We start from the raw sequence: 70,621 nt of genomic DNA on the forward strand, positions 1-70,621 counted from the left end.
ACTATCCATCTAATAATTTACTGTTCTTTCTTCACATACTGAAATATGCTGGGGCCAATAGATCAACCACTGGAATCAATGGAAAAGCTTTCGCACATGACCTAGTGGGCACTGCGTGAGATCAAACAGCACCAGAAATCAGGGCTAGGAGGAGAGGAAGCAAGGCTTCACACAAAGGAGATTTCCATGTGGAAAATGGGCCATAGAACGGGTGCTGTAATGAGTCAGGGTGTAAGTCAGCGCTCTGTGATTCTTATGAAATAATTTTGTTCATTAATCTCATTCTTTTTAACAAACACAGGCAGCAGAAATTTGAAATCCTGCCAAGTGTGACTCAAAATTAATTTGGGTTTGTGCTTATATGGGAGAGAATAGGACTTTTGTCTTTAATTACATGTAAGCTCCATAGGGTGACCCTGCATTGCACAGGATGTCACTGAACAGCCTGTAATTGATGAGGTTTCCATTACCACATAACACAGCGCGCACAGTAATGAGATCATAGAAAAACCTCCTTTAAAGTGTGAAGTACTTTCTTGTACAACAAGCTGAGTTCATATTATAAGGCAGTAAGAAACCTGATTTCCTGGAACAAGGCAATAAAAAACTTGATTTCCTGAAACGGTTCAATACGTAGGTGCGCGTGTGCCTAACACTGGGTTATACGGCCGTGATGAAATAACTGCATTTAAAACTGAAAGGTAAACTGCATCATGCAAAACTGGAGAACACTTTTGGTGTAATGTAGCGAGTGGAAAAAAATGCTATTTCAACTGAGATAGTTTTGAGATATCCAAAGTAACTATACATCATTTAAAAACTTATCCAAAGTAACTATACATCATTTAAAAACTATCAGTTTTGCAGAGAAGAAAAAGGATTTTTGAATACCAATGAAATGTAGAGATACTTGTTGGAAAAATATTTTTTGAAAACCTAAAAAAAAGCCCTGCATTCAGTAAAGGCACTAATTCTGCAAATACGTATCCTCATTCTTAGTATGTACACCTCTGCATACTGTGGTGTCTCCAGGTGTACAGTAGGTTACGTGACTACTGTGCGTAAAACTTGGGAGGACTGGAGACATGATTGCTCTGTGTTCCTCTCCCAGAAGGACCGTTTAGCGGATCCCAAGCGTGCGATGCTGCGTGGCCGAGTGAGGAGTGAGACTCAGTACGAGAGCAGGAGTGCCCCAGCGTGACTCTGTAAGTGCAGCAGAGGTGCCTTTTATTTCCTGATGCTTAGAATAGGAAGGAAACGTGGCATCACATATGTTGCAGTCTGTTAACTAGGTGGAAGGTGCGTTTGTGTAGCTGTTCCGTAAATAAACATATTTAAAGAGGCAAGAATATACCAAGGATGATATTTTGAAGAGATGGAATAGAAAATGGTATTTGTTAACAAACAATCTTAAGAAAGTTTTGCTGAGAAATGAAACTTCAGTTCCGAACCTGACTACCTTGAGGTATACGTGGGTTTTGGTACTTGATTCATTGAGTTCATCCTTTAAGGGGAGCTCTGTACGTGATTCATTCTGTGCTCACGCTGGAGAAACAACCCACTCAAAAAAAAAAAAAAAAAAAAAAAAAAAGAATGGGCAGGCTACACCTTTGTAAAAATGTTTAACATTTGTGGAAATGTTTAACATTTTGGTTTAGATCTAAGAGATAAAGGTGAAAAAAAAAGTTTTAATGCCTTCTTCATTATGAAACATACATTTTGTACTCATTTTTCATGTAGAAAATGGCCTTTACTAATCAGTTAACATTAGGTAAGCCTGAAACAGAGCAGGATGAAGCCTTATGTATTCAAAACATCCACCGTCAGAGACAACTGGTTCATAGAGCTGAGATATATGACCTTCTACAGTTTCCTCTGACATTCATGGTGTAGGAGGTTCCCTGGGGTAAACAATGCTGTATAAATTCAGTTGTTTAAATAAGTTCTTCTCTCACAAATAATCCAGGTAGTCCTCTTCCAATTATTTATGTCTGCAATGATTGCAGGTGTCTTCTCTTTGTTTAGAGTTAATCTTCTGAAAACGTTTCTTAATTATTATCTATTTCATAATTTTGCATTTCATTGTTGAGAAGTGTAAGTGCAATGAAAATCACAAACCACAGAAAAATAAGTCAAGCAGGGTTGGTCTGTGTTTTCATCTTCCATCTAACCCAAGTGTCACCTTCACATTAGTAGCAATGGAATCAGGCATTTCTAATATTCCCTGCAGGAATTTCTTAATGTCCTGCACAAAATCCAACAGCAATGTACATACAATGTGTAAATAAGACTTTTTTTCTCCAGAGTTTCAGAGGGATGCAGGACTGACTTTAGTGCTGAGCTACATACGTGCAATGACCCTTCCAGTATTTGATTTATCTTCATTAATATAAGATCCTGTTACTGGGAATGAGAAAGGATAAAGTAAGTTACAGCTGTATTTTTAGTTACATATAGTCCAAGCATGTATTACATGATTATTAAAATATAACTATAGCTTATTAGAACATGTAAAATAAGCATAAAAATAGGGGAAAAAAAGATAAATGCTTGTTGGAGCAGGAATAGTTTTGTCCATGAAGCCATATTTTAACATGTTATAGACTTTAAATTTCTAAATGTTGAAAAGCAGCAAGCACTTCAGATTAGCACAAACCTTACCATGAGGGCATTTGGTCTAAAAATTGAAATGCGAAGCAAGACATGTTCCTTTTTCCATCTGTCCCCTCCTGTATATGTATACAACTATAATCTGCCCCATATGTTTTATTAATTTAACAAAATATTTTGGAAGGAACCATTTTAAACAAAAAAATCTGGTTCATACATCTGTAATTTCTCTATATGCTTCTGCAGTGTACTCTTAAAATATAAGTCAGTAGATACAACTTTTGAGACTTTCATGACTTTGAAACGTCCTATTAACATAAAAAACACTGCTATATTATTTTTAAAAATTACATATTAGCATATTTCAATATACTTTTTCTCAAAGAGGCACAGAAGAATCAAATATTATTCCCCTGTTACTGTTATTTGAGTTTGGTCTTTGTCCATCTCCAAGTACTGGACCAGTTGGCAATGTAAAGAATTTCACATATTTCCAAAAGTTTGGTTTACATCTGTTATTAGTATTATTCTGTTAACAGATAGACTTTTTAAAAGATTTCACCATTGTATGCAACTTGAGAAGTTTATTGTATATGAACTTGAAAAGAACGTCTCTAAAAGTTAGAACAAAAAGCAAGCAGGATTTTGCCATTTCCTATTTTCAGGCACAATTCTCTATTAAAAAGACAGACCTGAACTATCGTGGAGATATTCGTATGTCCCTTCTGCTAGGTGTTGCATATTCTTGACTCCCCAACGAAATAGGTGTTTGGTAAGCATTAACCAAATGTAGTCTTACTTATTTTTGTCCTTTTTTGTTAAAAAAAAAAAACAAACCACAACTTGAATTTGCTGGATAATACAAGTAAAATTTCAAATGCCTTTTTTTTTTTTTTTTTAATTGAGAAAGAAATCATGAAAGCTGCATTCTCTTACCATTCGTCATAGTTTTGGATAAGAATATCATTATTGTTCCAAAGGAACACATATTCTTATACTTAATGAAGGGAAAGTTAAAAAAACCAGTTTATACTTACTTGACTTAGGAATTAATTACCTGAAGAAACTGAGTGCTGCGCTACCAAGAAGAGATTTAAGAAATGTTAATTCTTATAAGATAAATCTGAAAAATCTCTTGGAAGTTATCAGCCCTTGTTCATAACGTGATCTTTATGTTCTTTTTTGGGGTTGTATTGGAAGCACTAGGACTAATTTTAAAATATTTTTTGTTTTACGTGCAGTTTCAATTAGTTGAAAAGTTTAGCTGTTAAGGAGGGGAGTCTATTATTGAGTGTTTATAAACCATGTCTTGTTGGCTGTATTGGTTAATAATTTCATCAAAATCAGTGAGTTTTCTCATGTTAGTGAATAGATTTGGTGCATTATGAATACAAGCATTAGTTTGCCCGTATTGTTACCATTTAAGAAAATATAAATCTCAGTAGTACCTAGCTTGCTTTCACAAATATATACAGAGCTGGAGCAACCATTTCACATTGATTAAGATAAAGTGATGCACAAAGATGTTACTTGCTGTTTGTGCCTCCTTTGGACGTTTTAGTTGAATTTTAAAATGCAGCTACATATGCTTTAAAATAAAGAAGGTGAGGATACTGTCCACAATTGCGAGGCGATTCTGTACAAGATGGGATGAGAGCTGACTTTTCACGATTGAACCGTGACTCTTGTAGTTAGAACAACACTGGCATTGTGCAGACCTGTGGCAGACATTTGCACTTAGATTGCCTGCATTGCCACAGAACATGGAAAATGTCTGTCAGGAGCTGCGAGAAGGGCAGGGAGGAAGAGCGACAGATGAAGAAAGGGGACAAAGAAGGCAAGATCCACTGCTGTAACTATTGGCAAAACAAACCGCTTTCTTCTAATCCTCATTACTGGCTTAATCATCCCTTATTCTTTCTTGACTTCTGAGTGATGGTCCTTTCTTGTATCTTCTGATCCCTCTCGTTCCATCATTATTTCCCCATTGCTATTTTTTGATAATCTAACGGTGCTGTGGAATGACGCATTCCAGCTCATTATTTTCATGTTTAGTCATCTTGACTGGGATAATGATTTGTCAACTAAAAAGTAAAAAATTAAATTAAACCCATTGCATTATGAAAAGCCACAATTTTTTGCTATGGATAGAGATATACAAAAGATGCATAGTGGCTTGTCCTGTTTTTATATTCATCACCATGGTCAGCGTGCCATTTATTTTTGTAAATAAACACTGTTACAGTACATACTACTTTTTGAACTTTAGACTTCCAAACATTGTTATTTTACCCCATACATTCTAATACTGTGTAACTAAATCCTGCTAGACCAAATGCTCAGTTATATTAACTAGAAGTACGCTGAGTTTATTAATCATAGAATCTCAAAACCTCTAATTTTTTTTTATTATGCTTACTATCCTATTTTGGAAACAGGTCTCAGAGTTTTGCTATTACTTTCAACAGAACCTTCATTTGGCCCTAAGAAATCAAACAAATAACTTCTGCTTGGAGCTACAGGAGATGGACTTGCAATTTGAGTCATAGAATCATAGCATACCAGGTTGGAAGGGACCTCAGGATCATCTGGTCCAACCTTTCTTGGCAAAAGCATGGTCTAGACAAGACAGCTCAGCACCCTGACCAGCTGAATCTTAAGAGTGTGCAATGTTGGGTAATCCACCACTTCCCTAGGGAGATTACTCCAATGATCATGAATAGTCCATATGTCCACTTTTTTTTCTGTATATGTAGATTTTTATTCCTGAAGCTTCTTTCTGAATTTCCTAGAACCTAGGAAAAGTAAAAAGCAGCAGAATAACTTCTTTATCTAGGATTTACCTAAAAGCCTTTTTCTGGAATATAATTTTTTCATATTTCTTCAATGCCTTCAGTCTATACTTCTGGTGCTTCTGAAACCGTGGTTGCGTATTTGCTGCAAAATAATCCAAACTGGGCTAAAAGATCAGCCAGATTTTTTTCCTGATCTGGTTTATTGCACAGCCACAGAGAAAACACAATGGATAGTGAACTGGCGTGAATGTAGAAATAAGTGGCAGATCTAGGAGCTGTTTAACTTAGTAAGCTGTAAACTTAAGCAAGAAAGCATTGAGATGCAGATATTGAAAAATTGAGTATTTGTGGAAGCTACAGTTATCTGGTAACACTGTAATGCTCTGGAAAACATGTAAGTAAATGAGAGACTGGGAAAAGAAGTTAAACAATAAATTCAGGGATATGTTTTCAAATATTCTGTGCGAATAACATGCTGATACAAAATACTCCATCTAATTAGCTATGGAGGTATTCAGGAAAACATTAAATAATATTGAAAACAAATTTAAAATGGAATTGAGTATATGAGGGAATACATAAGGATGAGTTTTCTGGAATACAAAGACTTAAGATATATGAGTGTACGGAGCTACCATACTGTAATATTCTGTGTAGTATCATCTAGTCACCTTTATTGCTATTTAGTACAAACAAAACAGCTGTGAGACAAAGTAAGGGTACTGTAATGACATAAAATATGCACAAGTATCATATGTAAACATAAAAATATATGGGATTGTTTTGCAAGCATAATAGGACAATTTCTGACTGCAAAATAAAACTGGCAGTATAATTTTAATATCTTATCTGAGAAACAGGGTAAGCAGGAAAGTGGTACAATGGATTTTCTGATCTCAGTGGTTATAGAGTTAAGTTTCTAAGTCAGTGAACACTGTGGTGAATGGAAATATGTTTCTTTGTTACTCAAAGCATAACAAATTCACATTTCTTTAACACTTTGATTTACAACAATAAAGCCAGCAGATGTCGTGTAATCAGATTTGTACTGCCCTTGAGAGGGGAGTGGATCAAATTCAGCTCAGTGTTAGAACAAATGGTATCACTGAAGTTTGTACGGTTACTACAGATTTGCTCCTGCCTCGCTAAGCGGGCTGTGTTAAAATGAGAAAGGAGGCCAGTTTAGGGGCAGTGTTAAAAAGAGAAGGAGTAAATACAGGGCTAGATGCAATACAGCATAAAGCTGCTCTCCATCCCCTCTTCACATGCTATTTTTTGAGGCATATACACAGACGTTTCAGTTAAAAAGCCTGTTGTACCTTACCACATTCTGTGAACATGGTGGGAAGCCAGTAATGCTTGAGCTCCAAGTGAAGTGGGACTTGGGGACTTGGGGGACTGTTTTTGCTAAATTTTTTACTAATGTAGAAGGAGGATTGTAAATTAATTGCCACGATTGACTGAATTTGTTGAAAGAAAGAATGTGCTAATCTGTATGTTAAAATATGGATGTAACTATGGGTGAGCTATGTGGATTACTAGAGTGTGCAAGGTAGCTAGCATCTCTGGAATCACATATGCCTAGCATCTAGCATCTAAATCTTGATAGTAAGAGATATCAAAACACAAGTCATTATAGCTCCAGAAAAAATATCCTACAGTAATGAAGATGAGTTAAAGTCGTATTGTGGCAACCTTATTCACATTTAATACTATTGTATTGTCTATTGTGTGAATAGCCCCAGTGACTTCAGTGGAACTCTTAATGGCAGGTGGGCTCGTGTCAGCTGGGATGGTGCAGTACAACCATCTGTGTCCTCATGAGAGTTAAAATGCCCAATCGTCTGGGAACTGTGGGGCAAATTACCAGTTCTGAGCTGCACTGCTGTATATGATTTACCTTAAGAGTACACAGACAAGTGCCTAGTAATTTTCTGCAATAGGTAAAAGAAAAAAATGTAGAACTCTTTTTCCCACTCCAAATAAAAAGGCTCAACTTTACCTTTTGGTATAGAAATGAACACAATGAATTTGTAGAATAGAAATAAAAGTAAAAATAGGAATAGACTAGACTAGACTAGAATATTTCAGCTGAAAGAGATGTACAACTATCACCTAGTTTGACCACCTGACCACTTCAGGGCTGACCAAAAGTTAAAATATGTTGTCAAGGGCATTTTCCAAATGCCTCCTTAACGCTGCCAGGCTTGGGGCATCGACACCTCTCTAGGAAGCCTGTTCTATTGTTTGACCACCCCCTCAGTAAAGAGATGCTTCCTCATGTCCAACCAAATGAGTTTATTCCATGTAGGGGAATTAGAAATAATTTTGTAATTTTTTAAACATGCCAAAGTAGAATGAAATACGATGCTATGCAAAAGCAAAACAAATCAAATAATCCCTTTCAATATTCCTTTTGATAATCACTTCCAGGTCAGTAAGGAGGCCATGATCAGTCGGTCCGGAGGCAGCCGCTCTCCTGCTGTGGGCAACACACAGCTTCAAAGCGTCATGTCCATTACAAAGAACTTGTACAATACTGGATCAAATGGCAATGAAATTTGATCTAGATGAAGAGTGAAATTGCAGCACATGCCTGTCAGATGATCCAGAGCATATGGTGGTATGTTTAAGAAGGCTCTACTTTGGCCGTACGTTGGCTTACTAAGGACAAGCAGTACTGGCCTAGTGAAAACGCCAGCGTCAGTGGTCAAACCCAAACCTTCAGATTGGATTATGGTACCGTGTACGTGCATGTGGAGCTCTTGACTCCAGACCAGCAGAATTTGGCCTGATACTTAACAGAAAAAAAAATGGCCACAGACTGCATAAGCTCAGGGAGCCAAAACCACAGCAATACCCAGAGAAGACGAACAGCAAGGAGCGTTCTGCAAAAATACAGACTTTTTGTTTTGAGACAGTGTATGTACACAGCACAACGTCTTTCATAGCTACTACTGTTTGTAAAGATTAGCTCGACTTAGCAACCAGTTCTAAAAACGGAGCGCAGGCTCACACAAACTTCACCATATCACATCCGGGAGGAAGTGATTTTGTTACTGTGCAGGGACTTCTGCTGTATTCATTACAGCCAACAATATCAAAGCAGCATGCGGTAGTATGAGAGAGATAGCATTTCTTTTTCCATAACATTTCCATGGATAGGACAGTATAACTAGTAATGTATTCCTAAGGAGATAAAAAAAATCACTTCTTGGTGGTGTAAGTTCTTAACTTTTAGTATCTCAATCATTTTTCTAGGATGTTCTATCACTGAGAAATGTGAGTAGCTGGAAGGTTTGTTTCTTTCTGCTTTAGTCTGCACCGCTCAAATTTCCTTCTCTTCACACGTCTTCCTCAGTTTTAAGCCTGACCTGCATAATGTCGTTGACATGTATATCATATATATTGCAGGGGAAAAAAAAAAACAACAAACCAACCAAAAACAGTAGCAGCTTGCATCACAAAAGTGTGATGGTATCTGGCACTGAGATACCAGCAGAGGACCACCGTGCTCCATATGACGGAGCTGGATGTGACTTCAGCTCTTGTCCACATCTTTGGGTCTGACAATTACAGGAAAAATTTCAGGAGAGCAAACTTTAGCATTAGTTACAACTGCTGAGATAATTCGTAATGTTTCTTGATTCTTTTGTTGAGCTCCCTTGTGTGAGATGCCCGGAGCTGAAGTTTATTGCGCAGCGTTTGAATCCCGACTGCGGGCCTGCCTTCCAACCTTCCATCCTGCCGCAGGTGAGCAGCTGTCGGAACGGAAGCCAGCGCGCAACACGAACGGCGCCCGTTCAAGGACAGACAATTAAATACGCGAGGGCGCAAGGCAGGGAGCGGGAAAGAGGGGGAAAAAAATCAGATGAAAAATGCTTTGAAGATTTTGCGAAACTCCCTTAAAGCGGCGCGTTTTACGCGATCGGAACGATGTCTGCAAACCGGGGCCGCTCCGTGTTGACCCCGGCGCGCTCGCCCCTCCGCCGCCGCTGCCTCTCGCCCGCCGCGGGGCGATCCCGCCGCTCCCGCCGGCCTCCGGTTCCGGCGCGTCACGCGGCCGCCGCAGCCGCCCCGTTGGAAGAGGGGCCGGAAGTGACGCAGCGGCGGGAGCGCGGCGGAGCGGAGCGGGGCGGCGGGCGCGGGCCGCGCGGCGATGAACAGCCGCCTGCAGGAGATCCGGGAGCGGCAGAAGCTGCGGCGGCAGCTCCTGGCTCAGCAGGTAGCGGGCGGGGGCGGCGGGACCGTCCCCCGCCGGGCCGGGCCGGGCCGGGCCCCCCGTGCGCCCCGCCCGCTCCCCGCGGGGAGGGCGCGCCGGTTCCGCGCCGGGCTCGGGGGGCTTTGCGGTCGCCGTTCGCCGGCGAGGGCGAGAGGGCGGCTCTGCCGCTGGTCCCGGGCGCTCGGCGGGTGGGCGGCGGGAGAAGCGGTCGGTGCCGGGGGCGGCCGGGCCGGGCTGGCGGGGGGTGCCGTCGGCGGTGACTTCGGGTGCCGTTTGTGTCGCCCGTTGTTCAGCTGGGAGCCGAGAGCGCGGACAGTATCGGCGCCGTGCTGAACAGCAAGGATGAGCAGCGGGAGATCGCGGAAACGAGAGAAACGTGCCGGTCAGTGTCAGCGTGCGCTTCCCGTCGGAAAACCGGGGGGGAGGGGGAGGGAATAGTAACACAAGCCTCTGAAGTAGGATGAGCTTGCGCTCCAAAAACAGAAATAAAATCTTCCCATTTATTTAAAAACGTATAGTTCAGTGGCAGAAAATGCTTTGATTACTCCAATCTGAACTTTGGGTGAGGTGAGTGGGGCTTAGTCACTCACTTCTAATAGCGGTTTGGAAATCAAGGCTAACTTCCACTTCCTATGTTAAAAAGTGCCTGTGGAGCACAGCTGAGGTGTGGATTTAGAGTATGTCATCTGCTTTTATGCTTCTGCTAAGAGCAGTTACAGGGCAGTTCAGTTCGAAAGTTCTTACAGAACAATAGACATGTCTGGGACAGAGTAGCAGCTAGGGGTTGTTGATTCTCACGTGTCACAGTGATTTGCTTGTGTGAGCAGGCTTGACTTCGTAGCTGCACTGCTTTGATTCAAATAAGCTGTAAGTTTCAGAATAGAAAGATGAGGAAGCGAGCCATCTGTTGTCAGGAGTCCTGTCCTTAAGGAGTTGTGCTGATCTCAAATATACTGAGAGGGGAACAACTTCTTGCATACAAAAGTTTCAAAATAATTTCAAACTTGTGAAAGAAACACGTAGATTGTCAGAGATTTCCAAAATTTTCTTTCTGGAGAGAGAAACTGTTTTATATGAGGATTTTTTTTCTGCGTCTTTGTAGGGCTGCTTATGATACTTCTGCACCAAATGCAAAACGCAAATACCCAGATGAGGGAGAAGCCGATGAGGAAGAGATTGAAGAATATAAGGTAATAAAAAAGGAAAAAGTTACTTTTTTTCTGGTCCTCATGTGTCTCTGATGGATTTATAAACTATGTGTGCGTGCATATAAATAAAAATAAATGCGGTATGTATAGATACTTTAAAACATATGTCCCTTGGTGGCATCTCCCTTGATGTCTTGCACTACAGAGATCTAAGAGAGGGGGCATAGACACTTGGTGGTTCTCTTCAGGCATGGCTTTGGTGCAATGAGCTGTGTTTGGAGCCTTAGTTTAGTGCTGCTCCTAGGAGGTGGTAGCTTAGGTGATAGTGCCCACAGGGAATGGCAGTGTGCCATGGCTGGCTGTCCTCTGTGGAAAGAAACTATAAGATGTGTGCACGCTTGAGTACAAAAAAAAAAAAATTGACCAGAATTCCTTTGTGTCAGAAGAAAAGGCTGCATTTAGCAAGAAGCGCAGGCCATTGGATGAGATACTGGGAGGCCAAGAGTGTCTTCCAGCCTGCCTGTTAAATGCAAAGGAATGTAGTTATGGATGAATGGAAGAAATAAGGGATTCTAAAGAAATGGAAGTAAGAGGCTTGGTTTGGCATATGCTTTAAGTATCCAAAATATCCATGGAAGGTTCAGTTTAAAAAAGCAAAACAAAACATCTCGGTGGTCACTGAGGAATGAGTGGTTCTCAAACTCTCATGCCCTTTTTCAAATGCTCATCCAAGAACGTTGTCCAAGATGAGTAGTGGAGAAAGGAGGTTAAACAAAGGCACAGTTTATTGTGCAGCTGTCCTTCTGATTTGCTTTGTGATCTTGTTGCAGCATATATCCTCCCTCTCTCTTTTTCCTTTGTCCTAATACCCTTGCTTCTGTGGTTAAGTAAAATCAAGGTCAGTGCATTTATGAAATAATGCAGTGCAAGCTGTTCTCTTGGATGCCTAAAAATAGGAATTTTTGAAATATGAGGCCTTGGTAGTATTAGGTTTGTGTACAGGTTTATAAATCTTTCAGTAATAATGTCTATTTTCCTTCTGTCTTACTAAAACAAGAAGTTAATGTGGGGTAGGACATTTTTTGATGACTAATTTTTAAAGTCTGTCTGTAAGTGGACAGACATTCTTTTTAACATGCTCGGTGTTAGTCTGTTCATTGAACCAGTTAAGTCACCATCTCCAAGAAGGGATTTACAGAGTGCGTGCACTGTGTGAAGTGGGGTTTTTATGTTCACGTTAGTGATCAACTCCTATCAATTTATTTTGCACCTTCACCGTGTATGTGGTTAAACAACAATTTTTTTTTTCCGTGAAATGTGTGTGGATAAGTCATTTCAGTTGGCAAAACATACAAATCTTATCATTAACGTTTTCTTCATTAGCCTGGAGAAGCCTTACCCTGAGGTGGGCTGTAACCACTTGCAAGAGGCCAGACTCTTGCTATGTTGTTGAAATTGAAGAATATTTTAATAATACTAGCTCTGGCCAACTTCAGCCGAGCAAATTAATAAATTTTAAGAAACTCAAAACCCCCAAGTAGAACATCTCTAGTGGAGTCATCAGCTGTTTTCTGCATACATTGCTAATTCCCTGTTGGCAAGAAGATATGAACTTAGTAAAATCCCATCTGTATTTATGTAACTTTTTCGTTAGTACTTTGAGCCTGTTTAAATTGAGTCTTGTAACCTGAACTGATACATAAGATTTAGATCCTTATGGTATCAAGCCCTGTTGGATTGTGTTTAATACTCCATAGACAAAAGTAATAATAGACTTAACTATTAGTGTTACAGACAAATATTGCAAGTTTGTCATTTTTGGGGGAAAATTAGAGGTAAGTATTTCCAATGTAAAGTGATTGCTCTGTCTCTAAAACCGTGACTTGCAGTGTTGGGTTCTACGTGATGGTATCGGTTAATCCTTCAGAAGCAGATTAAAATTTTTGTGCCCTGGCTTCAAACCTGGTGGAAATCAATGTGTCCTCCACTGCTCTAGCTGTGTAATTGCTGGTGAAGGCGGGTTACTGTGAAGATACGACATCGTTGTTGTTGTGATGCAGTGTGATGGTGCAAGGCCTGCAGGGGTACAGCGTGTGGGTGTGGGCATGAAACCTTTTAACAAATCTAGTTGCATGCTTTAGAGGATTCCTGTCAGTTTCTGTGTTCCAAATGAAAAATGAGCGAGCTGATGACACCTAAGTGCCTTACGCTGATGTTTTGAGAGAAGGCTGAACAGAGACACTGACTTTTTCATTATATGAGGGAAGTGTGAGAGTAGTTTTTGAGATGAAAGATGAAGTGCGTTAATCTTCTCAGCCATTAAGGAACATCTGACGCGAAAACAGGCGATGTTGTGGGTTTTTTTGAATTTTGGAGCTTTGTGGAGGTTTTTTTTTTATGTCGGAGGTGTTTTTTAAGAAGTGTAAATTTATAATGATGGTTCTTAATATGCATCAGGGTGATATGAAAAGAAAGGGCAGCAAGGCTGCTTGTTAAGCTTCCCACTGGCAGCTTGACTTCTGTCTTGCAGCCTGACTGTATTGCAAACCATAAGGGATGGAGATACGGGAAGAGATGCATTATCGGCAAAAATGAATAACGGATATTTTTAAGTCAGAATGTTGAATTGTGGCTCTAAAGAACTTATATAATATTCTTGGTTTTGTGGAACTGTAACAGTTGTGCTAGGGTTAGTCAAGCTCTGTGGTCTGCCTTTGGAAGTGACAAATAATGGGACTAGACTGCCTGCTGCCACTCCAGGCTTTTCATCGCCTTCCGGGAGCTGTGATTGTTGCTCCACCTCTCCCCTTCCCCGGATGAATTTACTCAGTTGTTTGAACCTGTATAAATGTCTGGTATCAACAGTGTTTTGTGGCAAAGAATTCTGGAGTTTTAACTTTGTATGAAGTATAAAAATACCTGTGGTTCAAATTTGCTGTCTGCCAGCCTAATTTGAAACAGCCCCGTTTTACTTTGTTTCTGCAAGCAGTGGCCTGTGAGCTTGAAATGGTTCCATGCCAGTGTTCCAGAGGCTGAAAAAATCTTGCTTGGTTGAATCATGATAGTTGCTCAATGTGTCTGTAGTCATTTGAAAAAACTACGTGCTTGAATATTGTGAGTAGTTTTTGTTTCCCTAACTCAACAACAGTATACCAGATTTGGAAAACAAGGATGATCAATGTACAAGAACCAGCATCCTGTATTATTGTTAATTTCATTCATTCTGTCTCTGCTTTGACTGTGTCCTTTTCCCTTGGAAAGTTGTTGGTGTGGGCTTTTTGTTTGTGGCCACAGGAGTCTTTTTTTTTTTTTTTTAAATAAATTACTTATGAAGGCATAAAGAGAACTGGGATGACTCAGAAGTAGGTATCTAACAAGTGCTTATCACCAGAAGGCTAAGATTTAGAGGAAGAGGGAAGAGGGAAAACAGGTGTAAGCTTATGATGGCATAAGCAGTTTTTTGTAAAACTCAAGCTTTCAGCTTTTTTGTGCCTGAATAACTCTTGCTGCTGCTTGTCTGCAGTTCTTTCCTTTTCCTTGTAAACACTGTTCTTCTTTCCAATAGTAATCTTTCTCTCTTTGGTCTGGTTAAACAAACAGAAAAAGACTGTATTTCTGGAAGTTCTTCACCTGAATAATGAAGAGGGAGAATCTGTGACCTGTTATCACAGCAGACGTTTCAGAAGTTGGTTCAAAACTCCCATTTGGAAAGAACACAAATCAAAATAGGGAGAACACTTAATTTTTTTGTTCTGCATTCAGGCAGCTTATGTAGCACAGGATAAATGCAGCAGTAGTAATAGCCTCTTCTCTGCATCGTTTGACTTAAGATCTGTGTTTGGAGAGAGAAGTTGAGTTCTTTTCTCAGAAGTCTGATTCTCCATCTTTCCTTTTATTTCAGTATGTTAAAATGTCTTTTTTTTTAATATTTCAGCCTTGAGACTACTTTTCTCCTCACATGAAGCACTATATAAGTGATTAAGATTTCTGTTGTAATCAGTAACGTATGAAAGAGCATATGCATCCTAGTAAAATATGGTAGATGGTATTATTTAGTGGTTCTTTGGTTTGATTTATATATTATATATACTGGGTTGTCTCAGGATCAATGGGAAAACACAAAGTGACGTGAAGAAGGGAGTCTCTTTTTTGTTTCTATTCTCTCTTAGTTCTATATTGGATGTTCAGAGTATGTCAGTGGGACAGATCTTTGAATTCCAGAAACCTGAGAATGAACAGTTGGTGACAAACTAACGGAGGGAAAAAAAATGTAATACAATCGTGTTTTCTGTAAATTTTGAGACAGGAAAATGGGAATTCTAAACTTATGTTTAAGGACGGTCCAAATGAAATACTGGCTTTGTACCATGTGCTTTTTCTACTAAGTGTGGACTTCAAAAGATTTACGTAGAGGAGATGGTTTCAGCTGCTCAGGTTGGGACATAACAGATGGTTGAGTGGATACAAATGTTTAAAGGTTCTACTACAGAAGAACTTCCAACAAAGTATATCACTTGCTTTAGTCAAAAAAATGAGATTTTTTTTGAACAAAAATTATAAGTTCTGCACCTTGTAAAGCACTGCCTACACTGTCAGGGTCTAGAAATGAAGGGTTTCTTATTTTATTATTTCAGAGGCCTTTCCTGGTAACACTCTCCTCATTAATGAGAGAGAGGCAGACCTTTTTCAGAATAGGTAATTTAATTTTTTCCCCCTCCAAAACTGGAGTTGGAACTGTTCATGATCTGCTGGTTTAGGAGCCTTCAGTTTGTAGACAGACCAATTCTTTCCTGAAGAAGTAGAATCATAGTGAGGAGAGAAACAGCATGATCTTGCGTGCTTGTAATATCTGCTTTATTTCCAAGGATGAAGTAGAGCTGCAGCAAGATGAAGAGAACCTGCCCTATGAAGAAGAGATTTACAAAGATTCCAGTACCTTTCTAAAGGTGAGCTGCTTTTGCAATTAGAGGTCTAGTCAAAGCTGGTGTAGTTGCGTTAAAACTATTTCTGCAATTGATGGTATTTGAAATACAGCTTTAAAAGATGAAATAATTGACTGGAATTCACAAGTAAAGAAGTTTCCTGTGAAAGATATGACTGTAAATAGTGTTTACCTTGATCTGACTAAAGATCTGGGTGAACTTAAAATGAGCGTTAGGAATGGTGGGCCTGATTTGGAACTAAAAATAAAAACACTGTGATGGTCTTGACTGGTGTAGCTTATAAAGGCATGTTGAAAAGAAAAAAAAAAGTGTTACTTTATCATTTATCAGACTGAATACATATAGTGTGTGTATGTCCAGTTATCTCCCTATTGCTGTCACTGAATTCCCTTTTGTTCTCCAGGGTACTCAGAGCTTAAATCCACACAACGATTACTGCCAACACTTTGTGGATACAGGGCACAGACCCCAGAACTTCATCAGAGATGTTGGTATGTCACAGTCAGTAACTGAAGATAACTCATTTTATTCCATAGCACTTTTTTCTTCCTCTTTTTAATTCCTTACAGTTACTGGGAAATGTAGATACACATATATCTTCATAGTTTTATCTCTCTGTATGCATAGACATCAATACATAAATTTATATGAACTATTTTATTTTTAAGCAGTTAGGAGGTGATTATTACCAAGGCTCTTCTTACACTTGGTTTGTTTGAAAGTATTTAACCAGGAAGATTTTTTTCAAAACTAAGCTCTTTTGGTTCCAGAAAGTTGATGAGTCTAGTGAGCAGATCTTGAAATGTTTGGAAGTCTGAATAACTGACTTACAGTTCAACTGTTTCCTGGACTGTATAGCCTGGAGGAATGCATGTAGCGTGTAAAGTATGGAAAATACTTAAATTGAAGTCGGTAAGCAGTATGGATAATATTTACCAGATGAATTATGTAACTGCTGACAGCTCATTAGAAGGCCCAACATATTACTGGGTTTAGAGGAGGCTATTTTTTAAGTTTACGTTCGTTCAGCCATCTACACTTGTTCTTGAAATCTTACGTTCTTAGGCCTGAATTCAAGCTTTCTAAAACTAAGGTATTGTTTGGTCCTGTTTCCCAGAGTGGGTGCCTGGTAGTTATTTGGGTTTTTTTAAAAAGCAGGGCACCTCCCTCTGCAGTTTTCTGCAACAATTCACTGTATTTTACCAAGTTTAAGATTGTCAAGGCAAGTGTGTTGTGTTTCTAGATGCCAGCCCAAAGAGGTTTTGTTTGCCTGTTGAGGCAGTTAGTTTGTTTCTTCTGTGTTTTGTAAATGCTTCTGTGAAACACATCTGGATGTTTAGTACGAAAAACAGGCTGGTTTGACTCAGTTACATCTTTATCCAAGAAGCATCTGGGCTTCACACTTAGGTACTTAAAAACACTGCTCTTTGAGTGCGAAGAAATAGTAGTCCATGTTATCAGCTCTGCCTGCTGCATAAACAATTGGGAAGGGACAGGAAATATTGTTAAATTTGAGTTAATATGGCAATGAAGATGTCACTAGCATTTAGTCTAGACCCTTTATTAGAGATGAGATATGTCAAGTTGCATATTCGTTAGCACGCGTTTTCGACACAGTGATCAAAACTCTGCTTAGGTGCTTCTTTGTAATTGGGCATGACTACACAAAGCTGTAGGGCAGTAGTGGTTCCAGAACAACCAGTTGTATCTTTTTGATGTTGCTGTTGGAAGAGAGGGAGAGACCTGTGGAGTTTTATTTGTTTGTTGGTTGGTTTGTTTATTTTAAAAACAACTGAAGTCATCTGGATTGAAAATTCTTTTACATCTCTTGCTTAGCTGCTGATAACTGGCTTCCGTTTCTGCTAGTCAGGACTGATTGACTTGCACTGGCTGGAAGCAAACAGTGTCAAAATCAGAGCACAGTGATGTTTATAAGATGTTAGGTATTTAAGGAAAAGAATGAAAATAACTTTTGGATATTTTATGCACATGTAATAAGGGATAATAAGGTTAGATGCTAAGAACTTTGCTTTTCCCAGTGCAACGCTAGGGTTGGGAGTTCAGAAGTTTGAATTAAAATAAGGAGAGAGATGGGGATTGTGGTTTTTTTTCTCCCCATGGATTAGGGCCATTTAAAGTTGTAAACTTAAATGAATGTGGAGCTTTGTAAATAGCTCCTACTAAAGTTACTGATACTGCTTGGGAGACGGGAACAGTACCTTTTTGTTTTGTGCTGAGCCTACTGCTAGCAATAACAAAAACATACTGTCTCTACTTACTTTTTTGAAGGGGGAATATAACATACTAGAAAAGTTTGCTTGCTTTCTTTTTTTCTTTTTTTAAAATGTTTTCAGCAGAAAACCTAATTAGAGTTCTCCCTCTTGCATTCTGTGCACATGAAAGCTTTTAAAATTAACATCATAAAGCTTAGTCCAGGAACCCAATAAATAAATACAGATGTATTCAAATCTTCGGGACTGACACCGGAGCACCAAATCTCAATGTAAGGGTTGCCCAAGGGAACTAGCCACAGCCCAGTTGCCGCCTTAGAAGCAGTCTTCAATGGTTAAATAAGACTATTCGGTAAATGAATGTTAATTAGATCTTAATATAAACTTATGGATAGGAGGAACAACAAATTTCTCTCATCATTCTGACACTTTTCATTTAAATGAAAGATTCCTTCTGATAAAAGGAGTCGTGAACTCCTGATCACTATATTGCTCTAGGGTACATTAGAAGCACAGACACTACGTTCAGTAACAGATGTAATTAACTGGGTGCAGGCAGGAGGCTTTTGTGAAGTACTGAACTAAAAAACGGCTTTGAAAGGTTGGTTTTGTTCTAACAAAAATTAAAATGAGGCAAGTATTAACATTTGGACCTATTCAGAATACTGGATAATGCTTAACTGATATAGATTTACTCTCTAAGTAGTTGTTAACTTCATGTTTTCTTCTTCTTAGGCTTAGCAGATAGGTTTGAAGAATATCCCAAACTTAGAGAGCTCATCAGATTGAAGGATGAGCTGATATCTAAATCTAACACTCCTCCCATGTAAGTGTTCTTGTGGAAAATGCCTTTCTTCTCCAGACCTGTTTGAAGTTAGCTGTCTGCTTTGCAAATCTCTATCTTTAGCACCTGCTCAGAATTTACATTTTCTATTTCTGTTCGTATATACAAATTAATCAATTGAAACTTCAGAAGAATAAAATCAATTTGGTTTTGTTAGCTTAATCTATATGTTTAATATAGTGTATAAACTAGATTTTCTTTCCAGTGTGTGTTTATTTATAGTATCTAAAGCTTTGGTTTTTAAGACAGACCTGTCAACTGATTGGGCTGCAGGCTTTAATTTGGGAACTAAAAGAACTTCATATGGTCGCGAATCTCATGGCATTGTGCAGTTTACAATAGCAAGAAAGGCTTTAAAAACTTGGCCTCTTAGTATAACCTTAGTTGTTCTTGTAACAGCTGTTTTTGTATAACCTTCAGCTGTTATCTTACTATCCATTAATCAGATATTACTTTGTAGTTTGAGACCAAAAAAGTTTAGGCTGGCTCCAAGTGATTTGTCCTATTAAGTGGGAACTACCTCTGAGGTTTTGCTGAATGTTGGACGCAGTGTAAGTGTGCAGCATGTAACTCCCAGGAATTTGAACCTGTCTGAGTGTGAACCTCATGCTTTTAATATACTGTAGTCCTAATCTGTACCAAGTAAAATAGCGTTATTTTGTGGTAATCACATGAAAAACTCTGAAGTAGTTGCCTGAACAACTGAGATACAAACTGCAAAACTAAACTTGCTATTTTTAAGTTAGACGTGTTTTGGAATTCTTAGTCTTAAAGCACGAAAGGGGAAAACGTGGTAATCAAATGCTGCCTTCTGGTAACACCAAATACACTTTTGGTGGTGCTATTATTCCACTTACAGAATAATAATATCCTCCAGACACTTTCTTAGGAAGGGGGAGGTGGTAGTCTGCTAATCAGCTTTTTCAGGTTAGAGGTGTTGAGGGGAGGGCAGTGTAATTTTTTTGATAGTGAAACAGCAGGGACTGGTGAGCTGGTGTGAAGGGCAGTTGTAAGAGTGCATTTTAGTGTGTATTTAATAAAAATCAATGTGTGAGGGAATTATGCTTTTGTTATAGAGAACAAGAAATACATTTCTACTATACGAAAGGTAACTGTGTTGCCAGTATTCAAAATCTTTTGAACATAACATGTAATAAGTGGCAATTCTAAAAATATGCCACTTTGCTGAAGAGAAGCCAGACAGAAGTCTGTTAGCCAGGCAGTGAGTGTTTGCTTCTTAAATGTTGATGTTTCTCCTATATAGTCCGTGGATGTACAGAAAGTTCAGTGATTCTGTGCCAGATAGTGCTGTACAGTCCGTGTGGGCATCTCTTTCCTTTTTGCTACATTAGAATCCTAAAAACTGTTTATTGAGGGAAAGACTACTTATAAAAAATCTAATGCAACAGCATCCCGACTAGGTTAAGTAAGGATGCATTATTCATCTCCTCTGGATTTAGTGCATTTGAGCTACATGAACTACACAGGGGACCCTGCTCTGAGCTGGCTACACAGAAGTGCTGTGTGGAGTACAGTTTGCAAACCACCGTTACGTCTTGTCCGAGCAATCTGTCATCTTCCGTCTAAACAGGTACTTACAAGCAGACTTGGAAGCTTTTGATATTAGGGAACTGAAGTCCAAGTTTGATGTGATTCTTCTGGAACCACCACTGGAAGAATACTACCGAGAGACTGGCATTACTGCCAATGAAAAATGCTGGACCTGGGATGATGTAAGTATTTTTCTTGCTCTGAAGAGGATTTTGTACATGTATTTAAGCAAATAGTTTGAGGATTTAGTTTGGTATCAAAATGTTTGAGAGATGTGTTTTAAGGAAAAATAGGGCATGTTTTTTTGGTGTGTTTTTTGAATAGAAGTTTAGAGTCTTATAAAAGCTGGGTTTTATATTATATACGTGCCTACACTATTTGTGGTAAAAGACTTGTTGGTGGGTTTTTTTTAGGAGTTTAATGAATTAAATACACCTTTTTGTTCTCCCTGAGCCTGGTTGAAAACTTAATTTTAATGATAGTGAGTTTCTCCCTAAATTCCATGACTCTCTGTTGTGGTTTTTTTTTGCTGTTGAAATTCAGAATATCCGCTGTAAATATTTCCTTGTTTATTGAAATTCTCAAAGAGGTTTTTAAGGTATGCTTTTTAATACGCTTAGTATTAGATCTTCTAGTCAAGAGAGTAGATGAGTATGCTTCACTGACATACCTCCTTTCTCCAAAGTATTGATTGGACAGGAAATTTTAACAGTCAAACCAATTGTAATCCCCAGAAGCCTAACAAAACAGATAAGCCTTACTGGTGGAATTTTTTTTCTTGAATTTTTCTATTCCCTTACTGTTTACTCATGTCAAAGGCTTTTTTTGAAGCCATGTTGATTGCTGACCCCTTTTTGGGAACAAGGAGAAATCTTAACGTGCAAGATGTGAACTTTTTCGAGATCACTCAGTGCTCTTGTTTAATTGTGCTCTAGTAAACATTTAGGGAATTGAGTTAGAAAGGACTTGAAAATCTTTTCTCTATAGTAATGCATGTAGATGCCTGTAAAGAAGGAAACACTCAAGGTGTAATAATAAGTAGTAACTCCATTCTGTATCTTTGCCTTTTCAATAAAGTCAGCTCTGGAAAAGGAAAGTGAGGGCTGTAGGCTATGAAGTGGTGGATGTTATCAAGCATAACAATTTGATGACACAAAGCCTACTGAGAAGTTGCCCTGTCCTTCAAGATTGAACTGGAGAATTCCTGAATTTGGCCATTGAATAAAAAACTCGTAATACTAATGTCAATTAGCGATAAATTGGCTATACTCTTATGTATCTACGCTTCACTAATTTAAACAAAATAACAAACCCACAAAAAAAACAACAAACAATCCCACTCTCACAACAAAACAAACAATCTGTAGTAGAGGGAATAGCTGATTGAAAATATGTTTGCATAACCGTGTCAGAAATTCTTAGGTTCAGGCATATGGATGGGAATATCCAACCAATAAATACTTATTATTTAGAGACCCTATTTGAAAGGTATGCAGGACTGTGTCTGCATTAGCAGCAAATTTGGCATAATATGAGTGAATCAGTAGATTGAAGCAGTCGTGGCTGAGATTTCCGTATCTGTGTTCTGTGTGGTTTTGAGGAGGGGGGATGGTGGTGTCACTTTAAACTGGACTTAGTTTGTCCTTAGGCTGAAAACTGCACAGGAGTAACTTCAGAAGTGAATCAGTCCGACTAAAAGATCATGAGAACAAAATAAAATTCAATCCAACTTTGAGGAATGAATTAGAAAACAAAGGCATTCATGCCTGTGTTGAAACTAGGTAACTACGTGTTAAGGAATAGGTGGCTTCTGTGTTAGCCAGTCTGTTGCATCAGGCAAAAATGGTGCCTGGCAGCATTCCTCAGGGAAAAAAAACTGTTGGAGGCAGGAGTCATCCTCTTAATTGGGAGTTACAGCCTCTTAGAATGGCTTGTACTGCGTTATTTTGCTCCACAATGGCACTGAATGAAGCTTGATTTGATGTGTGAGCAAGTTACAGATGAATCTCTTCAACTTGTGATGAGTAACAGATGCTTGGCATCGGAAGTTTTTTCATCCTGAATGTTACTCATTTGTCATTGTCAAACCACTGTCTTGATAAATTCTTGCTTCTTTTCCTGAAAGTGAAAATGGAGGAAATGTCTTTCCTATGTAGTAATAGGAATTAAGCTGTTTTTTTTTTTTTACAATGTGTCTTCACAAGCTACACATAAGTAACTCCAGGGCTGAAGAGAAACAGAGCACTATTGCTCTTCTTGCTACCAGTGGAATGATAAAATGAAGCAGAAGTTTAGGGGGGAAAAATCATGTGGGTTGCGTTACTCTCTTAAGTCTAGAGTTTTCTATACAGCTAGAATTTCTGACAAAAAGAATAATTAAGTTGCTCAACAGCTGTGTTGAAAATATGCACTTGGGTACTGATAAGGGAACTTTTACAACACACTTTGTGGAAAACAATTTTAAGAGAATGGCCATGCATGGTATACAGACGCGTTTAGTATGCTTCCTGAGATTTTTGTGATAATACTGCGACACAAAACGTTCTTCCTGTTGTAACTGGTGATTTATATTTACTTCATAAACATTTTAATTACTATTATTAGATCATGAAATTGGAAATTGAAGAAATTGCAGCCCCAAGGTCATTTGTGTTTCTGTGGTGCGGTTCAGGCGAGGGTCTGGATCTTGGCCGAGTGGTAAGATGATGTTTTAATTCAATTTATCAGGGGCAGGCTTAAGAGTTTATTTTTATTGTTGGCTTTTTCTCTATAGAATTCTTAACTGTAACTGCTGAGAGATGTTTTGTTACTGTGGTAGAGGATATATAACTTTAAGTGGATTAAATAAACTTAAGTGTATCTGGCATTAACTGTTTAGATACTGTTATTTTCCAGATGAGTTGTTGTGACTGTGGGGAAGCATAATTCTATAGGGTCTAGAAAGCTGTACTGCTGTCTTGTTTTTGATGTATACATGTTGCCATAGGAGTACGTTACCATGTTGAGTGCATTCACATATTTTTCAGTTTTAACAGAAATCTTAGTAAGTTTTCTGCCAGAAATATTCATGCTAGTAGAAAGATGCTTCTGTTTCATAAAGTGAGATAAAATGGTGTGTATAGCACTGCTTGTTCAGAAAACACCTAGTTTAAGTAGGTTTACTCTTAGTGAGCTCTATGAAGTTTTACTTCTCTGTAAGATCTTGGAGTTTGAGTAGTGTTTCTGTACGCAGGGGTAGCACTGCTTGTGTTGAGGATGGTGATGTAAGAATTTGCAGTTGACTCTTGCTGTGGTGAAACATTCTTTGCTTAGTTTGAGCAGTGGTTTTTAATAAAACAATGTGGCATTTGTTAAAGGACAATACGTGGTTACTAATCTGTTTATCTGCTTTTTATTCTGAGGTTGGTTAAAGTAGCTATTTCTGATAGTTTGATTTTGGTCATAGACATATTCATAGTAACTGGACAATTCTTGAACACAGCAATAGCCAAATGAGCTTGAGTCCTTAATGCCCAGTGTCCTCCCTTTCCAAGACTACATTTACAGGAGTTAAGGATTAAAAAGTCATGTAAGGTGGGTTTTTTTGGTGTTTGGGATTTTTTGGTAGGTTTTTTTGGTTGGTTTATTGTGTTGGGGTTATTTTTACAGATACAGGAAAAGCCACGAAACGGTAGCAAAGGCTTTTGGCTATTTGTCTTCTCGTTTATAAAATTTTACACTGATGTGGAAAACGACTGAGAGTACAGGCATTAGTGGAGACAGGGCCAAGGCAGCTGATCACTATGTTCATTAAATTTAAGTGTCACTAGGTAAAAAAAAGTTACATAGGGGTCTATGTAGTGGTTAGATACTTAAAAAAAAAAAAAGTGATACATAGACAAGTGGATGTGCACATAAGCCTCTTCTTATTATATTTTTTTGTGATATTGTAGTACAGTCATGCCAGTAAACTACTACTACTACGTATTTCATTCATCTGTGACAAATTTCCAGCTATGTTTTAAGAAAAGTCAAGTACCTATATGAGTGTTCAGTTTAGGTTACTTGAGTTTTTGGTGTGGTATGAACTGTTTATCTGTCTATAACATTTAGTTTATCTGTCTGTAACATTTAGTGTCTACGCAAATGGGGTTACAGAAGATGTGAGGACATTTGTTGGATTAAAACGAATAAGAACAATCCTGGAAAGACCAAAACTCTAGACCCTAAGGCTGTTTTCCAAAGAACCAAGGTAAGGATTTGACTCAATTTCACCTCTGTTCCCATCCTGTCTCTTCATGCTAATGAAACACCCGGTGCTCCGCAGCAGTTGGTGACGTGCTTTCAGGAAAGCAGACATGAAGACTTCAGAGTTCTGTTCTGCAGAGTACAGTGTATGGCAATAACATACTTCTGTCCCCTTCTTGACTTTAGTCAGTGTGAGGTACAGAAGTTTCGTCTACGTTTAACACTGCTTGGTAAATTGCTGCTGTAGTCCTCTAAATGTGACACTCATCTGAGCCTTGTTGAAATGCGGGTGGCTGAGGGGGGTTTGTACATTGATGGAACAAGAACGAAATCCTGAAAGGGAAGATGGAAACTGAGTAGAAAATGTTACTGTGTGTTGCAATGTTTTTGATTCCTGGTTTTTTATCAGTTATAGGTGAATGGTAAATAAGCAGTTAGTCTATTGCAATACCTTTTGTGTAAAACACAAGCTCCTTTCCAGATTAGAGGAGAAAACTTGCTGGCAGAGGGACACCTTTTAAATGGAACTAAACTTAGCAGTAGAATTTGACAAAACTTAAATGTCAAAAGAAATCTTTAAAATTGTAGATTGTAAATAGATGTAGTCGTAAAAAATAACTCTGTAAGACTGGCTCATGGTTCTGAGTACACACATGCAGATGTGTGCCCAGAGCTTGAACCAGATAGAGGAGTGTTAGGGGCCATAGCTCAGTCAGCCTCCTGACTTCCTGGAGATGACTGGAATGCACAGGTGACAGAATCCATCAGTTTGTTTTAAATTGAACAGTTTCTTAGGGATGTGTTGTGAAGGACAGGTATTGAAGAAAGTGCAGAGGAAAAAAAAAAGTATTCTGATTTAAGAGACTCAGATGTATGGTATTCAAAAATTTAGACAAATCGGTTTTAATAATACCAATTAATTGGTAATAATACCAATAAATTGGTAATAATAATACCAATTAATAATTTAATAAGTAGATAACTTAATAAAGTGAAGTGTCATTAACCTCAGGACTCATTCCACATTCATTAATCATTGATCATAGTATTAAACATCCTCATCTCTGTCTCAGATTTGCCATTTTTTCAGAGTATAAACTTCCCTTTAAGATACCTGGAATCTTTCTTCGACTTGCATTAACATTAATCTGAAATCTGTTTGAAAGTGTGTTGTATCACTTGTAAATATTTATAAAATTATTGTATGTTTATTGCATATAGTGTTGCAAATATGCACAGTTGGCTCATGAAGGAGAGGTTAAAGCTAACACAGGAGGATTTGAGGGGGACTTCATGTCTTTGTTTAACAGAGGAGAATAGTTTCTGTTATCAGAGAATTTCTCTGTTTATTGACCAGAGGTTGGGCTGAGGTCACTATTTATGATAAGCACTGAAAGTTGAGCTGGTGTCTTCTGCCCAAATAAAGAGTGTGTTGTGCAAGATGTGTTTACCACTGACGACAACAGCAAATGCTGCTCTGCTACGTTTAGTTTAGGCGTCTCTGTAGGTGGACGCTTTATGCTGTGCCACCTGCTCCAGAATCTAAGATACTAATGAATGACATCGCATGTGTTAAGAAAATAAAGTGTTTTGGATAGTTCTTCTAAAGACTAGATTTATGAGGCTGTGCTTGGTGGGTAATTGGCTTAGCAGTATTCTGCATTTTTATTTAGTAAAATAGAAGGTTTGAAAACCCTGTAGCTTGGGTGCAGTCGATCAACTGCATAGATCTGATAGGTCACTTATTCCACCTTTCATCCTTGTTCACTAACTCTTAAAACCCTTGCCAAAAATCTGAAAATGAGTGCATGCTCTTGTCTGCAGCTTTTTTTAGAGCCATCTGGTGGCACTTTGTGAAGCAGTGTTTTATGATACTGGGAAAACAGCTTGTCTGAGCTTAATATGCCCAGAAACAGAACTCTGAAATGAATATATAGAGCCCTCTTTTCATCCTGTACCAATAGTGGTGATTTCTCCTTCATAGATTCTACGTACTGATCACTTAAATCGATCTAGAATGTTTCAGAGGAGAGAAAAGCAGTGCATGTTACTGTTAAAGAACATTTTTAATGCCAATGGGGTAGACTGAGAGTGTGTTGATAGTTTGATAGTGGTTTTAGTTTTTTGATGCAGTGATGTCTTCTAGAAAGGAATCTGAGGGTGAAGGCTACTTTTGTAAGGGAGGTACAGTATGAAAAAGTATGTCTTATTTTCACCGACTGGCTGTTTTATTACTGAGAAGTTCGAAGATTATTTGTATGAATAAAATTAGGGTCAGAATGCTGATGCAAGCATTAACCATAATTAGTAACTATTCCCTTACTCTTGCCATCACCTTGTACTGTCTTTCCTTGTGGTGACTTCTCAGCCTTTCCAACGTACAGGTCTAACTTTGCTGTGACTGAAGAAGTCCAAATATCTCAGCCTCTAGGTGGGTTTTACCACTTTGTAGTGTACCCCATCAAGCCAGATGACTTAAACTTTGTTTTCAGAAGGCTCTTTTGGTAGCTCCAGCTTGTTCTGTTCTTCTACTTCAGGCTTCAGACTTTCCTCTGTAGAAGAGCAGGGTCTGCTCTGCCTAGAATTGCCGTTTCTCTGTTGTGCTTGAAGCAGGGATGTCTGTGCTGTAGCAGAACGTGTGGCATGTGACAGGGACTGTTCTGTGCTCTGTGTGTGCAGGAGCACTGCCTCATGGGCATCAAGGGAACTGTGCGTCGCAGTACAGATGGTGACTTCATCCATGCTAATGTTGATATTGACCTCATCATCACAGAAGAGCCTGAAATCGGCAACATAGAAAAACCTGTAGAGATTTTTCACATCATTGAGCATTTCTGCCTCGGACGACGACGTCTTCATCTTTTTGGAAGGGACAGTACGATTCGACCAGGTAACTGTGACGTTGATTTTTGTCAAATAGTTCAATTGTAATTTACTTTAGTAACCTTCTTCCATCATCTGGGACCACTCGATGGGTTCTGTTGGAAGCTGAGACAATAACGATTAATATAATAGAGATTAATAGTTGGATGATAAAGGAGAAATGGATACAAGTCCATCCATGGCCTGGATTGCTGCATGTAAATCCTAAGACTTATGATCCGAAAATATGTTGCGTATTCTTTTGTTGCAATTGGAATAGGATGTATGGCAGTACAGGCTGCAAGCAGTAAGTTACCTAAATAAATTTCAGGGTGGTGTTTCTCTCCTGCTCGTGTGACTACGGCGTAGTGATTTTTGACCATTGCTGTTCTTTGACTGGCTTTTGGCTTGAATTTTAATGATGGTGTCAGTCGTAATTCTGTTGGGGGGTGTGTGTGGAAGGGGGCTGTTTCGTTTTGCAGAAGGACATTGTTCAGGTATTGCTTCAGTGCTGTTGTAGGTGAATTCTTGTATGTTGATGTTGCACAGGTTCATGTTGGTGTAATTCAGCTTCTGTATTTTTTTATATTTGGTGCTTACCCTGGCAATGCATTGCACACTTTACATCCTATACTCATCACAGAGCCCCAGAGTGCTCTGTGAAGTGTGAAAACCTAACCTCTTTCTCTCTTTTTATATTCCTTTTTAATGTTTTTTTAACTAGGAAAAAGGCAATAATGGCCTTGAAACATGAAGTTTATTCTTGCTTTTGTTGACTCTGGTTTTGCTCCTTAGGTTGGCTGACTGTAGGACCCACCCTCACGAACAGCAATTTCAATGCAGAAACATATTCTTCCTACTTCACAGCTCCGAATTCCCACCTGACCGGCTGTACGGAAGAGATTGAGAGACTCCGGCCCAAGTCACCACCACCCAAGTCCAAGTCTGACCGGGGCGGTGGTGCTCCAAGGGGAGGAGGAAGAGGAGGGACTTCAGCAGGCCGAGGAGAAAGGGGCAGAGAGAGGAACAGAACTAACTTTCGGGGAGAGAGGGGTGGCTTCCGAGGGGGACGCGGAGGTACCCATCGAGGCGGCTTCCCCACCCGCTGATGACTGTTTGGTGATTACTTCTTCCCTCGGTCCTATGCCTCATCTCCAAACCTTTTCCTTAGTCTTGTTTTTGCCGAAGTTCCTAATTCTGGGGGCTCAAGCTAAATGACTTTTTAAATTGTTTTTGGTGGGAGCAGTTACAGACAGTCTGCCTTCCCGTGACCGGCGTGGCACATCACCTCACCTGGCAGGCAGGGTCCTGCACCTGGCAGCACCCAACTCGGCCTCCTGACAGCTGCTGTTGGTCAAAGCAGAGGGCACAGTCTCTTCAAACCATGGATAGGATTGAAGATAAGACACTTGCGCTTCCCTTAGGAAACTTGCAAGTTTATCAAGTGTCGTTTTCTCCAAAACACGGATTCCTCTTCCTTCTTTGGAGGCTCAGGTTTGGACTGGTGTGGGTTAATATGATGGAGTGGGCGTGAAATGCAGTTCTGAATTGCATGGCCACAGCAGACTGAACTCTCTTACTCATGGAAGAAAAAGCGCTGTGTCTATATTGACACTTATTTTAACTTCTCTGAAACCAAGGAGCAAGTTGAATAAATAGCATTCTATTTTTTCTTATTTGGTTTAAATTTCCCAAATTATTCCTGGGAAGAGGAAACAAGTTTGTTTTTCAATTGTGGCGTATGTGCACTCACTTTTCATGTCTGTGGTGGGGAGAGTGGTAATTCTGCGCAGTCGTGTGTTGTGCTTCGTGGAAAGCAAGAAGTTGTGCGTTTATATGCAGTTCAGGTGCATCCGGAACTTCTACACGGGTCTGGATTGCTTCTCGAGTAGGGATTTTCACCCGGCGTCTGTTCATAATAGCCTTGTTCTTTGGGAGGGAAAACCAGTTTTTCTGCAGAGCAATTGCAGTGAAGGCAGGAGAAGGACCTCGTTGGAGGTCGCCCTGGAAATGTGAGGCGATGTGGTGAGTGCTTCCTGAAAATCATCACCTGGGTAATGAGGGCGCAGGAATCCAGCTGAGTGGTTTCCTTTGTCCGTGAAGGGTCCGTGCTTTGGGAATACTGTCGGTGATCAGTTCCAGAGCACGGTGTGAAAAGAAGGCGATTCACTTTGGGACGTACAGTATTTGGTTTTAGCAAAACCCCACCGCTGAACTTCTTGGTCAGTGCTTGGTAGGCTGAACAAACCTGACTGTCGAAATCTCCAAGTCTTTGGTGTTGAAAACTGGCTTTTAAGGCTCGTGATGTTTCTCTGTTGAAGCCTGGCTTTTAAATAACTGTTCTGTAAAGTAGTGGATTATTAAAATTGTTTATCAAAGCTAATGTTGAAATATTTCTCGTAATATTTTGTGGGTTTGTTCTCGTTGAGGTTTTGGAATGGCCGAGTTTTCCTGTGGTTTCCTTCCCTGCTGCTGTAAAAGAGCAGGCAGTAACTGTTCTTTTGGCGCACGCTTAGCACGTTTTCAGGCTCTGTGCTTACCAAGGGGCTGCTGAAGTGCAGTGAGACTCACCTCGTGTTCAGGGTTTGTTTCTCCCTGTGTTACGTTCGCACACCTGAAGAGTGGCTGGATTTGGAGGAGAGAGTGGTTTAAGGGCAGTGCTTGTTTGACTGTCAGCGAAGTCTGCCAGAGACTACTTGGGGCAGCACCTGATGGGCATTATATGCCACAGGAAGAAAACTTTTTCTTGGTTTTGGCCCTAATCGTATTGTTACTCAAAAAGTAAATACTGCAGACGCTCAACCTTAGGAAGGTTGCTTTTGTGCTAGTGAGAAATCTTTTTTCTTTTTTTTTTCTCAATTAGTAGTAAATGTTAATTCCCATTTCCCCTTTTTAATTGTTATGTCCATAGACTACTGTTAACACAGGATATCAGGCAACACTGAAGAGGAGACTCCAAAGTAACTGACTGACTTGTGCATCTGTATCGGATTGCAGAAGTTGGGGTGCTGCTCAAGACTTCAGTGACCTGGGAAACGAATTTTGTTTCTTCCCTCACGCTGAAGTAGCTAAACTAGTCTAAGGAAAGAAGATCACTGCTCTAGAGAGTGTTAGGTTAGATCTGTCTGGATGGTCCAGCTTCACCAGGAAAGTGTAATGGACACACTGTTAACAAGCAACTGACCTTTTTTAGTTGCGATTGACAGACAGGGAAATAGAACTTTATAAATGTCCTCTATGAAGAATGATACCTGCCGGTCGTAACCTGAAGGTGGTGGTTCAGCAGCGATTGATGGCCTGTGAAGGTCAGACAGCAGCGCACAGGTGTGTGTACCCAAAGGCTTGGTGTTGCCTACTCGTGGTCGTGGAAATGATACTAGAAAATACTGTCGTGAGACAGTATTCTCCCCCAGTTATACAGGAGAAGTATCTGGTCATTTTTTTAATCATCGTGGATTTGGACCATATCTGAAGCGGTGTCTAGAGATGAAAGGCTTTTAATTTCATTATCAGTTGGCAGTTAATTTCTCAGTTGTAACGCGTTAACAGAAGGCGGAGGATAACGCTCATAATTGGTGAACTGACAAATGTTTCATTTACCACGTGTAAATGAAGACTTAATTTGAGCATGCTATCCTTGAGGATAAAAAGCCTAACAAGTTTCTTCCTTTCTGATGTTATTTAATGCATAATGCCACCAGTCTGATTTGGGATGCCTGTTTGGATCTTGTCATGTCTTTCTATTCTGGAAGAGGCTTGTAGTACTTTGAGTATCTTACACTCTATATGAATTAAGGGAAGGATTTGACATTCATACTGACAAGATACTTGGTGTGTCTTTGCATTTGGCTTCAAAGGGGTTTCAAGACGTCAGTCAACTGTAAATCATCGTGTGTAAGTCCAGCCATCAGCTTGAGAATTCTTCCCACTTTCTGACACTGCTGGTTATAAGAAGCTGGTTGAAATGCTCGATGTGCTGCGTAGGTTAGTGGCTGGTGCTCTCACGATTTTCCTGGCTCACTTGATAAGTGATTTTTCTAAAACAGTTTACTTGCCAGGCTGTTTTTGACACCCAGTAAGAGGGCGTCTCCTTACCGTGACAGGGTGATGCTAACAGCAGAGATAACTGAAAATTCTGCAATGCCCAGTAAGCTTGCCTGTCTTGAAAGTCAGAGTAGAAGGTGACTTACGGTGGTCTTTATTTCCTGTTAGATGCATGGCATTGTTTATGCTGTGTAGGAATTACTGTTGCTAATTTAACTTTGCTGTGTTGCCTTTTTTATGTCCTCTTGCTGTGCACGCAGGGAAAGGCAGGGGGAGGAGTTGCATGAACCCCCTGAAGCCAGTTTCCAGTGCTAGTTGTCCTAAGCCGTCCTCTGCAGTGACCTGAGGTACTACTTTTAGGTGCTACTGGTTAAGAGGAGTTGGATAGCGTAAAAAACTTGGAGAACTTGGAGAACTTAAAACACAGACATGATGATGAGATTTAATAATTGTTTGTTTCTTTACACATAGAGTTGTTGGTGTCATTTTACAAAGTACACTGATTTGGAATGGCAACAAATTTTCACAGTGTCTCTCCAGACCCCTGAGGACCTATGGATTAAAGGGTTCTGTGAAAGCTGAACGAAATTACCCTTTAGTTACAGACTTATACATACTCCATGTATTTATTTTTAAGGACCTGGGAGTATTACCTAGTTTCCAACATCTGAGAGGGACCCAGGAAGCTCTGCCACTGTTGATCACCTGCAGGAACTTTCTTCGTATGTCCAGGTCGCAGCATTTTCACAATGGGATTGAAAAAGTTTTTGAACACAGTTTGAAGCATGTGAAATAGTGATACTTGGAAACCTGCACATTGGTGGCTCGCTTGAAACCTCCTGCGTGCTGGTAGTCAAAACTAAAAAAATAGAGTATTTTTTTCAAAGTGCGTACAGCAAGTACTCATGCAAAGAAATCCCTTCTAAAGAGCAGAAATAAGTTGTTTGGTTGGTTTTGTTTTTTTTTTAATTCTGCCCTACTTAGGGCAGTGATTAAAAGGGGGGAAGAGAAGAGGGAATTTTCTTGTGATGACACTCTAAGAATTACAAGCACGGCAGGCTGGCCGGTGCCGGCCCCGAGTGAGAACTGAACTGAAACGCCTCAAGGCCATCGCTGCGGTTTGGAACAGCCGTGGATTCAGCCACACAGTTCATTTGGTAACAAAAGGGTGTTGCACCAGCCGTCATTTTCGTGTGCAATCCCCAGCCACCTTGTATAAATAGTTAAATACTCTGCCATGGAGACAGACAGGCACAGCAGCAGCATACTGGTTTCAGGGCCTGAACCTAGTGGACGGATCTGGAAGACAAAAGTAGGAGTTTTCACTCTTTCATTTATGCCAGGAATCTGAGCGTCAGTGTCCCTTGGGCGATGTCAGTGCTGTAACCACTGAGTGAGTATTTGGGACAGCCGTTCTCTGGTTTTGCACTGGAAAATAAGTAGGGAAGGATCTAGTTTGTGTTTCAGTGTAGCTTGAAAAAAGTTGTCAACATCTGCCTGATAACAGCAGAAAGGATCCCTTTCCTTGGGCACCTGTCAACTGAAGGTGCCACAAAGGGTGAAAAATGCAATGAGGATTAATTAGCACAAAGGTGGGGGCAGGAAACATTCCAAGTCTCTTTACTTAAATAAATGGATGTACTTGATGTTTTCAATATGTGAACAGATGCACATATCAAAGGCTTTTAAGCTTTTTTAAGCTTTTTAAGCCTTTTAAGTCCTCAGTTGATCTTTGCCAGTCTCTTGCCGAATGGGTTTCTCGAGATGAGGGCCCTGAGTTGCACTAAGAGGCAGCGCAGGAGAAAATTTACTCGCTCCTCTGTAATTAAAAATGGGATGTTGGTGTTTGAGCCGTGCTGCATTCACACCTCTCTGTCAGCATCACTTCCCGGTTCAGATCAGCTTTCCAAGCACCTCAAGGCAAAGCTGCTATGCATCCCCCAGGCCTTACACTGCCCAAAGGATGCAGGGGATGGATGCTGGAGGGAGCGGAAGAGCTAGGGATGAGCAGCGTGCAGTTTGCATTAAAAGGCCGCAGCAGCTGAGGATGTTCAAGATGATGTTGTTGCTGCTCCGCAACACACCACAGAGTGCAGGAATGTGCGCTGTACAGCAACAGCCATGGGCCGGGATTGCTGTGCCCATCCTGCGCGGTGCCGGGCTGGAGTCGGGACCAAAGCGGGCCCGGGGCCAGCAGCACCGTGTCCGTGTCCGTCTGCCACGCGGGCTGGAGCCGCTGCCCCCTCCCACCGGCGGAGCTTTGCTGCCGCGGGAAGCTCCGCTGCGGGAAGGCAGCGACTGACGCTAAAAACAAACACACCGGCTGGAACCGGGGCGCCCCCGGGTGAGAGCAGCGGGGTCAGCCCCGCACCGCGCCCACACGTGTCGCTACCGAACCCCTCGGTCTGCCCTCAGCTCCCGCCGGCGGCAGAGGGACCCCCGCTCCGGGCACCCCTCGCCCGGTGTGGCGGCTCCGCGGCGGGGCGGGCGGGGCCGCCCCGGAGGGAAATGATCCCCCCCCGCGCCGCTATTGGCTGCTCCCGGAGGCGCCGGCCCCGCGGATTGGTCGGGGCGGGAGGGGCCGCCCCCGCGGGGCCGGCGCCTACCGCGGGCCGAGGCTTTAAGAGGCCCCGCGGCGCAGTTCCGCGCTCCGCCGGCAGGGGGCGCTCGGCGCGGGTCGGAGCGGCGGCGGCAGCAGGAGCAGGTAGCGGCGGGGCCGGGGGGGGTCCCAGCGGGCGGAGGGGTCCGTGCCGGGCCCGGGGGTCTCGCCGGGAAGGAGAGGGTCCGTGCCGGGCCCGAGGATCCCGACTGGCGGGGGGTAACGGTCCGTGCCGGGCCCGGGCCCGGGCCCGCGAGGCTCGTCTGCCGGTGGCCTGGGGGCGCCGCCGTGCCCCTGCGAGCCCCGGGCCCGGGCAGGGCCCAGGGGGGGTTGTGCCCAGCCGCGGCTCGGGGAGGGGCTGTTCGGGCCCGGCGGTGCCCGGTGGGGGTGTGTGTGCCCCCGCTCCGGGGTTGGGGCGTGGGGAGTACCGGGGCCCGGCGGGGATGTGGGGCGGTGGGTCCCCCGGGTCGGGGCGGGGGTCGCAGCTCCGTCCCGGAGCAGCCCCGGGGGTTTGCGGTGGGGCTGCGGGAGCTGCCGCGCCGGGGGGGCGGCGGGGGCTCTGCAGCAGCGCTGGAGCCGGGTCCGAGTGTCCCGGGGTGGGGGGGACGCGGGGCGGGGGCGGATTCCGTGCTCCCCGTGTAACGCCGGTGCTGCGGGATGTGCCGGGACGCCCGAAGGAGCCGTTTTGTGCGGGACTGTCGGCATTTCCCGGGCTGCTCCAGGGAGGGGGGGCAGAGACACTGGTTCCTGCCCTGATCCCGGTGAGTTCCAGGGGCAGGATGCGACCAATTCCGAGAGCCGCAGGCACCGGAATTGGCTCCACCTGTCTCCTGGTGCCTGGGTGGGTCCCCAGTCTGTGCTGGTTTGATGCCTGAAAAGGAAACTGAACTTTCCAAGACTCGTTTTAGAAAGCAGGCATTCTTTATCACAGCGCTGGGTGCACGGGGGTTTTCTGCTCCTAGCGTGCACACCGGCTTCTGGGCAGAAAATTAGTTATACACTACAGTCATGCATAATTCATAACATATTTACATATTCTTAAACAATTGGTTAATTTTCTCTCGCTTTTCAAGTGAATTACTTTGCATGCTCAGTTTACCTCCTCCGCCCCTTTCTTTTGGGTCTGGGGTGTAATTAGGGTAGGTGGTCTGTGAGTCGGTGGTCGCGATCTCCCCCTGCCGGAATTACCTTTTCCCCCAAGTCACTGCATGTTCACAGTTTAGAAAAACATGATAACAAAGTTTATGCAGTTTCTGCAGTTTCGGGGATGTTCCCTCCGAGGGCAGACAGTTCTTGATAAAGAGCCTCTGTTTTAATCACTGCTGACAGCTTCAAGGATGGACATCTTGTTAGTTTCTTTAGGTACGTGTAAATCACCTACTGCCCACTGAACCCTTCATGAAACTGTTACACAAAACTTTAACCCCTTTATTGTTGGGTAGCAATTCCCCCCTTTTCTTTATCCTTGCAAATTCTTTCGCAAAAATTCATATTGTTCACGTTTAAGAATTGTGAGTAGCACCCAAACTCTCCTAGTCAATTTGGTTAATTGGTACCAGAACATAAAGTTTACAATTGTTAGTATTGTTACTGCTATTAGTACTACAAGCAAAGGATGTATTAATAAGTTCAACACTCTAGTTGCTGATGGTGAATACCCTACAAAAATATTCCACCAGTGATGTTCTCCATCTTTCTTCACTCATTCCAGGACGTGGTGTATTTCTTCAGCGTCGCGATGGACAGTTATCAGAGTTTTTTGTCCATTTTCATGTTGCACCAGTCTTTTCAGCAACGCTAAGTTCATTCCAGTAGGGGTAGGCCGCAGGTGATGATACAATGTGTAGTTAGATTTTAGTAATGGATAAGATGTGATAGGAGCTAAATAAGTAAAATCACATCCTGTGATAGTTACAAAATTACAGATACAAAGGTTAGAGTGATCATTCATATTTCTAGTAACATTATCTACCAAAATGGAATTACAGGAAGTTCTCATGCAAACACAGCCATTGCCTATATATACAAGTACAGTTTTAGGTTTTTCATCAGGATGTATCTCAAAATGACAAACATTCTGTTCAGTGTCAAGACAGATGTCTTGAGCTCTGATGGTATTGCTTTCACAGATGAATCCTTGTTGCACTTGCACAACACGTGCTAATGTCAATTGTTTGCCATTTATTCTCACTCTTTCGTGCCCACACTCTGTGTTCCAAGGGATATAGTGTAGTTCCATTGTGATTCAATCCTAATGCAATGATTGGATATATTGTGTATACCGAAGCTTTGTGTGTAGTTAACACAAAGGCTGTGACCATATCATTTTTGGGATCATAAGTAAAATTAACTAACCGCCACCAAGATTGGAATCTTTTTTCAAAATTATTTGCCTTATCCCATATCACTTTCCAAATCTCATTGGGTAAAGTGCCTTCTTCACCTTCCTTTATAATCATAGCTGTTGTGGATTGGATCCACAATTGAGCTTGGATGCAGCTGAGAGCTAAAGAGACATTGTTCTGGGATGCACCAAATGCATCTATAATGGACTGATGGTCTTTTTCATTTATGTTCTCCCACTGAGGTAATGTACGTGATAAAAGCCACTGTTCACTTCCCAGAGCCAAAAGGGAAGACCGTAAAGGATGTTCCAATTCGTTTAGGTCACTAGTTATTGTAACTAATTTATTCATTAGGACCTCAGAGTCTATATTATTTAGAACTCCCATTTCTGTTCCCAGGATACCGGTAACATCCCTCTTCATTCGTTTTTCGGGGAAGATATTTCGTCTATGTAACCACATTGTCCACCCCATATAAGAGGTTTTCAGAAATGGTAAACAAGCTGGCTGGATAGTGGAGATGTTACTTTGCATTGACAATTCAACTCATCTGAGGGATCATGACGGGTTAAACAATATCTGCTGTTGTCCCGTATTCTGAATTACGTAAGGTCCGATTTCAAAAAATAGAGTATTTGGCATAGGTGGCGTTGAGCTAGATGGACTTGTTAGGGCTGGGAGTGATTGTTGTCACTGGTTCAATAATGCCCATTTTGAATTTAAATGTGAGTGCCATGTCACCTTTCTGAGTATTCCAGAGGCAAATTATAAAGACAGGCTGGGTTAATGTAAAATTGCTCCAGCATTCTAGTTTTTAATTTTCGAGGGCACAAAGATTCTTTGTGAGCACAGAATTATTGGATCCTTCTACAGTAATTTGAGTCGCTTTCTCATGGATGGTTCCATTGATCATTTGGCAACCCATTTGGATCCCTTCTCCGATTGTTCCATCAAGAGGGGAGCCTCACTGTCCTTGTCCCAGCCCCACTCATGTTCTGAGTATATTTGCATTCCATGCATAACCACAGTAGCTAAATTTAAGTTCAAAGATGGTCCCATATTTCCTGTGGACTTAAGGTAGGTGTGAGACCATGGCCGACTTAGAGTGGAAGTGTTTACCATTTCAATCATACTTATCAGAACAGCGACAATTAACACCGGGTCAGTCTTATTGTAGTTGGTCCTGTGGCTTCTGCTGTCCATTGTTCCTCAGGTGCTTTCTTCACCCAGGAGTAATGAATCCAAGCAGGTCGTTCTCTGATCTTGATCGCCGTGTAGGTTGTCAGCAATATCTGGAACGGTCCATTCCACTTCTCCTCAAGGGGGTGACCTGAAATGGTTTTAACATAAACCCAATCTCCAGGTTTGAATGTATGCACTGGAGAATCTAATCCCTGTGTCCTGGTGGACGTTACTACTTTGTTTACTTCTTCCAATTGTTTTCCTAATGCTATCAGATATTGTTGTAAGCCCGTTTCTCCAACTTGACTGAGATCTTGCCCTTGATACCTAGTTTGAAATGGTTTCCCATATAAGATTTCAAAGGGACTCAATTTTTCCTTAGTTCTTGGTTTAGTTCGAAGCCTTAATAAGGCAATTGGAAGGACCTGATCCCATCTCAAGTTGGTTTCTTGACAAATTTTGCTTAGTTGTGTTTTTCTTAAGTGATTCATTTTCTCCACCTGCCTGCTTGCTTGGGGTCGATAAGATGTATGCAATTTCCAGTCAATTTCTAAAAATTTACTAACAGATTTGCACTACTTGCAATACAAAATGCGGCCCTCTGTCTGAAGAAATTACTTCAGGGACTCCAAACTGAGGGATGATTTCCCTTAGCAAAACTTCAGTCACTTCTCGGGCTTTGTTAGTTCGACAGGGAAATGCTTCAGGCCATCCGGAATAGGTATCTGTTAGTATTAACAGATACCTATTTCAATCATACTTATCAGATACCATTTCAATCATACCCCCCTTTTCTAGGCAATTCCGAGAAGTCTATTTTCCAATTTTGACCTGGAACACATCCTTTGCCAATGTTTCCAAACTTTACCTGGTTGTCTACCTTTGAGTTATTCTTTAAACAGGTTTCACATCTACTAACCACATTTTTCACAGTTTGAAATAAACTTCGTGCTATTGTTTGCTTAGAGAGAGAATTATATAAAGCTTGTGTTCCCCAATGAGTTTTGCAATGCTCAGTTTTTGTCAACATCCATGGTATTCTAAAGGGAACTATTATTCGATTGTCCTCTACTGTTGCCCATCCTGATGGATTAACCTTAGCTTTTAAATCTTTGATAAGCTTTTTATCTTTTTCATCATATTCTACCTTTTCAGGTAGTGATAAGGATTTTTCCGAGATCAAACTTAATACCTCACCTTGTTCCGCTGCTTGCCTCGCCTTGTGATCAGCCAATTTGTTACCCACCTCCTTGTCAGTGTTACCTTTTTGATGTCCTTTACAATGCGTGATGGCCACAGCTGTTGGAAGCTGAACTGCTTCTAAAAGTCGCAGTATCATATCGGCATGTTTAATACCTTTTCCTTGTGTGGTTAAAAGTCCTCGTTCTTTCCAGATCGCGCCATGAGCATGTACTACACCAAAGGCATACCTTGAATCTGTCCATATATTTACTCGCAGTCCTTCAGCAAGCTCCAGCGCTCTCACCAAGGCAATTATTTCTGCCCTCTGTGCAAACGTACCTTTTGGGAGAGATCTTGCTTCCATTACCTGATCAGTTGTTGTCACTGCATACCCGGCCATTTGGACTCTATTCTTCACAAAGCTGCTCCCGTCTGTGTACCAGGTATGATCGGCCCCTTCCAGTGGTTCTTCTTTCAGGTCCGGTCTGCTCACATAGACAGTTTCAATTGTCTCTGTGCAGTCATGTATGATGGGGTCGGTTTCCTGTTTATCACTCAGGAAAGAGGCAGGGTTCACTATTGTAGATTTAACGATTTCCACATCATCCTGCTCCATCAGGATCGCCTGATATTTTAAGAATCTTGACGGTGATAACCAACGTTCACCTTTCTGTTCTAAGACAGAAATTACTGCATGGGAAGTATGAACGATCATTTTCTGCCCTAGGGTAAACTTGCGAGCCTCTTGAATGATTACGACAACAGCTGCCACTGCCCGGAGGCATCCTGGCCATCCTTTGCTGACTTCATCCAATTGTTTGGAAAAATATGCTACTGCTCGCTTGTGGGGTCCCAGCTTTTGGGCTAAAATTCCCAGGGCCACTCCTCATTTTTCATATGCAAACAGCCAAAAAAGTTTAGTCACATCTGGCAAGCCCAGAGCAGGGGCTCTCATCAGTTCTAATTTTAATTCTTTGAAGGCTCTTTTGGCCTCGTCAGTCCAGATTAATTGTTTCTGATTGTCTTTCAGTAGTTCATATAAAGGTTGCACTAACAGTCCATAATTATGAATCCATAAACTACACCAACCTGTCATTCCCAGAAAAGTTCCAAGTTCCTTTACCGTAGTCGGTTCTGGAGTCTTGCAGATGGCCTCCTTTCTTTCATTTCCGAGTTGTCGTTGTCCTTTGGAAATCAGGTATCCCAAGTAGATCACTTCCCTCTGCAGGATTTGGGCTTTCTGTAATGACACTCGATAACCACTTAATCCAAGGAAGTTCAATAAATTCACAGTCCATTCTTTACAGTCTTCTCTCTTTTCTGTAGCTATGAAAATATCGTCCACATATTGTAAAAGAATGCCATTGCCTGGAGGCCTTTCCCAAAGTTCCAATTCCCTTGCTAATTGGTCCCAAAAATTGTAGGGCTGTTTTTAAATCCTTGAGGTAACACTGTCCAAGCGAGTTGAATTTTACGTCCCGAATTGGGGTTTTCCCATTCAAAAGCAAATAAATTACGGCTTTCAGGGGCCAAGGTGAGGCAGAAGAATGCATCCTTTAAATCTGGAACTGTGAACCGTTCCTATGTTTCTTTCAGGCTGGTTAACAAAGTGTACGGGTTTGCTACTACTGGATACAGATCCTCCACAATTCTGTTTATTGCTCTTAAATCTTGTACTATTCTGTATTTCCCATCTGGTTTCTTTACTGGTAAAATTGGGGTATTATATTCTGACTCACATTCAATCAGTAACCCAAACTTCTGGAATTTTTCAGTTGTTTCTTTTATGCCCTTTCAGTCTTCCAACCTTAAAGGATATTGTTTTCTTCTAACTGCACCAGAACCACCTTTATCGGTACAGCGTTCTTTGCTTTACCTGGAATCTCAGAAGCCCATACCCCTGGATACACTTGATCTAGAATTTCTTTAATCTCTGAGGTACCCTTAGTTTGTTTTTCAATTTGGATCATAGCCAAACTTAAGACTTAATTAATCGATCATCTTTTACTTTGAATTCTACCTTACCCTTTTCAAAAATTATTTGTGCTTCCAATTGCTCTAATAGGTCCCGTCCAAGTAAAGGTTTCGGAGATTCTGGTAAATAAAGGACTTGGTGAATCCCTACTTGTTTTCCAATCTGAAATTTAATTGGCTGCAGAAAGAAAGCCTTTTTCTGCTGGCCAGTGGCTCCTATTACAGTTACAAAATCGTGATCTACAGGTATTAGTTCTTGATTCAATACAGAATATGAGGCACTCGTATCTATTAAAATTTCTACCTCCTCATTCTGGTTCCCTAGCTTTAATTTAACCAGTGGATCCGCCAGGGTAGATTCCCCAGGTCCTCATCATTTAGCTTCAGCAAACACCTCAGGCTTTAATTTAGGGCATTCCTTTCTCCAATGCCCTTGTTTTCCACAGTAAGCACATTGATTTGATTGTAATGTTGTTTGGAAACTCCCTCGAGATCCCCGGGGAGGCCCTCCTCTGCCTCTGCCTCCAGGGGGTCCTTGGGGTCCTGCACTTTGTTGTTGTAATGCCGAGATTGTTGCTGTGGCTAATGCTCTACTTAATTTTCTCCTTTCATTGCTTTCTCTGTTCCTGTACACCCTCCACGCTTCTTCAATTAATTTTTCTAAATTCCGCACTTCAGGCTCTTTTAGTTTTTGGAGTTTTCTTCTAATATCGTCTGATGACTGGCCCAAAAACAACGATACCAATTGTTGCTGCCCTATTTCAGATGAGGGGTCTAAAGTAGTATATTTATGCATTGCCAATCTTAATCTGTCTAAGAATTCCGTGGGGGTTTCAGTTTGCCCTTGCTTTACAGCATAAAGTGCTGACCAATTTACAGCCTTTGGGATTGTGTTTTCTAATCCAAATTTTATCCAATTTTGATATTGCTTTAATGTGCGATAGTCTGTATTACCATTCGGATCCCAGTGCGGGTCAATCAGGGGAACGTACTGATCGACTCCCCCTGCCAGCGTTCCGGCTGTCATTTGAGCCTGCACTTGAGTTTGGGCTGGTTTTAGAATTAACTGTTTCTCAGTTTCAGGGTTTTTTTTTTTAACATCTTTATCAATGACCTGGATGAGGGGATTGAATGTACCCTCAGTAAATTTGCGGATGACACCAAGCTGGGAGGCTGTGTCGATCTGCTCGAGGGTAGGGAGGCCCTTCAGAGGGATTTGAACAGACTGGATCGTTGGGCTGAGGCCAATGGCATGAGCTTTAATAAGGCCAAGTGCAGAGTCCTTCACTTGGGGTATAAAAACCCCAAACATCGCTATAGGCTCGGGGAAGAGTGGCTGGAGAGCTGCCTGGCGGAGAAGGACCTGGGGGTCTTGGTTGACTACCGGCTTGATATGAGCCAGCAGTGTGCCCAGGTGGCCAAAAAGGCCAATGGGATACTGGCGTGTATCAAGAATAGTGTGACCAGCAGGAATAGGGAAGCAATCCTGCCCCTGTACTCGGCACTGGTGAGGCCGCACCTGGAATATTGTGTCCAGTTTTGGGCCCCTCGCTTTAAGAGAGATATTGAGCTCCTGGAGCGAGTCCAAAGAAGGGCGACTAAACTGGTCAAGGGGCTGGAAAATAAAACTTATGAGGAGCGGCTGAGGGAGTTGGGGATGTTTAGCCTGGAGAAGAGGAGGCTGAGGGGAGACCTGATTACAGCCTACAAATACTAGAGAAAAGATGGTGGGGAGGTAGGGGAAGGGCTCTTTACATTAGTGATGGGTGATAGAACAAGAGGAAATGGGTATAAGCTTAGTCAGGGGAGATTCAGGTTGGATGTTAGGAAGTATTTCTTCTCTGAAAGGGTTGTCAGCCACTGGAATAGGCTGCCCAGGGAGGTGGTTGAGTCCCCATCCCTGGATGTGTTTAAGAATAGGGTGGATGATCTACTTAGCGATATGGTTTAATGGGGATTAGGGACGGTTGGACTCGATGATCTCTAAGGTCTTTTCCAACCTAGAAATCTATGAATCTATGAACCACGGATCAAGACTCCACACTCGCTTTGTACTAAAAGTACATCTCAGTCACACACACACACACAGAACAAAAACAAGTTTTACAACTACAACCACAAAAAATTCCAACCATACAATTAATACAACTCTTAGAATCACACAAACAAACACATAGAATTCAATCATTAATATTTCAGCTTTCAGATGGTTTCCCGTGGGACTGGAACCCACAATTGTAGTCACTTAAGTGGTTTTTTTTTTCGTGTTTTTAAGGTACCTTTGGTGGGACTGGAACCCACAACTGTAACCAAAGTATACCTTTAAGGCACTGGCTGCCCGGTATACGCTGTCCTGCACAAGTCTCAGCTTACAGCTTACGGAGAGCTACCCCGAGTGGGACTGGAACCCACAATTGTAATCGCTCCCATAACCAAAGTGTACCTTTGAGGTGCCAGCTGCCCGGTATACGCTATCTTGCGTACGGCTTACAGAGAGCTACCCTAATGGACCAGTCCCCAACCCAAAAGAATCAAAAAGAATACCTTTTCTAAGATGGAAGGTGGTCCTTGTCTGTTCTCACAGTGATCCGATTGATGCGAGGAGTCCCTCCGGGGAAATCCCTGGGGGCGCCCAAGGGAGTCCTGTTCTCAGCGGGTCCTGCAGCCGAACAGAGAGAGTCCCATCTGGGTCGCCAAATCTGATACCTGAAAAGGAAACTGAACTTTCCAAGACTTGTTTTAGAGTTTTAGAAAGCAGGTATTCTTTATCGCAGCGCTGGGTGCACGGGGGATTTCTCCTCCTAGCGTGCACACCGGCTTCTGGGCAGAAAATTATACCCTACAATCATGCATAATTCATAACATATTTACATATTCTTAAACAATTGGTTAATTTTCTCTCGCTTTTCATGTAAATTACTTCGCATGCTCAGTTTTCCTCCTCCGCCCCTTTCTTTTGGGTCTGGGGTGTAATTAGGGTAGGTGGTCCGTGAGTCGGTGGTCGCGATCTCCCCCTGCCGGAATTACCTTTTCCCCCAAGTCACTGCATGTTCACAGTTTAGAAAAACATGATAACAAAGTTTATGCAGTTTCTGCAGTTTCGGGGATGTTCCCTCCGAGGGCAGACAGTTCTTGATAAAGAGCCTCTGTTTTAATCACTGCTGACAGCTTCAAGGATGGACATCTTGTTAGTTTCTTTAGGTATGTGTAAATCACCTACTGCCCACTGAACCCTTCATGAAACTGTTACACAAAACTTTAACCCCTTTATTGTTCGGTAACAGGTTCTCAGCTTCAGGTGTGGGCAGCTGCTTTGAAGAATGGTTTTGGTTTCTTCCTTCCAAAGCCCCAGAGCTGCAGCTGGTTCCAGCAGGGCCTGGGCTGGGGGGGTCACGTCCCTGCGCTGCTGGGGGCCACAAGGCTGGGACCAGAATGGCCGCAGCGGTTCTGCAGGTCACCCAGACAAGAACAGCCTTCATGTAGGAGTTTCTGGTAAGACTAAGGGTGTAATTAAATGCTTTTTTGTTACCTTTTGGTTAACGCAGTATTTTATGTTTATCATATGGAAGTGTATTAACTTTGTTCCTCTGTACCAGTTCCTCTTCTACACCACAACATGATGAGGTGGTGGAGTTTCACTGGAGACGTGGCTGATGTTCACACTGAAGTAACACAAAGTGAAGGACGTCCCAGCCCTGGACCTGAGGACTCTGCTCTGTGGAAGCTGCGAGCTGTCCCTGAAGAAGGATAAAGGACACCCTCGACAGCCGAGGTACCGCTGGCATCCCAGCCCCTCTGGCGCGGCTTTGAAACCCTCCCGGCATCGCTGGCGTCACAGAGCAGTGACTCTGGCACGATGGGCTCCGGGAGAGTCCAGGTGAAGCCCCATTTGGGGTGCCCCAGTGTGGCTGGGATGCCTTAAGTGCACGAACAAGGATTTCCCTCTTTCCTTTTCAGCCACAGGCAAGTGCTCTGTGTCGCTCTCCCCTGGTGCGGGATCCCCTGCGGGTGCCCGGCTGGAACCTGGTGAGTTTCCTGGGGGTTTGCAGCACCCACTCTCTGGGGTCCCCTCTTGGGGGGCAGCAGCTGTAGCTTGTCTTGTGGGGCTGGGGGTCCCCACCAGCTGCTGATTTCATCCATGGGATCAACAGCCCCTGCTTAACCCATGAACCAGACACAGCCGTACGGGCTCTACACACTGCGTCTCCCACGCAGTCCCATCCCCAACAAGAGGGGCTCCTGTCCCACCTCCAAACCCACTGCAGAGGGGCTGCGAGAGGAGTCCAGGCTCCTGCCCCTCGCTGCTGGCCACAGCTGTGGCGGTGGAGAAGCTGCGGAGGGGCCTTGGCACACCCACCAGCAGCCCGGAGTGCATATGAGCGCCCCCCGTAAAAGCGGAGTTTGCCCGCGGTGACGGGTTTTGTGGCCTCTGTGGAGCTGGCACAGGAGGTGTCACTGCAGCTGCACTGGGGGTCCCTGGGCATGAGGAGGTCCCCGGGCATCCCACAGCAGGGTGTTTTGGGGTGGCTCCTGGCCCCATGGGAAGCCATTGTTTTATGTAAAAACTTCTTTTCAGGTCAAAATGTGCTGTGGTGGGAGCAGGAGCAGAGGCCTCTTCAGGGACCCACACCAGCCTCCTGCAGCCTTTTCGGTGATGGTGAAGCCAGCCTGGCCAAGCATGGCATCGAGGACCGTCCTGGTGCCACCAGTCCCTTGGGAGTTATGGGTGGCCCAGACAATCCCGTGTGGCTGTGCAGACGCATGGAGAAGGCTCATCGTGATGCTCAGACGAGGAGCACGGCCCCGAGGTGACACCGGTGGAGAGGATGTGCCTGGTGAGGTGAGTGCCCTGACAAATTGGCCAAGCAGAGCTTTGTGGTGGGACCGGGGTAAAAAATACATAAAAACTTACTTTTCAGCTCAAAAGGTGCTGTGGTGGGAGCAGAGGCTGCTTCAGGGACCTGCAGCAACTCCTGCAGCCCCGTCAGTGAGATGGTGAAGCCGACCTGACCAGGCACGGGGAGTGACGGCCGTCCCAGTGCTGCCGGTCCCTCAGGAGGTGTTGGTGGCCCAGGCAATGCCGTGTGACTGTGCCAGCGCATGGGGAAGGCTCATCCCAGCACCCCGGTGAGAAGCACAGCCCCGAGGCAGCGAGCTCCAGGGGACACCAGCAGGGAGGACGTTCCCAGTGAGGTGAGTGCCCCGACGCTCTGGGGAGTGATTTTGTGTTTGGGGCACTTGGGCTTTGTCCCTCATCCCACTGGTGGGACGGCCAAGGGACAGGCAGGGCAGGTGCTGCACCCCATCAGGGCTCCCCCTGGACCCTTTGGTGTTTGTGGGTGCACATGGGGCCCTGGGGGGCCCTGTGGTTCCCATCCCTGCAGCCCACCCTGAGCCAGGGCTGGGCGGATCTGGGCCGCACGTTTCAGGGGGCTGTGGCTGTGAGGGGCGTTTGGGGAGGTGGGAGTGGGCGCTCTTGGGATCCAGCCAGACTCTGCTGGCACTGCTGCGGTGCTGGCCCCGTCCCCAGTCTGGGGCCGCTGGTCATCAGTCTGTGCTCTATGGGCCGTGCCACACTGCCAGGATGTGACTAGCCCACATTTCCTTGTGCAGGGATGGACGGACGGATGGAGGAGCCCTGGCCACGCCTTGAGCAACCCCCCATGGGGTGTGGAAGCCCGGGAAGAAGCCAGGCTGCCCGTGCATGGCCCTGCTTGGAACAGGCTGCCTGCAACCACCCACCCAGAGATGCTGCGGCTCCAGGTCAGTTGTTCAGGCCCTGTTTGGGTTTTTTTTGGTGGTTTGGGCTCCCATTTCTTTCAGGTCCAGGTCACGGATGGCTCCCGTTCAGTTTTGGCTCCAGTTCCTTCACACCTCCTGTTTCTTTCTGTTGAGGTTTCAGGTCCAGCTCAGGGATGGCTCTGGCGAGTTTCAGCTCCAGCTCCTCTGCAGCTTCAGATCCGGCTCGTGGACGGCTCCAGTTCAATTTTGGCTGCAGCTCGTTTTCAGCTCCAGTGCAGTTTTGTCTCCAGCTCATTTGCTGCTTCAGCTCCAGTCGGTCTGTGGCTCCAGCACGTTTTTGCCTCCAGTTCCTGGGCTGCTCCAGCTCCTCCTCGATCCGTCTCCAGCCCATTACAGGTTGTACTTGTTCAAACAATGTTGGCTTTTGGCCAGGTCGGAAATCCATTACTGTCATGACTCGTGTATGAACATGAACTGTCATAATTGTGCAGTGTCTAAATATGGACTCAGGAGTTAAGGGCAGCAGCTCCGGGACTTTTCAAGCCGTGCGGTGCCGCCGGGAGCGCTGACTATCCCACATCTCTCCCTGTGCAGGAACAGATGATCCTGAGCCACGCCAGGACCTGCATGGGGTGTGGAGCCCCAGGAAGAAGCCGGGCTGCCTGTGCCGAGGCCGACGCTGTGGCACAGGTTGGTTGTTTGAACCCCCGTTTGGTTTTGGTTGGTTTGGGCTCCTGTTTGTTTCAGGTCCAGCTCGTGGATGGCTCCAGCTCATTTGCAGCTCCTGTTGTTTGTTTCTGCTCTGGTTTCAGGTCCAGCTTCTGGACAGCTCCAGATCATGGATGGCTCTGGTGAGTTTCAGCCCCTGCTCCTGGATGGCTCCAGTTCCATTTTGGCTGCAGCTTGTGTTCATCTCCAGTGCAGACTGGTCTTCAGCTCCAGTTGCTCTGTGGCTCCAGCTTCTCCGTTATTCCATCTCCAGTCTATTACAGCTTGTGTTTGTTAGAACGATCTTGGCTTTTGGCCAGGTCGTAAATCAATCACTGTCATGACTTGTATATGAATATGACCTGTCATAATTGCACAGTGTCTAAATATGGTAATGCCTATTCCAGTGGTTGTACGCACCTTGAATAAACAGTTGGATCCTCGAAAAATGTGTGGAAAGTGCTTTTTCGCCCAGAGACTATCTCATGCGTTTAATTCGGCCTGGTGCATGCCAGCGTCCCAAGCTTTGGGGAACAATGCGACCGGACTCCCGCCTCCAGCGGGAGTCCATGCACCATGCCCTCCCCCCCACAGCCCTCCCACCTCCCCCAGCCCAGACCCCAACACCCTCCCACCTCCCCCAAGCCCAGACCCCAACACCCTCCCACCTCCCCCAAGCCCAGACCCCAACAGCCTCCCACCTCCCCACTGCCATGGCCAACTCGGCCCCTGGGTTTGGCCCCAGAAACAGCCGACCGGGTCTCTGTTTGCGAGCCCAAACTCCCAGGTCTCAGCCTCTGCTCCAGCCCCCGGAGCCCCTTTCCCAGCCCCAGGAACGCAGCTCCAGGCTCCGTTCGAGGGCCCGGGAAACACCCGGCTCCCCCGCTGCTGCTGAGCCCCGAACCCCCCAGCCCCACGTGTGATGTCGGGACGGGCCCGGGAGCCCCGGCGGTGTCGGGCGGTGCTTGGAACTGACCGGGGGGACCCGCGGGGCGGGCCCGGCCCCGTGTGGCCGCGGGCGGCTCGGGCGAGGACGGGGGGCGCCGGGCTCCGGCCCTCCGGGCTTTATTGTGCCCCGGCGCCCCGAGCCCCGCGGCTCTGCCCGCTGCTCCGCGGAGCCAGCGGCAGCGCGGCCGCCCGGGCACCGGCACGTACCGACCCACCCGCCTCTGCCCCGGCCCCGACACCCCCCCGGGGCCGCGATCCCTTCGCCGCTGCCGCCCCCGGCCGCTGCTCAACCTCAACCCCGGTCTCGCGGCTGCCGCTCCCGGTCCCCTCCGCCCCGGCCCCGCGGCTGCTGCGGGCCGACCCCCCGCGCCTCACCTGGCCCCGCCGGAGGAGCCCCGGAGCCGCACGCGACACCACCAGAACGGAAGGAGACAGGAGACCGGCCGCCGCCGCCGCGGCTTAAATCTGCCCGGCCCCGCCCCGCGCAAGCGCCCTGCGGCCCCGCCCGCGCGCCCCCCCCCCCCCCAGCTGTCAGCGATTCCGCCTCGCGCACGCGCACTGGGCCCCGCCCACGCGCCCCGCCCCTCTGCCGGCCCCGCCTCGCGCACGCGCACTGTTCCCGGTCCCGCCTCCCGCCCCGCCCCGCCCCGCCACTCTTCTTCCGGTCGGCAGAGCGGCGCTGCGACCGACGATGGCGGCAGGTGCTGTAACGGGCCGACCCGTCGCTCGGGCGGACCGAGCTTTGTCCTGGCGCAGCCCGGCGGCTCCCGCTGAGGCGGTTCGGCGCCTGGGGGCGGTGAGGCCGGGATGGGGTGGGGGCTGCGGATGCTGGGTTTCGCGGGGCGGGCAGGGGGCCGGGCCGGTTCCTCGGTCCCGCCCCACGGAGCCGCAGCAATGCGGCAGCGCGGAGAGGGAAGACGGGTCTGGGGCCGTCGGTTCTTCCTCCCGGTTCGGGAGGCAGTTCCCGGTTCGGGCCTGTCCCCGGAGCGCGGTCGCTCTCGTCTGCGGCCCCGGAGCCGCGGAGCTGAGCTCGGGACTCCGGACGCTCGAGGGAGGCCGGGGCCAGTCCCGCCGTCGCGGACGGGAGGAACCGCGCTGCGAAAACGGACTTGGGCCGGGAGTGGAGACCGGCGGCCGCGGTCCCTCCCCGCGCGCCTTGTTCCTGCCTGGGGCTCCGCGCACGGTCTCTGTCGGGGCTGTGCCGGGGTCGGTGTCACGGGACAGACACCGGCGGCTCCGCGCCCGCACTAAATAAAGGCTAGAAACCGCCGGCGGTGCCGGGATTGCCTGGACACGGTCTGACCGGGTCCCGCAGTGCCCGCACTAAATAAAGGCTAGAAACCGCCGGCGGTGCCGGGATTGCCTGGGCACGGTCTGACCGGGTCCCGCAGTGCCCGCACCGGTGCCGCGAGCCTGTCTGCGCTCACCGGGGAACGGCCCAGGGCGGAGAAGGGGGTGTCTCTGTGATCGCGAAAAGCCTCGTTCAGCCGGGCTGTCCCCGGAGGGGCTCTGCCAGCCCCAGCAAGGGTCGGGGGGCTCCAGGGCTGAGCCCCAGCCCATGGAGACTGCTTCCAAGCCCCCAGACAAGGGCCGGGGGCTCTTTCCCAAGCCCCAACAGTGGCCACATGAGCTTTGTTTCAAAGCCACCAGGCCGAGTCTGAGCTCCCCCCAGGCAGCACTTGGTCCATGATTTCCAGCCCCAAAACTGCCCAGAGGAGCCTGGGGCTGAGCGCCAGCAGCACAAGGCTCAGCCTCGGTGTTTCCAGCACTGGAACACAGGGCTCAGCCTCTGCTGCTGAGCCCCAAATCTGTCCAAAGGAGCCTGGTTTTGTGCCCCAAAAACACACGAGTGACTGTTCCTGAGCCCCAAAACACAGCACTGGGTCTCTCTGCTCAAGGCCTTCAGCTGCCCAGGTGGGCCTGGTTTCACACTCACTAAGCACAGGACATGGAGACTCTCACAGCCCTCAACCTGGCCACATCACCCTGGTTTCATGCCCCAAAAAAGCATGTGACTGGCTGTTCCTGAGCCCCAAAACACAGCACTGGGTCTCTTTCTCTCACAGCCATGTAACTGCCCAGGTGAGCCTGGTTTCACAGTCCCAGAACTCAGGAGTTTGTCATTAGCCCTAAAACTGTCCAGATGGGACTGGTTCCAAGCCCCCACAATGCAGGACTTAGTCTCTCTGAGACCTCTCCCCAAAAACACAGGACTTTGGCTCCACTTCTGAGCCTGGAAACCATGTGACTGACTGACTGTGGTCCTGAGCCCCAAAACACAGGACTTGTGGGCTCTTTTTCCAAGACCTGCAACTGCCCAGGTGAGCCTGGTTTCGCAATGACAAATGCAGGATTGTCTCCATTTGAGAAACCCAAATTGACCAGATGAGCCTGGTGTTAAGCCTCAAAATGCAGGACTTAGTCTCTGTGGGAAAGGGAGCAGCTCAGCCTCACCCCACTGTGCCTGTTTCTGAGCCCCAAACCCCACGACTTGCCCTTGCTTCTCCTGAACTCAAGTGAGCCGGTGTCCAAGTCTGGAAAACACAGGACTTAGTCTCAAGTTTCAAGCCCCACGAGCCTGGTTTCATGTCCTGAAGACACTCAACTCAATCTCTGTTTCTGAGCCCCAAACTACACGATTTAGTCACCATTTTCAAGCCCCAAACCCACCCATTCAGGTGTTTTTTCAAGGCAAAGCAGTGCAGGACTGGGGCTCGGTTTTCCAGCCCTGGAAACGCAGGACTTGGGTTCTGCTTTTGAGCCACCGAATAAGTGTTCGAGTATGCAAAGTGCAAGACTTGGTCGCCCTTTCTAAGCCCTGAAAACACAGACTTTGGGGGTTTTGGCCCATGTTCCTGGGTCTGACCACCCCACTCAGCCCCTGAGCCCCCTCCCAGCCCGTGAGTCGGGCTCGGAGCCGCGAAACCCCGCGGCTCTGTCTCTGGAGCCCCCGAGCTGCTTCTCCGTCTCCCCGACATGCTCCTGCTGCGTGAAACCCACCCCCGGGCCGGGGGCTGAGCCCCGAACCACCCCCCGTGCCCGGTCGCGGTCCCCAGAACAGCTCCTGGCCCGGGGGGGGCGTCTGCCCCAGCCGAGTCGGTGCTGCGGAGCCCCGCAACGGGCCGGGGGCTGAGTCCCCGAATCCCCGCTGAGCCCCGAACCCCCCAGCCCCGCGTGTGATGTCGGGACGGGCCCGGGAGCCCCGGCGGTGTCGGGCGGTGCTTGGAACTGACCAGGGGGACCCGCGGGGCGGGCCCGGCCCCGTGTGGCCGCGGGCGGCTCGGGAGAGGACGCGGGGCGCCGGGCTCCGGCCCTCCGGGCTTTATTGTTCCCCGGCGCCCCAAGCCCCGCGGCTCGGTCCGCTGCTCTGCGGAGCCAGCGGCAGCGCGGCCGCCCGGGCACCGGCACGTACCGACCGACCCACCCGCCTCCGCCCCGGCCCCGACACCCCCCCGGGGCCGGGGCCCCTTCGCCGCCGCCGCCCCGGCCCCAACTCCGGCGCCGTGAGCTCCCGCCGTTCCCGCCCCCCCTTCCCCGGCGGGGCCCTACGGCTCCTGCGGACCCCCCTCACTCCTCACCGGGCCCCACCGCGACAGCCGGGCCGGCACCGGCAGCACCGTCTCTCCGCCGCCGGCCGCCCCAACGCCGCACAGACAAAGGAACCGGACGGCGGCCGGAAACGGCCAAACCTCACGGTCAAACGGGTCACGCCCCGCGCACGCGCCCTCCGGCCCCGCCCCCGCGGGGGCGCGCCCGCCCGCAGCTGTTACGGGGGCCGCCGCGCGCTCGGCCCGCCCGGGGCCGGGAACGGGGCGTGCTCGGGGCGGGAACCGGGGAGGGAACCGGGGAGAGGGAACTGTGCAAAGAGTGGGCGAACCGGGGGAAAACGGTACGCGGGTCCTGGGCCCCGGTACCGAGACTTGTGCGCAGTGATCTCCCTCCAAAGGGTGCGGGAGGGTCCCGTACATCCCGGTACCGATCCCGAATCACTTCCACCGTCTCTACGGAACGGCGGGCGAGTCCTACACAGCCCTTGCTGCGCTCAGCTCGTCCCGGGGCATCGCCCCGTCCCTGGAAATGTTCCAGGCCAGGCTGGACGGGGCTTTGGGCAACCTGGTGTAGTGGAGGGTGTCCCTGCCCATGGCAGGGGGGCTGGAACGGGATGATCTTGAAGGTCCCTTCCAATTGAAACCGTTCCATAATTCCATGATTCAACGACTCACCGCCTCTGCCCTTGGATGTCCCCGTCCTCGACTGGGAGGTGTCAGGTCTTGGTGAACGTTCAACGAAGGACACAGATTCTTTCACCCTTTCGAAAGGGGGGCTCTGGGGTTCACCTGGGGAAAAAATAAACAATTTCAAGGTTATATATTCCTCATCCCCCCTCCCCGGGCTGAGCAGGGCAGCCTGGGGCGGGCTGCGTCCCATCAGCGGGGTGCTGGGCACCAACCCCTCGCCCTGTGTTTCACCCCATGTTCACAGCCCATGCCCTGCTGGATTTCCTGGGGTTCTTTTGTTTGTTTTCATCGAGTTTAGTGGTTTTGTTTCAATAGGAATGGGAAGGGTGATGAAGGAAATTCACATTTTCGAGGGATTTCGGAGGTCCTGCACAGATCATGCCCTTCGCCTGTGCTCCCCCAGTTAAAAGGACCAGTCTGAATAAACAGAGCCCGTTGTTTAATCTGGGACCTGCAGCGCAGCCGGGGACGGACTGTCCAAAAAATGAGACATCCCCTCTGGCACGTGGGGAAGTGGCACCTCAGAAAAGTGCCCCCATGGCACGTAGAGCATCGCCTCCGGGAAAAGGGCTGGAGAGGGTGGCCTGCTGCAGGAACGGGGAGTTTATTTGATTTTTCTTACATTTTATTTAATTTCCTTGTATTTACTGGCAACCCCCCCCCCCCCCCCCCCCCCCGCCTGCCTTACCCTGACCAGCCCCACACGCTGAACCCACGGCTCTGCCCAGGGGCTGCCCCTGCTCAGGGCAGCATGGCGTGACCCCAGAGTGTGTAGAGAGAAACAGAGATAAATCCGTGTGTCTGTGCCTGAAACGCCACTGCCTTTGTCCACATCGAGTCCCCGCCAGCACTTGGCCTTTCTCCTGCCATGGCCACCGCGGCTGGGCCCTTCCTGGGAACGTGTGGCCCCGGCACCTGCCATAGGCAGGACTCTGGCAGCAATGTCCCCAGCCCAGCGATGCCCCTCCCAGTGAAGTGATACACCCCCAGTGCAGTGATAACACCCCCCAGTGCAGTGATAACACCCCCCAGTGCAGTGATATCCCCCAGTGCAGTGATACCCTCCCAGTGCAGTGATATCCCCCAGTGCAGTGATACCCTCCCAGTGCAGTGATACACCCAGTGCAGTGATACTCTCCCCCAATGCAGTGACACCCTCCATGCAGTGATACCACCCAGTGCAGTGATACCCCCCCTTGCAGTGGTTCCCCCCAATACAGCGATGCCTCCCCCCCTTGCTCTGTGGGTGGGGGGGTCCCCCAGCACCACACTGCTCCAAGGCACGGAGCCCTGCCCAGGGCTGCTCGAGGTGGGGTGGGTGCTTGCAGGGGACTGAGTTGGGCCTGCATGTTCTTGCTGCTGCTTTTCACTTTATTTTTTTGTCATATTTTTTTGGGGGGGTGATTTTTTGTGTTTGTGTTTTTTTTATAGGGAGGGGCTTTACCAGCTACATCCCCCTCAGCTGCCCATGGGGTGGGGAGGGTGGATCAGCTCTTTAATGCATTTATTTTGCACTGCTTATTGTCATGATTTTTAGTTTTATTTCTCGTTTTTCTCTTTTTTTCTTGTATTTTTTTTCTTGTTTTTTTTTTTTTTTAAGCTTCTTTTTTAAAAAAAAAAATTCTGGGTGTTTCACTTTTTTGTCTTATTTTTTTTTCTCTTTTTTTCATTTTTAAATCTGTTTTTCCTGGGTATTACATTTTTTTTTTCCCCGTGTGTTTTTCCTCCCTCTTTCTTTTTTTTAAAAAAAAAAAACAAACTTGTTTATCCTGGGCTTTTTTTTCTTTTTTTTTCTCTTTTTTGTCTTTTTAACCTGCTTATAATTTTTTTCTTTTTTTCCTCTTTTCCCCGTTTTATTTTTTCTCTTTATTCCTTTGTTAATGGGGTTTTCCTGATTTTTTTCTCCCCTCTTCAATCTATTTTTCTTTTTTTTTCCGCTTTTTTCCTTTTTTTTCCTTTTTTTTTTTTTTTTTTGTGCTTTGTTTTTTTTTTCCTTTTCCCATCTGTTTCAGCAGTGGGTGGGGCAGCCCCCCAGCTGTGGGCAATTCTCGGCTGATGAGGACGGCCCCGCCCCTGCGGTGGGCTCAGCCGGGGGCGGGGGCGGGGGTTTTTGGGCAGGAGGGTGCCAGGCGGGGACTGGGTGTTGCTGCCCCCCCGGGGTGCGGGTACGGTGCTGCTCTCCCTCCGCCCGGGGTGCCCGGAGCCCCGGCAGCTCCCGCTCGGTCGGTGGCGGGGGCGGCCGGAGGCTGCGGCCATCCCCGGGGCAGCGGGTCCGCAGCGAGGGCCCTGGCGAGGGGCTGTGCGGAGCCCGGCCGTGCCGGGGAGCCCAGCCCCGCTCCTCGGCTGTGGGGCTGCGGCTGCAGGAGCCCCGGGGGCTCTGTCTCGGCCGGGGCCGCTGCGCCTCGGGGCCGGGCTGTGCTGGCCCGGGAGCGGAGAGAAATGGCTGGATGTGTCTGTATCTGTATCTGTGTGTGTATGGAACCCCCTGCCACGTGCAGGGGTGGGTGCTTTGGTGGGCAGCCGGCTGGGCAGGGGGCTCCCCCCTCCCCAGCAGCTGGAGCACAGACTTGCTTTTGTTTGCTGCGTCGCATTTTGGTTGCTGAGTAAAGGGAAGTGTCCTATTCAGTCTATTTTCTGTTTTATTTCTATGCCAGACCTGAGTTAATGATGTCATAAATGAGGCCATAAATGCGATTTTAAAATAAAGCTAAACGAGCCGAAAACATACATAACAGCATAAAAGGTGTCGGAGAAAAAAGCAGCGCCTCAACCCCAACCTCGGGCCCGCGGTGGTGTCAGCAATAAATTGGCGCTGTCGGTGGTGGGTGAATTTTGGCAGATTTTTTGGCGGAGAAGCGGCTGAGGCCGCGGCCCTGCGGAGCGGGCGGGCGGCGGGACCCGGGGCGGCCCGGGGGGCGGGGCGATGTCCGTAAAAGGAGCGGGCGTGCCGCGGGGCGCGCCCGGCGGGCGGGGGCGCGGCCCCGGAGCGGTGAGTGCGCGCGGCGCGGGGGGCGGGGCCCGGGGCGGCTCTGCCGGGGCGGGCCCGGCGGGCGCGGGGCGGGGGCGGCACCGGCACCGGCCGGAGGGACGGAGCTCGGCGGCTTCGTCCGAGCCGCTTCCCCGGGCCGTGTCCCAGCACCGCCGGGCCCCGCTGGGGCTCCCGGGCGCAGCCCCAGCCGCGGGGCTCGGGAACCGGGTGCGGGGCTCCAGGCCCGGCTCGGGGCGCGGAGCGAGTTCCGGGCTGCCGGGGCTGGTTCGGGGCCCAGGGAAGGAGACCCGGTCCCAGGGCGGTTTGGGGCTCCGGCGGGGGCTGGGGGCGCACAGCCGGGCCCGGGCGGGGGCTGAGGCTCAACAGAGCCGGAGCTGAGCCCCCGCACCGCGTTTTGGGGAGCCCGGCCCGGTCGGGGGCTGCGGAGCAGAGACCGAGTCCCGCCTGCCCCAGCCGGGACGCTGCAGGCCCGGCTCTGGACCAGAGCCCAAGTCCTGCGTTGTGCAGACACAGACACAGAACTGGGTGCAGCTGCTGGTTTTAGGGCGCATAAACAGAGAATGACCCCGGTGGGGTTTGGGGCTCAGGCACACGGAGCAGAGGCCGTTACACACCGTGACCGAGTCCCTCGTGTTCGGGGCTTGAAACCGGGCTCAGAAACAGAGACCGAGCGCTGCGTTTGTGGCTCAAAGCCAGAAACCAAGTGCTGCGTTTTGGGGGGCTTGAAACAAGGCTCATATGGGCAGATTTAGGGCTCAGAAAAAGAGACTCAGTGTTGTGTTCTTGGGGCTTGCAAGGGGGCTCACTGGGTCAGTGTTGAGGCTCACAAAAAGAGACTTAAGTGCTGCGTTTTGCAGTCATGACACCTGGCTCATTGGCCCAATTCTGGGGCTCAGAAACACAGACTAAGTCCTGCGTTTTGGGGGCTTGAAACAAGGCTCATACGGGCAGCTTTAGGGCTCCAAAACAGAGACCGAGTACTGTGTTCTTGGGGCTTGCAAGTGGGCTCACAGAAACCAAGTGCTGCGTTCTTCAGTCACGACACCAGGCTCATTGGCCCATTTCTGGGGTTTAGAAACACAGACTAAGTCCTGCGTTTTGGTGGCTTAAAACCAGGCTCATACGGGCAGATTTAGGGCTCCAAAACAGAGACCGAGTACTGTGTTCTTGGGGCTTGCAAGTGGGCTCACAGAAACCAAGTGCTGCGTTCTTCAGTCACGACACCAGGCTCATTGGCCCATTTCTGGGGTTTAGAAACACAGACTAAGTCCTGCGTTTTGGTGGCTTAAAACCAGGCTCATACGGGCAGATTTAGGGCTCCAAAACAGAGACCAAGTGCTGTGTTCTTGGGGCTTGTAAGTGGGCTCACAGAGAAAGACTAAGTGCTGCATTAGAGGGGCTTATAGCCAGGCTCAGGCCAGTTTGGGGGCTCTGAAACAGCCCAGGTCCTGTGTTTTGCAGACTCAGACCTGGGCACAGGGGCTGGATCCAGGAGTGTTTGGGGCTCAGGGAGTGTTGGCTGTTAAACATGTTCAGGTCTTGGCCACGCAGACTGTGTCCCTTCTGTCTGGGGCCTGGAACAGGGCTCATTTGGCCAGTTGGGTGCTCAGAACCAAAGACTAAGTGCTGCGTGTTGGGGGGCCAGAGACCAGGCTGAGAAACAGAAGCCATGTGCTGCATTTTTCCCTCGTAAACCCAGGCTCATTTGGCCCTCAGAAAAAGCCCCCAAGGGCTGTATTTTGGGTGTTGAACCCCAGCTGCTTTGGGCTGTTTTAGGGCTCAGAAACAGAGACCGAGTGCTGTGAAGCAGAGACCAAGTCCTTTGTTTTGGGATGCAAACCGGGCTCATTGGGCCCATTCCAGAGCTCAGAGATCAAGTCCTGCATTTGGGGCAGGAAGCAGAGCCCCACCTGCATGTCGGAGCTCCCAAAGCTGCTGCTGAAGTCATCCCCGGGGCCGAGTCGGCCGCAGCCCTCTCCCGTCCCCGCGAAACAGGAGCCCAGTAACGACGAGCCTTCCCCACCGCTTCCAGCCTTTATTGAACGTCTGCGCGGAGCCACCGCTTTTATTCCGTGACCGCGGCCCCAGTACAGCCCCAGCTCCGCCGCGCCCACCGCAGCAAAAGCGGGACGGTGCCCGACACCCCGGCGGAGCATCTCCAGCCCCGAGCGGGCAGCAGGAGCGGACAGCGCAGGATTTCGGCCCCGAGGCCCGGCCGCCGGTTCCCGCTTCCCGGCCAGAGCCCGGCCCCCGAGCGCAGCTCGCACTGCCCGCGAGGCCGAGCCCAGCCGCGACCCTGCCCCGCTCCACCGGTTCCGGCATCCGCAGTCCGGCTGCTGAGGAACAGACGGACACCGGCCGGGATCCCAGCACCAGCAGACCCGGCACCGCGCACCCGCGAGACCGAGCACCGACCGGAACCCGAGCACCGCCCCCGCACCGACCTCACCGCCCCCGGAGAAGCCGCCAGGCCGAGCCGGCGCTGCAGCTCCGCGTCCCGAACGATGAATCGCGCCCCAGTACCGACATCCGCCGCGATCGCTGCCCGTGGAGTTCTGGCGGCGGAGAAATACGCGCGTGCGCGGGGCGGGGCGCGGGGGGGGCGGGGCTCCAGGGCGCGTGCGCGAGGCGGAATCGCCGACAGCTGTGAGGGGCGGGGCGCGTGGGCGGGTCTCCAGGGCGCGTGCGCGGGGGGGGGGCTCCCAGAGCGCGTGCGCGAGGCGGAATCGCTGCCAGCTGTGAGGGGCGGGGCGCGTGGGCGGGCTCGCAGGGCGCGTGCGCGGGGCGGGGCCCCAGGGCGCGTGCGCGGGGCGGGGCCGGGCAGATTTAAGCCGCGGCGGCGGCGCGCGATGCCTTCTTTCGTTCCGGTTCGGTGACGTCGGGCGCGGCCCTGGGGCGGCAGCGGCCGGGCCGGGCTCCGCCGGCGGGGCCAGGTGAGGCGCGGGGGGTCGGCCTGCGGCAGCCGCAGGGCCCGGCCGGGGCAGGGGCGGGGCCGCGAGCGGCAGCTGCGGGGCCGGGGCTGAGGTCGAGCAGCGGCCGGGGGCGGCAGTAGCGAAGGGGCCGCGGCCCCGGGGGGTGTCGGGGGCGGAGGCGGGTGGGCGACTGCCGGTGCACGGGCGGCCGCGCTGCCGCTGGCTCCGCGGAGCAGCGGGCAGAGCCGCGGGGCTCGGGGCGCCGGGGCACAATAAAGCCCGCAGGGCCGGAGCCCGGCGCCCCCCGTCCTCGCCCGAGCCGCCCGCGGCCACACGGGGCCGGGCCCGCCCCGCGGGCCCCCCCGGTCAGTTCCAAGCACCACCCGACACCGCCGGGGCTCCCGGGCCCGTCCCGACATCACACGTGGGGCTGGGGGGTTCGGGGCTCAGCAGCAGCGGGGGAGCCGGGTGTTTCCCGGGCCCGAGAGCGGAGCCTGGAGCTGCGTTCCCGGGGCTGGGAAAGGGGCTCCGGGGGCTGGAGCAGAGGCTGAGACCTGGGAGTTTGGGCTTGGAAACAGAGACCCGGTCGGCTGTTTCTGGGGCCAAACCCAGGGGCCGAGTTGGCCACAGCAGTGGGGAGGTGGGAGGGTGTTGGGGTCTGGGCCTGGGGGGAGGTGGGAGGCTGTTGGGGCCTGGGTGGCTGGGAGGGGGGGTGGGCATGGTGCGTGGACCCCTGCCGGAGGTGGGGGTCCGGTCGCGTTGTTCCCCAAAGCTTGGGACGCTGGCATGCACCAGGCCGAATTAAACGCATGAGATAGTCTCTGGGCGAAAAAGCACTTTTCACACATTTTTCGAGGATCCAACTGTTTATTCAAGGCGCGTACAACCACCGGAATAGGCATTACCATATTTAGACACTGTACAATTATGACAGGTCATATTCATATACAAGTCATGACAGTGATTGATTTACGACCTGGCCAAAAGCCAAGCTCATTCTATCAATCACAAGCTGCAACTGGCTGGAGCTGGAACCAAGGAGTTGCTGGTGCCACAGAACAACTGGAGCTGAAGCAGCAAATGGAGCTGGAGACCAATCTGCACTGGAGATGTAAACGAGCTGCAGCCAAAATGGAACTGGAGCCATCCAGGAGCAGGGGCTGAAACTCATCAGAGCCATCCATGATCTGGAGCTGAAACCAGAGCAGAAACAAACGACAGGAGCTGCAAATGAGCTGGAGCCATCCATGAGCTGGACCTGAAACAAACAGGAGCCCAAACCAACCAAAACCAAAGGGGGTTCAAACAACCAACCTGTGCCGCAGTCCCTGCAGTGTCGGCCTCGGCGCAGGCAGCCCAGCTTCTTCCTGGGGCTCCACACCCCATGCAGGTCCTGGCATGGCTTGGGATCATCCATCTGTCTGTCCGTTCCTGCACAGGGATAGATGTGGGACAGTCAGCGCACCCAGCGGCACCGCACGGCTTGAAAAGCCCCGGAGCTGCTGCCCTTAACTCCTGAGTCCATATTTAGACACTGCACAATTATGACAGTTCATGTTCATACACAAGTCATGACAGTAATGGATTTCCGACCTGGCCAAAAGCCAACATTGTTTGAACAAGTAAAACCTGTAACGGGCTGGAGACGGATCGAGGAGGAGCTGGAGCAGCCCAGGAACTGGAGGCAAAAACGCGCTGGAGCCACAGACCGACTGGAGCTGAAGCAGCAAATGAGCTGGAGACAAAACTGCACTGGAGCTGAAAACGAGCTGCAGCCAAAATTGAACTGGAGCCGTCCACGAGCAGGACCTGAAGCTGCAGAGGAGCTGGAGCTGAAACTCGCCAGAGCCATCCCTGAGCTGGACCTGAAACCGCAACAGAAAGAAATAGGAGATGTAAAGGAACTGGAGCCAAAACTGAACTGGAGCCGTCCGTGACCTGGACCTGAAAGAAATGGGAGCCCAAACCAAAAAAAAAAACCCAAACAGGGGCGCGAACAACTGACCTGGAGCCGCAGTGTCTCCGGGTGGGTGCAGGCAGCCTGTTCCGAGCAGGGCCATGCACAGGCAGCCCGGCTTCTTCCTGGGTCTCCACACCCCACGGGGGTTGCTCAAGGCGTGGCTGAGGCTCCTCCGTCCATCCCTTCCTGCACAAGGAAACATGGGACCGTCACATCCTGGCAGTGTGGCACGGCCCATAGAGCACAGACTGATGACCAGTGGCCCCAGAATCGGGCTGGGGCCAGCACCGCACCAGTGCCAGCGGGGTCTGGGCAGGATCCCAACAGCACCCGCTTCCACCTCCTGTAGTGGCTTGAGCCGGGTGTTTGCTTTTGCGCCGAGTACCAGAAGCCAGAGTTGGAGCAGCTGTAGTGCTTGTCACAGCGGTTGAGATAGCAAGCACAATAACACGAGAAATGAATTGGTACACGCTTCTAAATGGTGGATTAGCTCTAAATATATATATAAGACGACATATATTCAGGAGGCCTTGCAACAAATTCAAACCGTTTAGATTATTCCAATGCTGTTCGGTATTCTCAAAATTCACATAAGCTTTGGTAAACGGCCTGGGGGGGTGAGGGAACACGAAGGAAGATGTTCCTTTTACGAACTGGGTCTCCAAAGGAGAGAAGCCACCAGTGTAATTGCAACGACACCCGCCAGGTAGCGCTTAAGATTAATAAATGAGCTCCACATCACCACCCCCCTCTGCATCACCGAATACAGATACTGAACAAGTCCCAACACCCACGATTTCATCAGCATTCCACAACATAGCACAGTAAAACTCTTAATTGAAGGAAAAATGCCTTTCATCCTAGTCCAACACACGGAGGTAATAAATCGTGAAAAAATTCGGACAAACAGCATATACGGCAGATACGGTGCGCTAAATCATAAAACCTCTATTACTTTAACACATTCCGGTCAAATCTGTTGTTATCTCAACCCTTCGAGCCCCATGTTGGGCGCCAAAAATAAAGGACTGCCGTGGTTTAGGCCGATTTGGCAGCTAAACTCCTCACAGCCGCTCTCTCACCCTCCTCCAACCCCCGGGGATGAGGAAAGGAATTAAAGGAGAAAAGGAAAAGAGACCCATGGGTTGAGATAAGAACAATTTACTACTACTGCTACCAATATATAAACGTACAGATATGCACGAGGATAAACATATACAAACGAGTGATGTACGGTGTAATTGCGCACCACCCCTTGACCAAGGCCCATCTTGTCCCAAACAACCATCCCGAAAACAGATAAATCCCAATACTGCAATCCCAGATGAAAGGGAGGCCTGAAAATAGAGAGCGAGACAGAGAGAGCACTCAGAGTCCGAAAGTGAGAGCCCTGAAGAGCAAAAGGCCCTTCTTTCCAGCTGTCCCTCGTTTTTATACTGGGCATGATGCTGCATGATATGGAATACTAATTGACCAGTTTGGCTTCAATCCTAAGTCTAAGTACAAATCATAAGGAGAGTCATGGACCCCCTGTCCCGGCTGTGCTCCCCCCTATCCTGTTGTGCTCCTGCACACTGGCAAGAACATGGCAGCTGAAAAGTCCTTGAGACCTCAGTGCCAACTACAAACATCAGTGCGCTGTCAGCATTCATTTCAGAGCGAGCCTCTGAGTAAAACCAACACACAGAGCTCTTCTGGCTGCTAAAAAGAAGAGCTGACTCTGTCCCAGCTGAAACCAGGACACCTCCCTAAACACCCCTCGCAGCCACAGCCCCCTGAAACGTGTGGTCCAGACCCGCCCAGCCCTGGCTCAGGGTGGGCTGCGGGGATGGGAACCATGGGGCCCCCCAGGGCCCCACCTGCACCCACAAACAGCCTCTGGCCACGGGGGGACCCTGCCCTGGCCCTGCGGTGCTGAGCCCCAAGGGACACACACTGGCACCCACACCAGCGCTGCCCCGCCAGGACCCCTCCTTCCCCCCAAAGGGCCCTGCAGGAAGCCCTGATGGGGTACAGTGCCTGCCCCTTGTTGCCCCACCAGTGTGATAACGGGTAAAGCTAAAGTGCCCCAAGCACCCACCCCTCTGACCCTGGGGGCCCCAGTGCCTCCTGTGGCACCCGGAGATCCCTGCCAGCAGAGCTGGCCCTGGATTCACAAGCCCCAGTCCCACCGCGCAGCTCCGCTCAGCCAACGCGTCCGGGCAACTCACCTCACCGGCCACGTCCTCCTCACCAGCGTCCCCCGTCCCCCAGCGCTCGCCGCCTCGAGGCCATGCTCCTCACCGGGTGCCAGGATGAGCCTTCCCCACGTGTCGGCACTGCCACGTGGCATCCCCTGGGCCACCGACACCTCCTGAGGGACTGGCAGCACCAGGATGGCCGTTGGTCCTGGACCTGGCCAGGCCGGCTTCACCCTGTCACCGATGGGGCTGCAGGAGATGGTGCGGGTCTCTGAAGCAGCCTCTGCTCCTATCACAGCACGTTTTGAGCTGAAAAATAAGTTTTTAAGTTAACCAATGGTTCCCTATGGGGCTCAGAGCCACCCCCAAATGCCTGCTGTGGGATGCCTGGGGAGCTCTCCATGCCCAGGGTCCCCTGGTGCACACTTGTCTCCCCGTGTGACCATGGCATTGGAGGAGCCCGGCCATCCCCACCTCGTCTGTGCAGCCACGGTGCCTCTTCCCGTGCCACCTCCACAGAGGCCGCAAAACCCGTCACCGCGGGCAAACCCTGCTTTTATGGGGAGCGCTCATATGCACCCCGGGCTGCCAGCCAGCGTGCCAGGGCTGCCGACAGGTGTGCCAAGGCCCCTCCGCAGCTTCTCCACCACCACAGCTGTGGCCAGCAGCAAGGACCAGTAGCCCGGGCTCCTCCCGCAGCCCCTCTGCAGCAGGTCTGGAGGTGGGACAGGAGCCCCCCCTGTTAGGGACAGGACCAGGTGGGAGATGCGGCATGTGGAGCCTGTGCGACCACTGCTGGTTGATGGTTTGAGCAGGGGCTGATCTCGTGGCTGAAATCAGGAGCTGCTGGGGACCCCCAGCCCCATAGGCCAACTGCAGCTGCTGCCCCCTGAAAGGGGACCCAGAGGGTCAATGCCAAAACCCACTGGGAGTCACCAGGCCCTGGGCTGGGAGGCTATCGTGGTACCTCGGATGTCGGGGGTGTCCTTTATCCTTTAGGGACAGCTCGCAGCTTCCACAGAGCAGAGTCCTCACGCCCAGGGCCAGGATGTCCTTTAGTTTGTCTCACTCCAGCACGAATGCTGCTCACGTCTCCAGCGAAACTCCACCGCCTCATCGCGCTGTGGTGTAGAGTGGGCACTGGCACAGAGGAGCACAGTCAATATGCTATCATACAATAAAGACCAACTGATGTCACCGTTAGAGCTGGCCGTTTTCTCAACACACCCGGGCAGGGGCATGGGCAGCAGCTGCCGCTGCCTGGAGCCGCCCCTGCGGCTCCCCGAGCCCCTCGCAGTGAGTCCTGCAGGCAGGCATCAGCCCCCAGGTCTTCAATAGCCCCAGACCCCAGGAGCTCTGCTCCTTTGTCCCGCTCCCCGAGCAAAGTCCCCGCAGCCACCACCAAAGTCCCCGCTCACCAGCTGTGGGAGTTGCTGCGGTGCCAACCAGTTCCCCCGAGCCAGGGCTGCCCCAGTGATGCCGGCAGCCCTGTGAGTGAGCGGCCGTCGTGCCCGGCACGCAGCAGAGCCCTGCAGAGCTGCCGGAGCGTGGGCAGCATGGGCAGCGCTGCGACGGCAGCTCCCGCAGCAGGGAAACATCGCGGCCAGCAGCCAGCACCATATCCTGCCCCCAGTCACTCGTGGGCTCCTGGCGACAACCCAGCGGCTCAGAGACTGTGGGGTCAGGGACACGGACGGAAAGGGCTCGGTGAGAGACAGGGGACAATAAAACACTGTTTTTCTGGGAAGAAAAGAAAAGGGTGGTAAAAATCAAAGCACAAATACAACAACTGCTGTGCAAAGTCAAAACTTTAACCTTGAATCTTAAGTTTTAACTTTACACCTTATCCATAGCCCGTGGCTGGCAAGCACACACAGGGGACTGGCAAACAGCTGCTTAAACACTTCAGCCAATAAAGGACATTAACCAAAACCAAACAAAAATGCATTTAATTACACCCTTAGTCTTACCAGAAACTCCTACACAAAGGCTGTTCTTGTCTGGGTGACCTACAGAACCACTGTGGCCATTCTGGTCCCAGCTCTGCGGCCCTCAGCAGCGTGGGGGACGTGTCTTCCCCCAGCCCCGGCCCTGCTGGGAACCAGCTGCAGCTCTGGGGTTTCTGAAGGAAGAAACAAAAAAAACGTTATTCAAAGTAACTCCTGACACCTGAAGCTGAGAACTAGGAGAAATGATGGACCCACCCAGGCAACAGAATCAGGTGGAACCCGTTCAAGTGCCTGTGGCACCAATTTGGGTAGTCTTCATGTGCCCCGATACTCACTGGAATTAGAATCTGCTCCCCCTCTTTGCAGAACCCCAGGAAATGCTGACAGTCACTCAATCATCCAGTCTGGGGGTCCGGATGCCAAGACCATGCCCTTGTGTCCAGGGAGTGTGCCCACCTGTGCAGCCAAACTGTCCTGGCCTGTCCGGGGCTGGAAATCAGTGCAGCCCAGAGCGATCCACAGAAAACGTCTCCTTTCGGTGTCCTGTTAAATCCAGCAGTACCTGCATTACACAAGAACCATAAAACTTGCACCAAAGCCATGTTAACTCCACCAAAGGACGCCCCCGACACAGCTCCCAGCATCGCCGCAGAGCCAGCACGGACCCGCATCTGCCAGCCCCCGAGAGCCCTCACGGCGCGGCAGCACCCACAGTTGCGGCCCCCACCCCAAAGCCCCCCGTCCCCTGAGCCCACATGGGGGGATGCCCGTGTCCCGGCCACTTTGGCCCCTGGAGGTGACATGCAAGGGCAGCAGCTTTGGGAACAACAACAGCCGCAGCCGCGGTGCCCACAGGGACCGAACGCGCCGGCGAAGCAGCACCTGCCCGGCCGCCCACAGCGGTGCCCAAACGCGCCCCGAGAGCCGGGGGTGCGGGCGGCCGTGCTGGAACCAACCCGGGCACAGCCTGGAACCCAGAGCTGCAGCCCCCCCGTGCAGGCGGCACCTGCGCACGGGGGTCCCGCACCCCCCGCCCGAACCCCCGGAGCTGCTCCGGGACAGAAATGCCCCCCCGGACCCCCCCGCCCCAACTCGCGAGGACCCCCCGCCCCCCGCCCCACATCCCCGTCAGGCCCCAACATCCCTCACGCACCCCGCCGGGAGGAAGGCAGCACCCCCCCAGCCCCGAGCACCCCTGAGACCCCGCCCGGCTCAGGACACCCCCTCCCCACACCGCAGCCGGGTCCAACCGCCCCCAGCCCTGCCCGGGCCCAGTCCCCCCTCCCCGCGGCCGGGCCCGGCGCTCGCCAAGGGCACGGCGGAGTCCCCCGGGCCGCCCAGCGACGGCCCCCGGGCGCGGCGGGGGGACCCCCTCCAGCCCAAGACCCCCCCACAGTCAGCGGGACCCCCGCAGCGCCCCCCGCCCGCACCTGCTCCCGCCGCGGCGTCCGTCTGCGCGGGGCGCCGCGCGCTGGGCCCGCCCTGGCGCCCCCTGGCGGCGGCACGCGGTACTGCAGCGGCGCGCGCCCCGCCCGGGGCTTCTTATGGCCTCGGGGGCCGCCGCGCACCTGCGGGCGGGGCGGGGCGAGGGGCGGGGCCAGACTGCCGCTGCCCAATCAGCGCTGGGATCGTCACGCCGCCCGCGCCAATCATGAGCCGGGCGGGAGGACATAAGGGCCGCTGTCGGGCGGCGGCGCCTCGTGCGCGGTTTGGGGGTGGCTGGGCTGCGGTGCTGGCGCGGGTTGGTTTTTTTTTTGTGTGGAGTTAGGATATTTTGGGGGTTTTGTTGGTTTATTTTTTTTTTTTATTAGAGTGGCTGAGCTTTTGTTCAGGTTAGTAGTGCGTCAAACGGTGGGAAATGGGTTATTCTTGGTATGGCTGTGGTCAGGTCAGGGTGGGCGTTGTTGGTTTTCCAGATTTTCTCAATGGGAATTATTTAGTCTGTAATCCTAAAGGTTATTGTTACGCAGCTGCTGAAGCAAAAGCTTCTTTAATGTTTAGGTTTTTTAAGCTTTTGGTTTTTTTTAGGGGGTGTATTTAAGGTTTTTCACTTCTTAATGTTTCCTTACTCAGCTGTAGTTGCACAGGAAACTCATTTTGTGGGTCTGGGTAAAGCTCTGGGGTTGTGGGTGGGTGTAGTCTTTTTTTTTGGGGGGAAGAGTTCCTATTAAACACAGCTGGTTTTGGTGGGAAAGTAACTACTTTGCTAAGTTTTTCTGTAAGCTATGAGCATATCAAGTCTTAATTTTTCCATTGTTAAGAGCAGGGTTCTTATTCATAAAGGGAGCTGGGATTGGTTTGGCAGGTAGTGGGAGGCACAGAGAGTGTTTTGCTTTCCTTAACTGTTTTTCTCTGTTCTTTTGTAGTAGTAACTACGTAATTTCAAGTGGCTTAACTGTTGGTAAGTATGGTAATACCCAAGCTGTTCTTCAGGTTTGGGAGCACAACAGGTAACAGAATTTGTGTGTTTTGTTAAAGCTGGTTTAGACACCAGCTGTTATAATAATAATATATCTGTATGTAACTGTTGGAAAATGTAGTACATAAAAAATATGATGTATATAAAACTTTACTAGAATAAAGCACCTATTACTATACTGGTAAAGATACTTTTGAATCACTCTGATGGCAGAGTGTTTCAAAAAAACTTTATTAAACTGTGCTCTTCTTCTGTTTGGGTAGGGCATGTTCAATTGCTAGGTGCAGACTGTGCAGCACCTGTGAGGTGGGACCTTTTAGGGAGTAAGCCCTTAGGTTGGTAGGATACTCTACTTAACCAGTCAGTGGGACTCTCTAGCCCTGGTTGCAGGTAGCCATGTGGCAGCACTGCCTGTCTGACTGGTGTAGTTGGCTCAGTGCTTGGCAGGACTGAACTACCAAGTGCAGTGTTGAGTTTTGCAGATACACTGTGCAAGTTGCAGTGGCCTGTGGGCTTCATGTCCTTCACAAGGGGTAGTGGCCTCCCCAGGCTGCTGTGCAGGGGTTTTGTGCCCTGTGTCTCTGGTGCTGCTGCTCTGTTGTACTGCAGTGAGCAGAGTAGTGCTGCTTAGTACTGTTTTCAGATGCTGAGACTTCTTCTGTTGTACCTGTCCCAGAATATGTTTTTCCAGGCAGAGACAGGACATTTAAGACCTGTAGATGAAATCCAGAGTTGAGTTTCAAAGGAGAAAACATGCTTAGCATGTAAATATACTGTGACACTTGGTAGGAGCATGGACTTAAGAGGTGTGTTTCTATACTTGTTTGCATATATACTTGTGATGCTTTGTTTTTTTAAGTCAGTAGCTGAAATTAGAGCTGCACCTACCTGCTGGAAGCAGATGGGCTGTGTCATGGTAGGATGGAGTCATGGCTGCTTTGTTGAGTTTTGGCCAACATGTCTTTGAGCAGGAGCAGCCCTGGTTTCCAAGTTCAAGTACATGCTCAGTTTCTTGGTTGACTTTTTGAAATGTATTTAGCAACAGGTGCTGTGAGGCATTAATATCTGCCTTTTGAGGATTCTTCTTTTGTCTCCAAACACTGCTTTTTGAGGTTTTTTAGCCCATTTGTCTCAAAATAGAGTGGAAGAACTCTTCTCTAAAGGAAGTTTTTTAAGAGGGCACTTGATAGCCTTCTGTGGAATGCCTTGGTGTAGCAGAGTTGGTACCGCTGGTGGTTCATGCACTGGGTATCATCACAGGAGGCAGAAAAGCTTGAGTGTGCCAGGGATTTGAGGTGCCAATAGGTTCCCTGACCAGTCTCGCTTGTTACCTTGTGAAAAAATAACCAAAAATGGGGGGAATTGAAGAACACACTTCCCCACAGTTCAGCTTAAAAGCTGTAATATTAAAGCAGCTTTGAGGTGAGACACTGTTGCTGCTCCCAGCTCTGTCCCCCTCTTTATCCTCTATTGATCTAACAGTGTGTCCTGATGTGACAATACTTTCACCTACTTATTCTGCCTGTTGACCCAGCAGTTCTAGCTCATGTTTGGCTAAAGTGGCTGCTCAAACCTTGTCTGAGTCAGGTGGCAATGAAGGTAAGATGCAGTTATGCTTGTCAAGTCTTCTAAGCCAGAAGTCTGCAGTAGGTACATGTGAACACAGATTCACAATAATGTGCAGTACAATGAAGGTATCAGGTGTGACATGTGCAGCTGGTTTTCCCTTGCCTGAGCTGTTTTTAATCTCAATGTATCATGTGCTGTGCAGAGCTTGTTCCTTGCTTTCTGAGCTTGACAGTTGAACTCTTCATTTGACTTAAATAGTGTGGGATCAGATGCTGATGTAGCAGAGAGTTGGGTTAGAGTCATTGGCTTCATTGCTGTGCTCTACCAAAGCTCATAGGGGAGCTTCTTATCCTTGCCCAGGTCTGCCTCAGATAACTCACTGAAGGTCACATGTTTTTTTTGAAGGCTTATCTACTACCTGGATAATTCAAGTAAAGCTATTTAGAGTCAGTTATTGGATGCAATCTCACACAAAGACTAACTGACCTTACTGAGATAACACACAGATGATGCAATAGATCTTTTGGGTTAACATTAAGTCTTGCCAGGTTTTTCTTATTAGGTTAAACTTAAATGAAGTTATACCTTAAATAAGTTAGAACTTCCTGAAACAATAAATTATGCTGCAAAAAATGGCAGGCCTAGGTCTGACCCTGGGTCTAAATATTCAGTGTGTTCAGCTGTGAGGAGTTAGTGCTTCTGGTCAGAGAAGTGCAGGTGGGCAGATGGGAAAAGCTCCAGTTAAAGCTCTGGAAGGTGTTTCAGAACAGCTGTAGAGTACCAGGGCAGAGCTTCCTGTCTGTCTCCCAGTGAAATACCTGAACACTTCTCAAATTGGTCTCTAGGATACTTGTGTGGTGCTCTTCAGGTGGGTTGGTGTCAGCTTGCTAAGCAGGGTAGCTGGAAAATGAACTGAAAATAAGAGCTACTTCTGCTCTTTTTTGTCAGATAAGGTTGATCTTGTGAGCAGCCATCAGTTGTTTATTTGGCTTTTGGGTCTGAGCCACCTGTAGGGATTTTTTCTGTATTTCCACCTAATACTTTGCTGATGTGTTTGACTGTGTAGTTGGGTTTTAAGTGCTGTGCTATACAGAGAACAAGTTTTTGACGAAAGCTGATGATCCCTGTGTTGTGGGGTGATTATCTTAAATTAGGAATGTTTCTTAATTGACTGTTTGGAACAGGAGTTAAGAAGCTGTGCTTCCTTTGAAGGAGCTGTCATTGCAAATGTGCTCATGGAGGACACTCGTGTGTTTTTGATGGTTTAGATTCCTTTTATGGATAGAAGTTGAAAAAGTTAAACACTTGCAAAGTAATGTATCTGATCATAATGCTATTGACTTTTTTTCTGGTAAATCAACTATCTTTGTCTTACATCTTTGCAGGTGGTAATAAACAGCTTGATGATTTGCCTCTGGTAACAGCAGTAAAAGGAACAGCCTTTTTTGATGGAAACTTTGAAATGTAAGTATTTCAAAAAAAGAGCATGCTAAAGATGGTAGTGATGGGAATGGGTAGTCTATAGGAAATATTTTCTGGAGAGTCTCTGGGTGTTTCTGATCTAATCATGCTGTTTTGTCACCCAGTCATCTCATCCCGATACAAATGTTTTCAAATGTGTTTTGAGTACAAACTGGGAATGAGCAGATGGTTGCATGTTAAGTGTCCTGCTACTAAGTGACTGCTTTACAAGTCTGTAGTTTCTGAAATGCACAAATATTTAAGGTTACCACAGAAAAGCTCCTGGGGAGTAGTTCTGTGACAAGAGAGTGCTATAGGTGATGTCTTGATTGGTAGGTAGCTTGATAGTTTTTTCCTTGATGTTCTCAAGATTACAATAAAGTAGTGTTCATGTACCACTTCAAAAGCACTTAGTGAGATAAATGATATAATTTCGTATTTTTTCGTGCTGTGTTCTCTTGATTATGTCCTTAAGTACTAAGGCTAATTCCAATCTAATGTCTGTGTATTAGGGCTTTCCAAGCTCTCCTGTGTGCAGATGGGCTGCTCACTAGTTGTCTTCTGAAACAGTCTGCTCAGTGACATGAATTCAGGGGATGGCTGCAGACACTGAAAGTGGCACTAGTGGTTCCCAGAGCGGGTCTAAAACCCCTTTCCTTCTTCCTTATTCAGCTAGGAATGATGGCTGTTGTGGAAAGCACAGAGTATGGAGGTGGGCAGGAGTCAAAAGCCAGATGGAAGACTATTTCCAGTAGTTCAGGTAACTTGTGCTTGAAGTACTTTAAAC

At 47.9% G+C, this 70,621-nt stretch overlaps 1 protein-coding gene and 2 long non-coding RNA genes across 3 annotated transcripts; 2 read left to right on the plus strand and 1 right to left on the minus strand.

Annotated features, from left to right (window-relative positions):
- Window positions 1–9,564: 9,564 nt before the first annotated feature.
- Window positions 9,565–29,109, plus strand: METTL14 (methyltransferase 14, N6-adenosine-methyltransferase non-catalytic subunit). Its single transcript, XM_086612217.1, has 11 exons — window positions 9,565–9,630; window positions 9,921–10,009; window positions 10,730–10,817; window positions 15,641–15,721; window positions 16,122–16,209; window positions 18,685–18,775; window positions 20,385–20,526; window positions 22,949–23,041; window positions 24,459–24,575; window positions 27,251–27,461; window positions 28,229–29,109. Exons 1-11 carry the CDS (start codon window positions 9,565–9,567, stop codon window positions 28,540–28,542), a joined length of 1,380 nt encoding a protein of 459 aa, XP_086468343.1. The 3' UTR covers window positions 28,543–29,109.
- Window positions 29,110–44,162: 15,053 nt separating this feature from the next.
- LOC147528675 (uncharacterized) lies at window positions 44,163–46,461 on the plus strand. The gene is made up of 5 exons (XR_015222153.1): window positions 44,163–44,531; window positions 44,717–44,785; window positions 45,336–45,599; window positions 45,679–45,952; window positions 46,373–46,461. It is a non-coding gene; the product is annotated as an uncharacterized LOC147528675 (long non-coding RNA).
- A 16,206-nt stretch (window positions 46,462–62,667) lies between these two features.
- Window positions 62,668–63,945, minus strand: LOC147528676 (uncharacterized). The gene is made up of 3 exons (XR_015222154.1): window positions 63,855–63,945; window positions 63,404–63,576; window positions 62,668–62,745 (listed from the first exon to the last, which is right to left on the minus strand). It is a non-coding gene; the product is annotated as an uncharacterized LOC147528676 (long non-coding RNA).
- Between the last annotated feature and the right edge of the window lie 6,676 nt (window positions 63,946–70,621).

The sequence above is a fragment of the Tauraco erythrolophus genome, chromosome 5 (assembly GCF_009769465.1).
Source record: "Tauraco erythrolophus isolate bTauEry1 chromosome 5, bTauEry1.pri, whole genome shotgun sequence".
NCBI classification, from domain to species: Eukaryota; Metazoa; Chordata; class Aves; order Musophagiformes; family Musophagidae; genus Tauraco; species Tauraco erythrolophus.

What these genes read in the sequence shown, in the direction of transcription:
- METTL14 (XM_086612217.1), top strand. Translation starts at nt 9,565, where the DNA reads ATGAACAGCCGCCTGCAGGAGATCCGGGAGCGGCAGAAGCTGCGGCGG. An exon ending in GAAACGAGAGAAACGTGCCG is followed by an intron (nt 10,010 to 10,729) that starts GTCAGTGTCAGC and finishes GCGTCTTTGTAG; the next exon opens with GGCTGCTTATGATACTTCTG. An exon ending in CTGTTTTCCAAAGAACCAAG is followed by an intron (nt 24,576 to 27,250) that starts GTAAGGATTTGA and finishes CTGTGTGTGCAG; the next exon opens with GAGCACTGCCTCATGGGCAT.